General features: G+C 40.9%; 1 protein-coding gene across 1 annotated transcript; it reads left to right on the forward strand.

Annotated features, from left to right (window-relative positions):
- The first annotated feature begins 9,460 nt into the window (after positions 1-9,460).
- Positions 9,461-48,961, forward strand: psmb7 (proteasome 20S subunit beta 7). Its single transcript, XM_060935717.1, has 8 exons — positions 9,461-9,569; positions 29,863-29,956; positions 37,620-37,717; positions 37,815-37,955; positions 39,305-39,420; positions 46,491-46,549; positions 46,638-46,789; positions 48,781-48,961. Exons 1-8 carry the CDS (start codon positions 9,508-9,510, stop codon positions 48,890-48,892), a joined length of 834 nt encoding a protein of 277 aa, XP_060791700.1. The 5' UTR covers positions 9,461-9,507; the 3' UTR covers positions 48,893-48,961.
- Positions 48,962-72,089: the final 23,128 nt, after the last annotated feature.

Consider the following 72,089-nt stretch of genomic DNA (forward strand, 5'->3'; position numbering starts at 1 on the left):
AATTTCAAATGAGCCAATATTTGGCATGAAATTTCAAAATGTCTCACTCTCGACATTTGATATGTTGTCTATGTTTTATTGCGAATACAATATCAGTTTTTAAGATTTGTAAATTATTGCATTCCGTTTTTATTTACAATTTGTACTTTGTCCCAACTTTTTTGGAATCGGGGTTGTACAAATGAACATGTATGTCTTTTCATTGAATATCTGCTGAAATGCTTCAATGCAGAACTGCAATACTCAGGTTTTGAGTACGAGTATTATACAAATAACTTCAGTGTGTCTCATGTGAGAGAAACAGGTGCAGGAGACACAATAGACTAAACCTTTGGTTAGCTACAGTGTCTTGCAAAAGTATTCATCCCCCTTGGTGTTTGCCCTGTTTTGTTGCATTACAAGATGGAATTAAAATGGATTTTTGGGGGGTTAGCACCATTTGATTTACACATGTCTACCACTTTAAAGGTGAAAATTGTTGTTTTATTGTGACAAACAAGATGAAAAAACAGAAATCTGGAGCGTGCATAGGTATTCACCCCCTTTAGTATGAAACCACTAAATAAGAGATGATCAAACCAATTCACTTCATAAGTCACATAATTAGTTGATTAAGATCCACCTGTATGCAATCAAAGTGTCACGTGATCTGTCACATAATGTCTGAATAAATCAACCTGTTCTGGAAGTCCCTCACTCTGCAACATTACTAAGCAAGCAACATGAAAACCAAGGAGCACTCCAAACATGTCAAAGACAAAAGTGTGGAGATCATGGTTGGGTTATAAAAAATATTCCAAACTTTGAATATCCTAGGGCAGGGGTTTTCAAAGTGTGGGAGAGTCAGCCCCCCCTCAGAGAGCAAATAAACAACAGCGCCCCCCCTTACAATTTTTGTTGTTGCTATACTTAATGTTCCATTCGTATTTTTAAAAAATGGTTGTTGTACACATTTTTTTTCTTTTTCACATTTTAAACATCTGTGCTTTTTAAAACATCTTGTTTTACACATTTTAAACATCTCATAGCATCGTTAGCTAGCATCTCTTGGCAGACAACACACTGTGGCAGTGGAGCATCTTCAGATCCAGTCCATGAAAATCCAAACTTTAAATAATCATGGTCATACTTCCTTCTTTTTCCAGTCCCCCAGGATTCCGCGGGCCTTTTTTGTGATTGTTGCGGACTAAAATGTCTGATGTTGCGGGGGTTTTTCCAAAAAAATTGCGATGAAAGTTGCGATGTTTTTTAGGTTTTTGTTGCGATTACATTGCGGGAGGAAGTGAAAGTTGCGAGAAATTGTTGCGATTTTCTCTTTTTGTGATTAAAATTGAGTGATATGTTAAATATTAAGTTATTACTGAAAAACTATTGATTAAAAAAACAAAGAGAAATGGTCCTATAAACAACTTTACCAATATAAAAGATTACCAGAACTACAAAAATGCAGAAAAATCGGCTTTACTGATCCAAATGCACCTGTTGGTTCAAAAGTTAAAGTGCAGAGAACCTCACAGCACAACATGAAGTTACCTTCAAATATAATATAAATGCCTCAGCTTTCATGTAAGAAAAAAAAAACTATTAATACTAGTACTGTGTGCAGGCAGTCTCTCCTGAAGACTAAATTAAACAATAATTATAAACTAATAAAATAAATGGCTCAGGCTTCATAGAAGAAAAAAAACAATTTGAACAGAATCTCACAGTATGATGCTGAAGCTGCCTAAACAATGGAAAATAAAATACCATTTTGGCAAAAATGTTGGCATCCATTAATTTCTTGTATTAAGTAAAAAAAAAAAAATAAAGTGCACACAGTCCTTCACTGTAAACATAACACACTTTCAGTGTTGCCAGATACTGCTGATGTTTTCCAGTCCAAAATATGTTCAAAACCCGTCAAAATGCACTTGAAATCGTCTAATCTGGCAACACGACGCGCATGCTGCTTCTCTTGAACACACGGAAGTAAGGCGGAAGGTAGTTTGTCGACGTCACCTCAAGACGACGCCAACGATTGGTCAAATTTGCGGGAAAGTTGCGGTGATTGGATATAATTGCAACACCACCCTGAATTCGCGGGGATTGGTTGAATTTGCGCTGAAGTTGCAAATCGCAACATCCTGGAGGCTCTGTTTTTTTGCTTGGCCCAGACTTTGTCTCCTCACTCCCTGTAGCTTTCGGTACTAAAAACCCATCCATTTTGTCTCTCACGTTGCGCCCCCCCTGAAGAACTCTGGCGCCCCCCAGGGGGGGCGCGCCCCACACTTTGAAAAGCCCTGTCCTAGGGAGCACCATTAAATCCATTATAGCAAAATGGAAAGAATATGGCACCACTACAAACCTGACAAGAGAAGGCCGCCCACCAAAACTCACAGACCGGGCAAGGAGGGCATTAATCAAAGACACAACAAAGACACCAAAGATAACACCGAAGGAGCTGCAAAGATCCACAGTAGAGATGGGAGTATCTGTCCAAAGGACCACTTTAAAGTTGTACACTCCACAGAGTGGGGCTTTATGAAAAAGGGTCCAGAAGAAAATAAGAAAACACATTTGGAGTTTGCCCAACAGCATGTGGCAGACTCACCAAACACATGGAAGAAGTTTCTCTGGTCAAATGAGACTAAAATTGATCTTTTTGGCAATCATGGGAAATGCCATGTGTGGCACAAACCCAACACCCTGAGAACACCATTCCTACAGTGAAGCATAGTGGTGGCAGCATCATGCTGTGGGGATTTTTTTTTATCTGCAGGGACAGGAAAGCTGGTCAGGATTGAAGGTAAAATGGATGGCACTAAATACAGGGCAATTCTGGAAGAAAACTTGTTTAAGTCAGCCAAATGTTTGAGACTGGGATGAAGGTTCATGTTCCAGCTGGACAATGACCCTAAACATACTGCTAATGTTACACTGGAGTGGTTTAAAGGGAAACATTTAAACCTCTGGGGTCTGAGGGTATTTTCTGGTACTCTAATGATTTTGGCATGCTCTGATTTTGTTGTCAATTTCAACAAATCTAAGCACTATTTTCAAAGTCATATGACTTTTTTGTGGGTGGCACGGTGGTGTAGTGGTTAGCGCTGTCGCCTCACAACAAGAAGGTCCAGGTTCGAGCCCCGTGGCCGGCGAGGGCCTTTCTGTGCGGAGTTTGCATGTTCTCCCCGTGTCCGCGTGGGTTTCCTCCGGGTGCTCCGGTTTCCCCCACAGTCCAAAGACATGCAGGTTAGGTTAACTGATGACTCTAAATTGACCATAGGTGTGAATGTGAGTGTGAATGGCTGTCTGTGTCTATGTGTCAGCCCTGTGATGACCTGGCGACTTGTCCAGGGTGTACCCCGCCTTTCACCCGTAGTCAGCTGGGATAGGCTCCAGCTTGCCTGCGACCCTGTAGAACAGGATAAAGCGGCTACAGATAATGAGATAAGATGAGATGAGATTACTTTTTTGTATACAGCACATGTTCAGCTACAGTGGTGCTTGAAAGTTTGTGAACCCTTTAGAATTTTCTATATTTCTGCATAAATATGACCTAAAACAACATCAGATTTTCACACAAGTCCTAAAAGTAGATAAAGAGAACCCAGTAAAACAAATGAGACAAAAATATCATACTTGGTCATTTATTTATTGAGGAAAATGATCCAATATTACATACCTGTGAGTGGCAAAAGTATGTGAACCTTTGCTTTCAGTAACTGGTGTGACCTCCTTGTGCAGCAATAACTGCAACTAAACATTTCTGGTAACTGTTGATCAGTCCTGCACACCGGCTTGGAGGAATTTTAGCCCATTCCTCCGTACAGAATGACTTCAACTCTGGGATGTTGCTGGGTTTCCTCACACGAACTGCTCGCTTCAGGTCCTTCCACAACATTTCGATTGGATTAAGGTCAGGACTTTGACTTGGCCATTCCAAAACATTAACTTTATTCTTCTTTAACCCTTCTTTGGTAGAACGACTTGTGTGCTTAGGGTCGTTGTCTTGCTGCATGACCCACCTTCTCTTGAGATTCAGTTCATGGACAGATGTCCTGACATTTTCCTTTAGAATTCGCTGGGATAATTCAGAATTCATTGTTCCGTCAATGATGACAAGCCGTCCTGGCCCAGATGCAGCAAAACAGGCCCAAACTATGATACTACCATCACCATGTTTCACAGATGGGATAAGGTTCTAATGCTGGAATGCAGTGTTTTCCTTTCTACAAACATAACACTTCTCATTGAAACCAAAAAGTTCTATTTTGGTCTCATCCATCCACAAAACAATTTTCCAATAGCCTTCTGGCTTGTCCACGTGATCTTTAGCAAACTGCAGATGAGCAGCAATGTTCTTTTTGGAGAGCAATGGCTTTCTCCTTGCAACCCTGCCATGCACACCATTGTTGTTCAGTGTTCTCCTGATGGTGGACTCATGAACATTAGCCAATGTGAGAGAGGCCTTCAGTTGCTTAGAAGTTACCCTGGGGTCCTTTGTGACCTCGCCGACTATTACACACCTTGCTCTTGGAGTGATCTTTGTTGGTCGACCACTCCTGGGGAGGGTAACAATGGTCTTGAATTTCTTCCATTTGTACACAATCTGTCTGACTGTGGATTGGTGGAGTCCAAACTCTTTAGAGATGGTTTTGTAACCTTTCCCAGCCTGATGAGCATCAACAACGTTTTTTCTGAGGTCCTCAGAAATCTCCTTTGTTTGTGCCATGATACACTTCCACAAACATGTGTTATGAAGATCAGACTTTGATAGATCCCTGTTCTTTAAATAAAACAGGATGCCCACTCACACCTGATTGAAAACAACTGACTCTAATTTCACCTTCAAATTAACTGCTAATCCTAGAGATTCACATACTTTTGCCACTCACAGATATGTAATATTGGATCATTTTCCTCAATAAATAAATGATCAAGTATAATATTTTTGTCTCATTTGTTTAACTGGGTTCTCTTTATCTACTTTTAGGACTTGTGTGAAAATCTGATGATGTTTTAGGTCCTATTTATGCAGAAATATAGAAAATTCTAATGGGTTCACAAACTTTCAAGCACCACTGTACATGCTGATGCAGGAATGTTATCCCAGTCCAATCAGAAGATTTCATATTCTCAAAGGATTTGAAGTTGAAGAGGTAAAGAAAATAAGACAAAATTGTCATTTCCTCTTCCCTCGAAAGTTAAAGAAGTAAATTTTAAAATCTTAAACAAAATCTATCCGACAAACGAATCTCAAAGATTAAGATTTAATTTTGATGTAAACAATTGTGTATTTTGTGAGAAAGAAATTGAGGATCTGGAACATGTATTTTTTTAAATTGCGACTTAGTACAACCTTTTTGGAACGATATGCAAAGCTGGCTGCAGTCCAAAAACATTTATTTGTCACCTCTGACTGTAAAGATGGTCAAATTTGGTGTGTTTATTGATTATAGAAATCTAGAGTTTGTTGTTAATGTTTTATTAATACTTGGAAAATTCTTTATACATAAATGCAGGTATTTTAAAACAAAACCCTGTCTGATTAGGTGGAGGAAATGAACTTAAGGTCTTAAGTAAGTCGTTAAAGCGAATTAATTATTTAAAAAAGCCCTGAAATTGTTTTCATTATTTGATACCTTTAAGTTAATATGAGAAAGCCCTTTATATTTTGTTTGTTTATTTTACTTTATTTTATTATTATTTTTATTTTGCTTAACTAAAAGAAAGAATTATATGTGACTTTGAAGTGCCTTGTTTGTTTGTACCATATGTTCTGAATAAAGTATTGGGAAGAAAAAAACAAAACAAAACCCCCCGATCAGGCTCCCTGTAGTGGTACATAGACGTCATTCGTACGTACTGACGTCATACGGTCACAAAAGTCATGGGGAGCTCCGCTATAAAATCACTGGGCAGTGTGTGTGACAAGTATTGGAAAGAGTTGTCTTTCACCACACAGGAATGTAAACAAAACTATTCGTATTCTTTTCCAACAAGATCTCATTACTACTCCTTGCTCTTTGTCACACTGGTCTAATTTGGTGGGGGAGATCTGTTGGGAAAAAGTTTGGCTATTACCACACAAATTGTTTTTGACCAATAAGGTGAAAGAAATATCTTTCAAAATGCTACATAGATTTTATCCTACCAATTTTGATTTGCAGAAATTTAAAAAAAAGACATCATTGTCAATTGTTCTTTTTGTGGGGTAGAAAGAGAAACCCTTATTCATTTATTTTGACTTTGCCTTTATTCAAAACTTTTGTGGAATAAGCTTACTCGTCTTATTATCGACTCCATTCACTCAGACTTTAGTCTGAAATGGGAGAATGTCTTGTCTGGCTTTTATGACAGCAGAAATCTTGCCTCTCATTTTTATTTGATTAATTTGTTAATAATATTGACAAAATACTACATTTATAAGTCTAAATTTCAGAATAAAAAAACTAATTTTACAGAACTTACTATAGACATAAACAGTATGTAACCACAATTTCTAGCAGCAATAATAAGAAGGCTGTCAAAACACAAACACTTTTTGTGCTATACAATGTGTTTTTATGATCTGTTTTTTGTTTTTGTTTTATTTTGTAATGTACATCCCCCGGCGTAGTTGCACCAATGCTATTGTATTGTATACTCTTTGTATACTTGATTTGATCTAATAAAAAAAAAAAAGCTATAAAATGCATGAATGAGCAGGTGTACAGGTGTTCCTATTAAAATTGCCGGTGAGTGCATATAGATAGATAACTTTGTCATTCACCTGTACATTCAGAATGCACATCTGAACGAAATTTCATTCCACTGGCTTACGTCAATATAACTGCTGCATATAACTATTGCAACCAGCTAGTGGCCTAGTGGTAGCGTGTCCGCCTCTCGATCGGGAGTTCTATTCACGGTCGGGTCATCCCAAAGACCATCACAAAAATGGTACCTACCATCGGGCAAGGCACGCTGCAATACAGATGTGAGTGGGGAGTTAAACTCTCGTGGTTACCAGAGGACTAGCCCCCCACTGTAACCCTAGCTATGTAATAGGCGTGAGGCCAAGGGCTGTGGAAATGGAGATCGGCGCTGCCACATGGCGTGGGAAGGACTTTAACTTTTAATATAACTATTGCACATAGCCCGGTAAACAAAATATCAAATTTTACTATTAGATACTTAAATAATTTAAAAAAAACTTTGAATAAAACATACTAACTATGCTACATATAGTAAATATACATTAAATACAACCCCGATTCCAAAAAAGTTGGGACAAAGTACAAATTCTAAATAAAAACGGAATGCAATAATTTACAAATCTCAAAAACTGATATTGTATTCACAATAGAATATAGACAAACATATCAAATGTCGAAAGTGAGACATTTTGAAATTTAATGCCAAATATTGGCTCATTTGAAATTTCATGACAGCAACACATCTCAAAAAAGTTGGGACAGGGGCAATAAGAGGCTGGAAAAGTTAAAGGTACAAAAAAGGAACAGCTGGAGGACCAAATTGCAACTCATTAGGTCAATTGGCAATAGATCATTAACATGACTGGGTATAAAAACAGCATCTTGGAGTGGCAGCGGCTCTCAGAAGTAAAGATGGGAAGAGGATCACCAATCCCCCTAATTCTGCGCCGACAAATAGTGGAGCAATATCAGAAAGGAGTTTGACAGTGTAAAATTGCAAAGAGTTTGAACATATCATCATCTACAGTGCATAATATCATCAAAAGATTCAGAGAATCTGGAAGAATCTCTGTGCGTAAGGGTCAAGGCCGGAAAACCATACTGGGTGCCCGTGATCTTCAGGCCCTTAGACGGCACTGCATCACATACAGGCATGCTTCTGTATTGGAAATCACAAAATGGGCTCAGGAATATTTCCAGAGAACATTATCTGTGAACACAATTCACCGTGCCATCCGCCGTTGCCAGCTAAAACTCTATAGTTCAAAGAAGAAGCCGTATCTAAACACGATCCAGAAGCGCAGACGTCTTCTCTGGGCCAAGGCTCATTTAAAATGGACTGTGGCAAAGTGGAAAACTGTTCTGTGGTCAGACGAATCAAAATTTGAAGTTCTTTATGGCAATCATGGACGCCGTGTCATTCGGACTAAAGAGGAGAAGGATGATCCAAGTTGTCATCAGCGTTCAGTTCAGAAGCCTGCATCTCTGATGGTATGGGGTTGCATTAGTGCGTGTGGCATGGGCAGCTTACACATCTGGAAAGACACCATCAATGCTGAAAGGTATATCCAGATTCTAGAGCAACATTTGCTCCCATCCAGACAACGTCTCTTTCAGGGAAGACCTTTTATTTTCCAACATGACAATGCCAAACCACATACTGCATCAATTACAGCATCATGGCTGCGTAGAAGAAGGGTCCGGGTACTGAACTGGCCAGCCTGCAGTCCAGATCTTTTACCCATAGAAAACATTTGGCGCATCATAAAACGGAAGATACGACAAAAAAGACCTAAGACAGTTGAGCAACTAGAATCCTACATTAGACAAGAATGGGTTAACATTCCTATCCCTAAACTTGAGCAACTTGTCTCCTCAGTCCCCAGACGTTTACAGACTGTTGTAAAGAGAAAAGGGGATGTCTCACAGTGGTAAACATGGCCTTGTCCCAACTTTTTTGAGATGTGTTGTTGTCATGAAATTTAAAATCACCTAATTTTTCTCTTTAAATGATACATTTTCTCAGTTTAAACATTTGATATGTAATCTATGTTCTATTCTGAATAAAATATGGAATTTTGAAACTTCCACATCATTGCATTCCGTTTTTATTTACAATTTGTACTTTGTCCCAACTTTTTTGGAATCGGGGTTGTATATTGCAGAATAAAGGATTCACCATTCGAAATAAATGGATTAGACTAAAGAAATCGCTTTCAGATATGTTTATGCTTATTACCGAGGGAAAGTGCGTTCCTATTTTAAAATATACTCCAGGTTGTCCCCCCCTTTATGCATATTACACAACATTCAACACCAGCATCACAAGGACGACACAGCAGCGGCACAATAATACATCATCACTATTTACAGAAATGGGGGGAGGAAATACAATTATCATTTTAGGACTGTGTGGAACAGGCACAGTAGCCTGTCGGGTTTTTGTTTGTTTGTTTTTTCTTACAACACGGAGGGAGTTGAGGAGCGAGTCTAACTCCAAAATAAACTCACAGAAGGAAGGCTGTGGTTTTTTTGCCATTTTTTTATGAAGGAAAAATTTTGCCTGCAAAATAAAGTAGTTCACCACATATTCCAGTGATTTGTTTGTGGAATTTTCATAATAAAAAATAAAATCTTTATCACTAAGGGTCTCGAGATGGCTAAAGACATGATCATTCAGATCCCTTTCCTCACCTTTTTCAGCCAGTGGTCCCACCTGTGATGTAGATGTGACGCACTTCCGAGTTGTTACAGGAAGTTGTCGAAAGAGTACTGAGACTACTGAGCTATAGCGCCGGGCCTTTTCCGGGAAATAAGAGTTTCGGTCATGGCGACAGCGTGTGTATGTCAGCCTCAGTTCGGAGGTTTCAGTTTCGAAAACTGTAAGAGGTAAGAGTAGAATAATATAAAGTACATACACGTGGTGTATTTGACTTCTGCGATATTTAAATTGTTCATTTTTGGATTACGCTTCATTTTTATTATTTGCTCATGAAGTAGCTAATACGCTAACGATCTGTATGAATGATTCAGCAGATTTTCTTCCAACTATTTTGCGGTTAGTAAGAAATGTAGTTCATCACAAAATGTATACGGTTCTTTAATTTATTATATATTTTTTTCTTATTGCTGAGTACTTCCTAATTTTAAAAGGATTTTATCTGTGCAAATTCATTGCTTATACCGGTGCACCAGTTAGCCATATGCTATATGTCCACTTCATAGAATGTAAAGCTATAAATACGTTATGTCTAAGAGAGCCGTTTAGGATTAGGCCTGGAGACTAGGTTTGGGATTTAATTTTTTTTTAAGTTCGAGTTATGTAACAATAATGTTTCTAAATCAATAATATAAACGTTATAAACTTATCTGCTCTTTTATGGTTCACTCCCCCGCCCGAAAAGAGCCATAGTAACAGACTGCAAATGAGCTGTATCTTTTTAGTCAAGTCAGTTTATTTGTCTTACGCTTTTACCAACAGACACTGTCGCAAAGCAGATTTACAGGAAAAAAAGACTAAACATATGAACTAATTTTATCCCTAATTTATTTATCCCTTTTAGCTCATTTCTCCCTGAAACACGTGTTATATGATGTGTTTTGTGATCTGGGCGCTTTTTATTTTCGTCAGTAGTTGTATTTTCCAGTGATGTTTATTGTCCCATTAATGAGAATATCCAACGGAGAAACAGCAGATGTTGGGCTCAGAGTTACTGAATGCAGCGCTTTGGAGTCGGTGGCTGAGAGTTACAGCTCGTTAGTGATCTACGAGATGACACACGATGGCAATATTTAGGGCCCGAGCACCGTTCGGTGCGAAGACCCTATTGTTTTTCGAAGGATTATTATTATTATTTTTTTTGTCGCGCTAGGCTTTTTTGAGGCATTTCCCATGCACGAGAACTCATGAAATTTGATACACACATCAGTCATTGTAATCGCTTCTCAGCCACAGACGTATGGCCCAGGGACTTCATAGCGCCCCTTTTTCCATTTCCCATTGAAATGAATGGGTAGAACTTTGGAGTTCTACCCAAAGTTCTACCCTTTGGATGATGTCACGCCCAACAGGAAGTGAGGTAATTGGGCTTATATGCGTTTGGACACATGGTCATTTATAACGTACGCCTCCTAGACGGTTCGTCAGATTCATGTCAAACTTGGCAAACGTGATGCCAAGAAATTGTGAAGGGATTTTTGATATCCCTTTGGGATTTTTGATATAAATGACGGACCCTAAAATGCTTTGCAGAATCATAGTCAATCAAATATAGGTCATAAAAAGAATATTCCCCGACACCTAATTATTTTTGTTTAGTGGACCGAAAGCTACTGATGATATTGACACGTCTAATTCACATGCCTAGCACAGTATCACCATCTGGCCAAGCAGGAAATTTGCCAAAGATTTTCAATGCTTTGACGGATTGATCTATGACATGCCTGACATAGCGCCACCAACACACTCATACATGTAGCACATGCGCGCACACACACACACACACACACACTCATATGGTTGCAATCATATACACACACATGAATACTCACGAAAATGGGTAACATACAATTCTGTGCACACTCATACACACTCTCTCACAAGCATGCACTCACATGCAACATCTATGAGCACACTCTTTTTCTCACTCTCTCTCTCTCTCTCTCTCTCTCTCTCTCTCTCCCTTTGACAGACAGACACACACAATAATAGTGACCTGCCATCATTGTGCATTTTGTTGCAGACATATGAAAACTCTGCATGTACACACACACACACACTGCAGACGCAGGAAAGCTAAGATGACTTAAAGGGCTGATGACACGAACATGACTCTATGCAATTTCTTAAATAAACTATACAACATGGCAAACATGTTAGATTTCTGTTATAATTACGTGAAAAGAAGCTGTTGTTACGCGAATATCCAACTTTTAATTGCACAGCGCAAGAAAACTGGGTCCGTGGCTCGCGGCCATGTTGTGACGTCAGCAGGAGAACACGCTGCGGTTCACTGGCTGTTCTACTCTGGTTCTACTCAATGGAAATGGCGCATGAAAATGCCGGTGAACTCTCTAGTGCTAGCTCTTCCTCTTCTGGGAGTCTAGAATTGTGTTGATCTCTTCCGAATAGAATCTATGATAGCCTACCCTCTTTACCCTTTGCCTCTCATTGCTAGGCGGCAGTTACATGAAAGCCGCAAGCTTTCACAAGCAAATACATGACTGATATCACGCCGACTTTATGATTACATTTATGATTATCATGTAGAATCTATAGCTCTACGTACCTTTATCTTATGTCGTTTCACAACACATGTTCTGACAGGAGGACTGTCTTTGGATCCGGCATAGCTACTAGTAGACCCCTTCCGGAATACTGGCAGTGTTGCGAGATTGGGAGGAATCCCGCCCAGTTGGGCGGTTTCAAGTGCATTTTGGTGGGTTTTGAACATATTTTGGGCTGGAAAACTTCAGCAGTATCTGTTGCCAGCCCAAATATGTTTATATACGTTTTCCAGCCCAAAATATGTTCAAAATCCACCAAAATGCACTTGAAACCGCCCAACAGATACTGCTGACGTTTTCCAGCCCAAAATATGTTCAAAACCCACCAAAATGCACTTGAAACCGCCCAACAGATACTGCTGACGTTTTCCAGCCCAAAATATGTTCAAAACCCACCAAAATGCACTTGAAACCGCCCAACAGATACTGCTGACGTTTTCCAGCCCAAAATATGTTCAAAACCCACCAAAATGCACTTGAAACCGCCCAACTGGGCGGGAAACCTCCCAATCTGGCAACACTGTGTAGGCACTGCTGATGGTAGTAACACACGTTTGTGCTGAACTGAACACCCAAGAGATTCTTTTAAGCTGGGAAGGGTGTCAAAACAATCCAAATCGAAGTGTTCAGAGCACAGGACGGATGTTGGTGAGGGCTCCCACTTGTCACGAGTGCGCCTGACTTGCTTCACCCACTTCGCATGCAGCTCGGGATCTCTGGGAAACTTGAATAAACTTACCCCATCCTTGTAGGTTTTGGAGCAAAAGCCGGCAACACAATGCGAAGGCATAATAACTTATTTATTTATATATATATATATATATATATATATATATATATATATATATATATATATATATATATATAAAAATGTGTGTATGTATAATAATAATACTAATAATGACAAACTGAACACCTGTCGCATCAACAACAAACTGGTAAGTTAGGAGGAAGGTTCTTTCGCTGACGTCATATAGCTCCTCCTCCTCTTTCGTCTCCTGGGTACTGCAGCCCTGTCAAATTTGCCCAAATAGCCGCGTTTTTTATCATAACTTGTAAAATAGGTGCCTTCGTGAATTAATATATGGATCATCGGGAATTACTTATGTTATAAAACATCGCCAAAGATGTCAAAAACGTGTCATCAGCACTTTAAGAGTACAGCGTGAGATAGAGATAAGGAGGAGACACGTGTATAGTTTTGTACATATATAAATATACATTTTCACGCCACAGAAACACACACACACTTACAGTCTTTGTCTGTCTATCTCTCATCCATCAAGCAGTCATGGCATTTGCAACATGCACATCACCTTTGAACATTTGATGAATATATGACATGTGACTGTTGTTGTTGGGTGGCGGAATGTCCTGGATTGCAGAACCACACGTGCGAGGGCCCGTCAGAGCCGCTAGCGGCTTTAATTAACATTGTAATCTGTTTAAGCAGAGTGTACAGGTGAGGAGATAAGAGCTGGACTGATGGACTAAAGCAGCCTTTCTCAACCAGGGTGCTGTCAAAAATTATATATTCTAATATTGAAATAAATAAAATGAATTAAAATTCCAAAAAACAATAGTTACACTAATGCAGATCATTGCCGCCTCATGCATCATCAAAATTTGTCTCACGGCCCCCTTTCCCATGTCACAACGTCACTGCCAGGGTCAGCGTGACTGCGTATATTTTATATGGGGGTGCCTTGAGAATTTGCATACTTCTGAAGGGTGCCGTGACTGAAAAAAGGTTGAGAAACGCTGGGCTAAAGCACTACTGCATTGCTCTCTTTATACAGAGAGGAAACATCTCCCTGATCCAACTATCAGCGAGAAGTAGAAATGCTTTGTGTGTAATGTGGGACAGCATTAACCAAAGATGAAACGTGCTGCTGAAAAAAGTTTAGACTAAAGCTACCTCAGAATTTCAGTGCAAAATTGATGTTGGAAACCATTGAAGACCACATGAATTATGAAAACATCCTGAAAGGATATTAATAAATTGTTCAGAGTGGATTTTCCCATTGATGGGATTGGCAGTCCAATCCCCCAGCCCCCCCCCCCCCAGTTTTTTTTTTAAACTGTAAGCTTAGTCATACCATACAGGGGCTTCAAAGTTTGGGAGAATAGCAGGGTACAAATAATTTACAGCAGGGTGCAAAATGGTAAAATGTCTGCCAGCGGCAGACATAATGCACGCAAAGCTTGCAGGGGAGGGGTTTCAAAGGGGGGTGCGCCCCCCTTTGGGCACGGAAAATTTTATGAAATGCACTGAGAAATGGTGGCCTCTGGTAACTTTTAACAGTGAAAATAAAGGGTAATCAATACTATTTGGAAACTTGAAATATGAAACCATACCTCAGTCATTTTATCAAATTTCAGAAATATTTGCAAACAAACACATAAAAAGTAGTCCGATTGAAATCCACATATGGATGATATAATAATTTTAAGTCTGATGTGCACTTTGACTAAGCTAAGGTGACAAGTTTCTCCAGATTCTCTAATACTATTGAAGAATATGGTGAAATCTTGAATACAGATGAAGAACAAAACAACTTCAATTATAATCAAAATGTTTATTTTTTGGCAGTCAATAAACTGTTACATACCGTAAAATGCAGCTACATCTACTTCATCAGCTGACTTCATCATTATTAAAAAACAGCAGCTAGCAGCACTCATTGACAGTCTCAGCATTTCTATTGAAAATAACTTTTATCCAAATCTCATCAACCTAATCATGTAGGGGCCTACTGAATAGAAATTATATAAATCTAGTTATTTAGTGCGGGTTAGGCACAACAAATATTATACGAGTATGTGTGTGTGTGTGTGTGTATATATATATATATATATATATATATATATATATATATATATATATATATATATATATATATAAAAGAGAAAGAGAGATGCAAGTACGAATTTTTCATGGGGCAGGATGGTTTGGAACAGGTCATCTAAAATTGGGATATCATTTACCCGGGACGGGTATTTGAGGCGGGTCATCTAGCTTAAGCTTGATTAATGTTGTTACGCACACAGTTTGTTTTTTTTTGAGCAGCTGTCAAACGCAGACTCAACTTTACGATCTGCGATTATAATGTCTTAAGCAAGGCTGAGAAACGGTGGACTAAGACGCATTTATTTTTCTATATCAACACAATGACAAATTTGCGTTCAAAACGTACTTACCTTTCCCTCTAGATCTTTTTAGCCATGCATCCAGCATGGAGCCGCTTGCAGCTCTCTTCGTTGCCATTTGTGAGTCACATGATGGTATGAACCATTCACAGTCCATGGAACACTCTCTAAGCCAGAGTATGGCTTACATATGGCACAAGGGGCAGTAATGGCTGCACTCATGTCGAGGATGTTAGCAAAGTTGACGCGGCAACGGACATACATGACATAGTGGATGTAATTTACGTTCACAACTTTTTTTGCCGTCAGAAATATTTAATATAAAATTTTGTGACTCGACTGACAATAGCCGGCGGCATAACAAACCACAGACGGCGATTTGCCGCCGGTGACCGGCTACTTTTGAGACCGCAGGTCATACAACCAAAAATGAGAGTGCTGAACTCTGTTGATACAAGTGACTAGTTCAACAAAACATCTCTAACTGTATTTTTTTTAAATGGTGAAATTGTTGCTTGTCCTTACTTTACAGGTCAAAAATTCAGTTTGGTGAAACCTCTCACTCTGCCTCAATTCATGATAAATAGGTCTGAACACTTTTTGAGTCCAAATGTTTGTTTAAAAAAACATTCATTTTTCATAGTGCATTCAAGACTAAATCTGGATTATGGGATGTTCAAAAAGCACATGAGCGTTATGGTCAGATGTCCTCAAACCTTTGGCCGTATCTCCAATTTCATCAACATTGTGTGTACGTGTGTGTGTGTGTGAGAGAGAGAGAGAGATTGATTGTTGTCTCTGCTTTAGTCCATGAACTGCTCCATCTTGTCCCTGTATACTGATGATACTGCAAACTTGTTTATGTGGTTTGAGCTATCCTTTGCAAAATACTAATCAGTCTGCAGCATAAATTGCATTGGACTGAGCACACAGCTCTGGGGGATCATGGCATTCTATGTGGTGGTGCTGGACATGTTGATGTCAGTCCTGATGGACTGAAGTCTTAAAGTCCAAAATCCAGTTTCATTGGAAGGCCCAGAGGGCTGTTTCCTAGTAGTTTTTGTGGTATGTTTATGTTGAACATCATTTTAACATACTTGTCCTTTTTGTCCAGGTGAATGGCTGAGGATGTAACGTTCTCTGAGTGGTTAGGGCAGTAGGTGAACTGAAATGAGCCCAGATTGGTCTTTGTGTTTCCTGACTAGCTGTGTCATGGAAACACACTAACTCTCCAAGCAAAAAATTATTCAAAGTCCAAGAGGTTGCAGAAAGGTTTAGACTTTTATTAAATCAAATAATAAAAGCCATGTTTGGTTTGCAGAGTGAACTGAGTCAAAATTACAAAGTTCTCATTTTATATGCCAGGGCTCGACATTAGCACTTGCCCGATGGCCCGGCAGTGTTTGTCTTTCGGGCCACTAAATTTGGCCAAACAGTGGCCTGGGTGGGCCAGTACGTTTTCGATACAAATTAACAAATTTTATTACTCATTTTACCCAGAATTGTGAAGAAATTGTTCGTAAAATGCACCTTTTCGATACAAGGTCCGCCATCTTTGTTTTCGTCACGCTCCACTCCACGGCAGGAGTGTGTCGTCTTCGTGCATTTTCGGAGATGTTCGGCGCTGTTCGGAAGCGTCATTTTGGCGGGAAAATAGCATCTTGTAGACGAAGACGGTTGTGGCAAGGAGACCATCAGAACGGTGAAATTCAAATATAAATATGTTCAAACTCCATGCTCCCCAACCTGGCCAAAGGCCAGGTAAACAGTTTAAATACAATCGTGCATAAATTAACTATCGGGTGTTAACGAACGGCTTCATTTTGAACTCGGCAGCCAATCAGAGCGCGTGACGTCACACTTGGTTTACAACTCGCCAAATCGTAAAACAGCATTTCAACTAGGGATGTTAACCGATGACCGTTTGACCGGTGGTTGACCGAATCAACGTCAACTGGTTAATTTTTTTTTTTTTTTTGGTTGTCGGTTAAAAAAAAAAAATCAATCATTTTGAAGCTGCCGATTTTGGAGCGGAGAACCTGGAATTCTGTGTTGTAAACGCTTGGGGCATGCCATGCGGTGTAAGGACGACAGCTGACAAATCAGAAACACCCATTCAGTCATGTCCCGCCCCAGTTGAACACAGCTGCCACTCGGCGAAAGAAAAGTGTAGACACAGGCTTTTTAGCTTACAAATTACTATTCTGTTTTTTTTTTTTTTAATTATTATTAGAAGGCACATCGAGTTTAGTCCTGCCTTGGCCAGTGCATTCTGAAAGTATGTTTCGGTCTGTAGCCAACAATGCATGTTATTGCAGATCATATCTCTCCACACAAACTAAAGGCGCAGATGCCGACTTTTTCACGGCTGAATCGTGCAGATCCGATTTTTTGGGGGGGGGGGGGCGTTGGAGTGTCTGAATAATTTTAATACAGAATTTACTCTGATGAAATTATTCAGACACTCCAACGCCCCCCCCCCCCAAAAAAAAAAAAATCGGATCTGCACGATTCAGCCGTGAAAAAGGCGGCATCCGCCAAAAGGCGCGCCAGTTAACCGACTTTAACCGGCTAATGAGGCTCGGTGGTCGGTCAAGATTTTTTTTAGTTTTCGCCATCCCTAATTTCAACACGCGCTTTAGCTTCAGATGGTGTAAAATCGTTCAGACTTTGTATATTAATATCAATTTCAGGATACACTGCTAAGAAATATGGCTACATGTGTATCAAATTTTAGTGATTAAAGAATGAAGTATAAATGTTGGTTGCTATGACTGAAATAGAAGAACAGATAAAATAATGTGGTAAATTAGATCTGATCCCATATATTATTCAAATATCCAAAGATGATGAAATCTATCAAAATAGCCAAAGTAGGTCTACATTAGTTCATTACAACAAAAATAACCATTTTGACCCTCTCTGGTACAACCAGACCATGCTAAACCCAGTATACCCCCAGTTGCTAGGGTATTTGCTGTTGCCATGGCAACGGTTTATGCAAATTAGCTGAATTTGCAAAAATGTACTACTAGTTCCCCCAAGGACATATCCTGAAAATTTGGTGTTTTTATATCTTGTCTTATTAAAAAAATACAACATTTCACCCCTTTTTGGCTCACCTGAGCATACCTGTTAATTAGCTAATTAACAGGTAATTAGGGTTATAAATCACCCCCGAGCAGGTAAGGCTTTGCAAAAATCTCACTAGATTATTTCCCAAAGTCCACCCTTTCAGGAAATGTATGGTTTGTCAGTGATTCTCATGATATTTAATTAAGAAATAAAACTTCTTCATGGGCAATAAAAATGCCCATTTAAATCCAGCATGATAAGGGTTAGTATGCCACCCTCACCTTTCATCCAGACTTGGGACTGGCCTGTGTGTGTCTTGTGGCTATTATATAAAGGTGTATTTAAAAAGTTCCTTGTACTTCTATTTCTATAAGAATATCTACAGTGGTGAGAATTCAATATCTATAATGTTGAGAATATATGAGCCAAAGTTGAAACCATGACAAAAAAGGAAAATATGTCTACATCACACAGGGTGGGTTACAGGCAAAGCTTATTCTATAAACAAGTTAGTTGCATGGTGAGGCAAAACTTAACTTATTCTAAAACTTATACAAACAATTGTTAATAAAACAGTAATCAACAGCATGTGTTAAATGAACAGAGAACAAGAACAAAGGAAATTTTTAAATGTAACTAAGAAATTGATAGAACAAGAAATTCAAACAATGAAATATCAATGTGAACAAAGATTTTATATATATATATGTATGTATGTATGTATGTGTGTGTGTGTGTGTGTGTGTGTGTATGTATGTATGTGTGTGTGTGTGTGTTAGCAAAATATGAATAATCTTATTTTCATTAATTTCACCTTAAAATGCACCAGAATGCACGAATATGAATTGAAAAATCAGTTTTCTGGGGGAAGGCCCCCGGACCCCCCTCTTTGTGCAAGCACCTGTGGTGGTTTGGGTACCGTGCGCATTCAGGCCACCACATTTTCCATTTGGGCCAGTAACTTTTCAATTCCACTGGCCCAATGGGCCACCGGTGGTAAATGCTTAATGTCTAGGCCTGTATGCTGTCTCAAAGAAAAACAGTGTATACAACTAATTTAATTGGTTAATCAGTGGTTGCGTTAGACTTTTTCATTGTCCGTCATTTTGATGGACAGGGTCGTAAAAATTCCGTCATTGTCCATTGTTATCTGTCATTTTATTTTAACTTTTAAATGACAATGTATATAGGCTATAAATGCTATATATTTAATAACTTGTGTTTTCATGGACTCATTTTCATTTAAAAATTAATTCACAGAACAAGCTTGTATTATTTAATCATTTATTTATGTATTTATGATGCAAAAAGATGAACAGAGATTCTGATGTTCGGTCACTTGTGAACCCATTTTCCCTCCGCTAAAAACATTGCGGCTGTTGAGCCTTAACGGGCATATGAACAATGTTATTTTACAACGTAGCAAGACAATTGCAGTTAAAATATGAACAGTCCACTACAACGATTTAAGTGACAATCTAATTTGACCTGTTTGCGTGAGCTCAAACCTTCCTTCTGGCCCGCATGGATTTAAATTGGGAGCTCGCTTGTGCATAATCAAAGTCGTCAATGGAGAGTGCTGCCGAGGCAATTGTCATTAAATTTTGCGTCTTTGCCTCGGACAGACGACTTCTCATTGACGTTTTAATTTTATTCTGAAGGCTGAACCCGCGCTCTGCTGCGACACTGGAGACTGGAATAACCAGCGCCACTTCAGCCAAAGTTCTGAAGTCGGGAAACATTTCTCCCAGGGAAGTGATCAGAAGCCGGCAAGAGCCTCTGAAAGTTGGATTTCCCGACCCTGCTAGTACTCTCTTCATAGGGAGGAAATCCTGCAGCATGCGGTCTTTCTGCACCAGTGGTGCAGCTGCACCCTGCGGTGACCCGTAGTGGGCTGACACGGAAGGTCTTAAATAAAACAAAGTTATGTTTAAATGTTAGTTTGTCTACCCGTGCTCTCATTAAAATGATAGTTTAGCAGATATTCGAGCAGTGATGTTCCTAAGCTTGCTGGGGAAGAATACAATAAATCGGCATTTGTTTCATTTTAAAAACAAGAAAACAACTAGCCTAAATGAGCGCTATTGCATTAAGACGTACAGGCAGGGAAATGACACAAACAACCCAATGCATCTCTTTTTTTAATAGCAAAAATGACGTGTCTTCTGCAGAGAAGGGAAACATTAATACATCTCACTGTGCTAGTGGTTAGAAAAGTCCTAGCGCGGTCAGGAGCGCGATGGGGGGAACAGCCTTGCGCAGTGGCTACAATGTATACATGAGTAGCCTGTGCACTGAACATCAAGACTGCCGCAACGTCGGCTCAGATTGAAAGTGACGGCAGTGAAGACTATGTATACTGTATGTAAGAAAACTCTGCCACAACTTGCCAATCATTTCAATTGTGTGTTTCATTATGTTTTATTATTGTTATTATTAGGCTGTTATTGGTAATGGTAAACATCCGACAAATTGACCGACGGCCTTCAGATTTTTCCGTCATAGCTAAAAAAAAATCCGTCAATGACGGACAATTGTCGGTTAACGCGACCTACGTGGTTAATATGTCATGTCATATCACTTCAGCATTTTCTGTTGGGCAGTACATCTCACGCTTCTCTGAGCCAAATTTTCTAGTATGAATGGTCCATTCAGAAAGAATCAAAACACACAATAAGGAGGTGGTACACAGCATTGAGTGTGCAATGCATGATTCAAAATGACTGGGGTCAAATAAGGTTAAAGACATACAGGCCGCACGTGGAAGCTAGCACAACACTTGTGTCCTTGGCCAGTCTCCCACACCATAAGATTACACTTTTAGAATAGGCCTGCGATTTAACAGAAAACAACCTTCAGTATAAGCTCTCTCAATGCCTTTACTGTATTTTACTGTAATTATAATTCATAAACCAATTTATTAATACTTTTAATAGACTTCATTTATTCTTTACTGAAAATTGACATACTTGGCTTTGAATCAGTATATAATCATCATAAAAGAAAATTGGTGTAATTGTGGTTATATGAATCAGAATACATTTGTGATTACTTAAGGGGTGTGTGTGTTTGTGACTACATACAGTGGGGCAAAAAAGTATTTAGTCAGTCATCAATTGTGCAAGTTCTCCCACTTAAAAAGATGAGAGGCCTGTAATTTTCATCAGAGGTACACTTCAACTATGAGAGACAAAATGAGAAAAAAAAATCCAGAAAATCACATTGTCTGATTTTTAAAGAATTTATTTGCAAATTATGGTGGAAAATAAGTATTTGGTCAATAACAAAAGTTCATCTCAATACTTTGTTATATACCCTTTGTTGGCAATGACAGAGGTCAAACGTTTTCTGTAAGTCTTCAAGGTTTTCACACACTGTTGCTGGTATTTTGGCCCATTCCTCCATGCAGATCTCCTCTAGAGCAGTGATGTTTTGGGGCTGTCGCTGGGCAACACGGACTTTCAACTCCCTCCAAAGATTTTCTATGGGGTTGAGATCTGGAGATTGGCTAGGCCACTCCAGGACCTTGAAATGCTTCTGACAAAGCCACTCCTTCATTGCCCTGGCAGTGTGTTTGGGATCATTGTCATGCTGAAAGACCCAGCCATGTTTCATCTTCAATGCCCTTGCTGATGGAAGGAGGTTTTCACTCAAAATCTCACGATACATGGCCCCATTCATTCTTTCCTTTACACGGATCAGTCGTCCTGGTCCCTTTGCAGAAAAACAGCCCCAAAGCATGATGTTTCCACCCCCATACTTCACAGTAGGTATGGTGTTCTTTGGATGCAACTCAGCATTCTTTCTCCTCCAAACACGACAAGTTGAGTTTTTACCAAAAAGTTCTATTTTGGCTTCATCTGACCATATGACATTCTCCCAATCCTCTTCTGGATCATCCAAATGCTCTCTAGCAAGCTTCAGACGGGCCTGGACATGTACTGGCTTAAGCAGGGGGACACGTCTGGCACTGCAGGATTTGAGTCCCTGGCGGCGTAGTGTGTTACTGATGGTAGCCTTTGTTACTTTGGTCCCAGCTCTCTGCAGGTCATTCACTAGGTCCCCCTGTGTGGTTCTGGGATTTTTGCTCACCGTTCTTGTGATCATTTTGACCCCACGGGGTGAGATCTTGCGTGGAGCCCCAGATCGAGGGAGATTATCAGTGGTCTTGTATGTCTTCCATTTTCTAATAATTGCTCCCACAGTTGATTTCTTCACACCAAGCTGCTTGCCTCTTGCAGATTCAGTCTTCCCAGCCTGGTGCAGGTCTACAATTTTTTGTTTCTGGTGTCCTTTGACAGCTCTTTGGTCTTGGCCATAGTGGAGTTTGGAGTGTGACTGTTTGAGGTTGTGGACAGGTGTCTTTTATACTGATAACGAGTTCAAACAGGTGCCATTAATACAGGTAACGAGTGGAGGACAGAGGAGCCTCTTAAAGAAGTTGTTACAGGTCTGTGAGAGCCAGAAATCTTGCTTGTTTGTAGGTGACCAAATACTTATTTTACAGAGGAATTTACCAATTAATTCATTAAAAATCCTACAATGTGATTTCCTGGATTCTTTCCCCCCATTCTGTCTCTCATAGTTGAAGTGTACCTAGGATGAAAATTACAGGCCTCTCTCATCTTTTTAAGTGGGAGAACTTGCACAATTGGTGGCTGACCTAAATACTTTTTTGCCCCACTGTATGTAATCACCACCATGACACACATGATGATTACTGTGAGTGCTATGGACCAGTAGTCTTTGATGCAGGACATGGGCAAAATTGTTGGCGCAAGGATGATGGTAGTCATCTTGACACACATCCGAACAGTTGCCTGGTTTGGCAGATTTTGATGTCTGTTGGGGCATCTGCAAGCTGATCAGCACATTCCCTGAGCACCTGGCCAGATACGTTTCCTAGGTGTTAACTCTGAAGTGTTTTCTTGACATCCACTTTGGACACAGTGTTTGGTCTTGGGGAAATGGGGTGGTCTTCCTCCAAGCTGTGCATAGAAATCCTTCAGTGTGCCTGCGAGTGAGGCAGCATGCCAAGTTATGTCACTTTGTACTCAGCCTGAATGTTTTTTCACATAGTGTCTTTGGTGTTGGGAAATTGCGCATTAATTCTTTATGCATAGTTGTGAATATTTGAATGTTCTCAACCTCTCTACGTTAGTCACACACTACGTCCTGCCTCAGACACCCTTGATCCACTGCAAAAAGTGCATATTTTAAATCTGCTGAAAGTGTTCAAGCTAGTTGAAATCGAAGGTGTATATGCCCTTTAAAGGAGATACGCAGAACCTTTTATTTTTAAATACATTTCTGAGTTTATAGCATCTCCATCCTTGACTCTTGTATGCTGCATAAATGGGAATAAAAAATATATATTTTTGAGAGCTAAAATCGACCGCAAAGTTGTTTTTCGAGCTACCCCGCAGAGCCAGGCAGCCCTGAGTGTGTGACGTCACAGCAGGAACCAGTTTTAAGGCCGAGGCCTTTGACAGCTATAGACCAAAGTCATATAAATAAAAATTTATGGTGAAAGTAAGAAATACCGTTACTGACTTGCTCAACTAAGACTGATTTGACTTCATTGATTGTGGGTTGATTCTCATTAAAACAGGATAGGTGTTATAACTTGTGCAATGTTTTTTCATGCATGCATTTTCACTGATAAAATGTAAAAGGCTAATTAAATAATCAGATGAACTGAGACAATCACATTCAGAAGCAAATTAAATAATCTTATACCAGTAACTTAAATACATAATACAAGTTACTAGGGCTGCAACTAACGATTATTTTAATAATCGATTAATCTGTCGATTATTTTTTCGATTAATCGATGAATCGGATAAAAAACAAACAAAAAAGCATTAATTTCCAACCCTTTATTCAAAAAAAAATTTCACAGTGCTAAAAATCTTTAGTGCAAAAGTGCAAAAACATGTTGATCCTTGATCATCCCTGACCAGTAAAAAAAAAAAAAAATATATATATATATATATATATGCGCTTTTTTAAAATAAAGTGCACAAAAAGAGGTATGGAACATATAATAGTTGCATAAGAAAAAACAAGTGCAAGAACACAAGTTAAAGTTAAAAACTGCTATGAACTGGGGCAGGAAGGTTTGTAATGTTTTTTAAGTTGTCCATGGAGATTATTCCAGGAAGCTGGTGCAATATTTCTTTGCACCTTATGTCAGAAAATTAACACTTGCAGCTTATTAATTAAATTATTAATTTATTATTACCATCACTGTAGTAAGTGCAAGTTAATTTATACCCCACATTTAAACACAGCTTAAGCTGTCTAAGTGCTATAAAAGAACTTTAAAATGAAATTAAAAAGTACAACACACACAGATATATATTTGTCAACAATAACCAATATGGGACAAAACAGAATATATATAACAATTTGAAAAATTAATGAGGCAAAAAAGGTGAGTGAATAAAAACGTGTGTTTAGCCTTACAAACTATACCACCCCTGCTCTACCACTGTCATTAACGAGCTAATGATAACGTTAGTTTTATTAACTTTTCATGCTTGTCAAGCTGGACATCGAGCAAACACCAGCACCAGACGAGCTTTGGAGGGATGTTAATGTTACGTTTCATCACTTCAAAGCGGAGCAAACATAGGTGTCATTGTGACTTACCCTGCTGTTGAACTCCCGTCCTCCTCATCAATGACTCCAACGTGTTTTCGTTTCAGGTGCTGGATCATTACTGTGGTGCTCCCGTGCCATGTCATGTCACTTATGCACATTTTACAAGTAACACACTTGTTCGTTTTGTTTAGCGTGAAATCAGTGGCGATCCTAGAGTGATTTACTCCTCGGGCAAAACCCCCTGCTGGCGCCCCCCCACCCGTCGTTTTTTTTTTTTTTTTTTTTTGGGACCGTTTTTTTTTTTTTTTTTCGCGCCCGCACTCGTGCCGCATTGGGCTCTGCATTAAGGGGTGTTCACACGGCAACTTTTACTCCGGTGTAGCACCGGGGCTGCCCCGGTAGAGCGTTCACACGGTACAAAGTTATACCGGTGTAGCCCCTGAAAGCTGCTTAAACCGGTGCAAATCTAACCCTGCTCGGGAGGTGGTTTAAGAAATTTACTCCGGAGTAAATGCTAGTTTGCGGGGCAGCACCGATATAAAATGGGACGTCTGAACGCTACAGGAGTAGACTCGCTACGCGTGACGAGAGTTGATTACATACGGGCATTGCATAACTTGCATCCTGGTATTTTGCGCTTCCAAAATGGCGAATATCAACAACAACAGAACTGCGTGTCTTCCAGTGTTGCCAGATTTGGCAGTTTTAAGTGCATTTTGACGGATTTGAACATATTTTGGGATGGAAAACGTCAGAAATATCTGGCAACACTGGTGTCTTCATCCACGTTGTTTTCCCGGCGCTTGGTGATGCCATGACAACCGGGAAAAAGAAGTACATTTTCACGCATGCGCATATTTCATTTCCGCATTATTACTATCGGAAATGATAGTAATAATGATAGGAAATGATAGTAATAAAAGGAAATATCAAAACTTTATTACTATCAAAGGAAATGATAGTAATAAAGTTTTTGCTACTATAACACGGTCGCAGAAACTGCCGTGTGACCGCAAGTGGGGCTGCACCGGTGCTAACACGCTTCTCTCTAGTAAGCAGGGTTGTGACGTGTGAACGCTGCGCAAAATTTACACCGGTGTAAGATATATCGCAACAAAATACATCGGTGCAGCATCGATGCAAATATGTGCAGTGTGAACACCCTATTAGACAACAGAATGTTAACAGCTTTACATGGTCATTTAAACATTTCTCGTCGTGTGTTGTACGTCGCGGACACGGCCCGTTATAAATTTGCTGTTACCAGAATGGCAATGATCAGGGCCGGTTCTGCCCTAATCTGGACCCGGGTGCAACATCGCACAACACCCCCTAAAAAAAAAAAACACACACACACCAGTCTAAATCAGGACAACCATCACATAACTATAAACATTTTATATCAACTATTTTAACTAAATGGGCTATAATAAATAAGCCTGCAGGCAGCCATGGCGGGCTGCCTCAGAAAAGTAACCATTCAATGACACAACTGAAAGCCTGCAGCCACGGCGGGCTGCCTCAGAAAAGTAACCATTTGTCCTACCTTAAAACTCGTTTTGCATTTTCTGCCTCCTTTTTTGTATTTTCGACCCTGCGTTTCTTTTCTTTTCTGAAAACCCGATTTGTGTCCAGACATTTTGTTCTGCTACCAACGAACTAACTCGTCAGGTCTCGTCTCTCGAGCCCGCGATGATTCCCGTGGGAAGGGCAACAATTGATACATTTTTACAAACAGCCAATAGGGAGGTTGCAACGTTCAGGCTCTCCTTTGCTCACAGACACTCAGTAATGCACTTATTCAGGAACAGAGAGAACTCTTTATTTTTTACTTTATCTTATTTTTTGGGGCCCCTCTCCACACCAGTCCCAGGTGCAAATGCTACCGTTGCTACCCCTCCAGAACCGGCCCTGGCAATGATCAAGTCGTAATGTATTACTTAAGACTCTGTGTAATGTCATAGTAGTGTAGTACTATGGTAGTAAAGTCTTTTTCGCTACGTTCACACTGCAAGGCTTAATGCTCAATTCCGATTTTTTTGTGAAATCCGATTTTTTTGTGAGGTCGTTCACATTAACAAATATATGCGACTTGTATGTGATCCTCAGTATGAACGAAAAGCGACCTAAAAGTGTTCCGCATGCGCATTGCAGGATACAACGACGTCACACGCAGTGAGCATGGCCAGTGTTTACGGAAGTAAAACCGCCCGGTTGCGGTATGACCCATCCAATCTAGCTTGAATAGCTGCATCCCCCCAAATGGAAATCAGCTCCCTAACCTCTGCGTCCTTCCATTGAGAAGATTCAGAACCTTCACAGCCCGAAGCGTCCCTCGCATTGATGTCATGCGCAGGGGCGCAGATACGTTTTTTGAACTGGGGGGGACAAAAAACTGGGGGGGACAAAGCTGCCAGCAAACCAACCCCAACCCCGATATGCCTGTCAAACTTGTTGTTAGTAACCATAGCAACCAAGCTCGAGCTCGCAACCTGTGCAGTCTGCGCAGCTCAACCAACCGAATATCAGTCTTTGTTTTGTTTTATGTGAGTTGTTGCAACTATGTATACACTGCTGTGCACCTCAATAAACCGAATGGTAATTAGTCTTTTGATTTTTCCGTGAGGTTTGCCTTATGCAAAGAAAGACATCATAGACGTTTTTTCCTCCCTATAAGTGGGGGGGACCGAACGAAGTGAATTTAAATCTGGGTGGTGTTGTAACTTTTTTTTGAGAGACCTGCCGCCTACTTCAGCGCAGAATAGTGACGTTTGTGGCTTGTTGATGACGTGTAAGTCGGATGAATGCGACTTGGCGGTTCAGACTGAAGCCGCATATGAAAAGATCGGATAGGAATCGGAATTAGGACCACATATCCAAACGGCCTGGGTCGGATTTGAAAAAATCGGATCTGTGTCGTTCATATTGTCAATAAAAGATCGGCTACAGGTCACATATGGGCGAAAAGATCGGATTTGAGTCACTTCAGCCTGCAGTGTGAACGTAGCCTAAGATGACTAGTACAACGTTCCGCTGGCGGGATTGTGCATATTATGGGGCTACGACAAGTTAGGCACACACACACACACACACACACTGATGACGTCACCTGCGCAACTTTGGTATTGGGCTTCCCCATCCAAAATGTTCATTCCAGCTTAATGGTGCATTACCGTCCGCCACCTTCTGCTCCGGAGTGTGAACTCCGCGCTCAACTCCAACCAGAGACTTTTTTAATAATAGAATGACTTTGTTCAAACGGTCTGTGACTTGGTAATCGCGCGACACGACGAATCGATAATGAAATTCGTTGCCAACACTTTTAATAATCGATTTTTATCGATTCGTTGTTGCAGCCCTGCAAGTTACATGTATTAATCTAAATGCAGGTAAACAACGAGTGTTGTTTTTTTTGTATCCAAATGAGTCGCAGCTTACCTGTCTGTTCTCGCTTCTTGAAGGCCGATCGTTTTGAAACCATCTGACTTTCAGTTGTTCGTTCAGTTCTCTGTTCATTCGCTTCTTCCACATAAGGGCGAGATATTGCTGCTGAGGCAAGTATATCCAGCGGAGAAATCGGACGGCTGATCCACTCGTTCTCCATTTTCTCCATACGGAGTACTCCGCCATTACTGCTTGGCTCAGGCAATTACTAAAACCTGGGACGGGATGTCACCGGTTTTAGCAACAATAGCGGGGAGGTAACTGCCCGAGCGATATGTCACGTTCCGTCCCGGGTTTTAGCAACTACCCTTGGCTCACGCTCCGGGAGAACTGGTGCAACTGAACTTGCTTTCCTTTTCTTGTAGTTTTCTTTTCCTTTAATTGTTGGTACTGCACCCTCTTTCAATACGGGCTTATAGCCAACGCTCCTCAACAGATCAGGGGTATCGTACAAGTCTTAAGTAAAATGTGCAGAGCAGAGGAGAGACCACTTCGTAGGCGCCTGATGTGCCCGTGAATTTCTCACAAAATGCATCCAAATCTTTTCAGTTTGAACATTCTTGGACCATGAATGCAACATAAATCCACCTTCTGTCATGTTGCTGCACCCGCCAGCAACACTTCTACATGGCATGGTGATTAAATTAGCTCAAAATGGAGGATCGGAGTTGCGGTCAGCTCTGTGTTTTAGTATAGCGGAAATGGTGACGAGATCCGTGACGTCACAGCAGGAAGTCTATCGGTCTCAAGGTCATTCACTCAGACCACTACCCATATGGATCATTTTAATCATAAATACTATATTAGATTTATTGTCCATGCTTAAAACTACTCCTATGCCATTCTTGAGGTTTCAAGCATTTATAAATAAAAAGTGAGGCCATGGTTCTGTGTATATGCTTTAAGCTCACTGTAATAAACAAACCATGAATGTTTGTACCTTTTTTTTATTTATTTATTTATTTATTTATTTATTTTTAAATGTGAGTACTAAAATAAAGAACTATTTGTGTTAAAGTTTGAATTGTTAAATGTGATCTGTTTATAGGAAAACTAGGGCAATACCTTTCAAATATATTTTGTCATCAGTTTTGTCCCAGCGGTAATCTGACACTTTATCAGTATTGTATTTCATTGTTTTGGTCCTGTTTATCTCGGCTTTGTTGTTTTTAGTTTCAGATTTCAGTATTTTTTTGCCCTGTAACGTTTTTCTTTTGGTTTCCTGGGTAGAAAGGTTCTGCATCGTCTCAATATTGATTTACCCTGTAAATGACTGCATGCAAACCATTTGCTCTACATTCTTACGTTTTTATATAAAATTTTAATGTTCCAAGAGTTTTAAATATCTTTCCCAAGTATTTAAAAAGTAGCAATGTGCACCCCTCCCCCGATAATCCAATCTATAAGTGAAATGAAATATTCTCTTTAGTTTTACTGTGAACAAAAAAGTAAAAGGTTATTTTAAAGCATGTACCTCATGCTTCAGTTGATGTTAAGTTTTGATGTGCCTTGCACTGCACTACATCTTAAGTTTTACTAGCATTATGTATTACATATTTTGTCACAAAGAAGAGCATAAACTGCATTTGTGTTGAAGTTGGTGTTTGTGTTTTTTCTTTAGGAATGCTCAACTAGAAAGTAATGCTGCTAAACTTGGAAGCAGCCTCCCCGCTGCACGCAAAACTGGCACAACTATCTGTGGGGTTGTGTATAAGGTGACCATTTAATATCTTAAAAACCTTATGCAAAGCTTGCCACCTTAAAGCAGGGTGTCTCCAAAATGGCTTGTATTATGAGTTTTGCTTTCACCCAACTGGTACAGCAACAAATGTGTATGCTGTACTTACAGTACCAGTCAAAAGTTTGAACACACTAACTCCTTTTGTTTTTCTGTATTTTGACTACTTTCTAAAGTGTAGAACAATACTGAAGGCATCAGAAGTCTCATCTCATTATCTCTAGCCGCTTTATCCTGTTCTCCAGGGTCTCAGGCAAGCTGGAGCCTATCCCAGCTGACTACGGGCGAAAGGCGGGGTACACCCTGGACAAGTCGCCAGGTCATCACAGGGCTGACACATAGACAACCATTCACACTCACATTCACACCTACAGTCAATTTAGAGTCACCAGTTAACCTAACCTGCATGTCTTTGGACTGTGGGGGAAACCGGAGCACCCGGAGGAAACCCACGTGGACACGGGGAGAACATGCAAACTCCACACAGAAAGGCCCTCGCCGGCCACGGGGCTCGAACCTGGACCTTCTTGCTGTGAGGCGACAGTGCTAACCACTACACCACTGTGCCGCCCGGCATCAGAAGTATGGATAGCATTATGTGGTAAACAGAGTAAAAAAAAAAAAAAAAAGTGTTAAATTTTCGTATTTAGATTCTTCAAAATAGCCACAGTTTATAGCTATGTGACAAAAAAAGAACTTGATGTATCATAAATGATACCACTGAAAGGGGCTTGAAATATATTTAAACAGAATTTCAAAGTTCCTTTTGTGACAATTATGAACAAAGTCATACCATTTTGAATGTTGAAAAATCTGGCTGGCTAATTTTGGTCAATTGTTGTACATTTAAAAAAAAAAAAAGCAATCAGCAAAAGTGTGACCACTTCCCTAGAAAAATATCCATCCATCCATTATCCGAAACTGCTTATCCTGTATAGGGTTGCAGACAAGCTGGAGCCTATCCCAAGTGACTATGGGTGAGAGGCGGGGTACACCCTGGACAAGTCACCAGGTTATCGCAGGGCTGACACAGAGACAAACAACCATTCACACTCACGGTCAATTTAGAGCCACCAATTAGCCTAACCTGCATGTCTTTGGACTGTGGGGGAAACCGGAGCACCCGGAGGAAACCCACACAGACACGGGGAGAACATGCAAACTCCACACAGAAAGGCCCCCATCGGCCACTGGGCTTGAACCCAGAACCTTCTTGCTGTGAGGTGACAGTGCTAACCACTATACCACCGTGCTACCCCACCCTTCTAAATGTTAAATTCTAAATCTCTTGACATGGCTCTAGAAATTATCTGGTACCTCCCTTTTTATTTTCTTATCCATGAAAATGATGCTAGCTAATTTAATCACTAATTAATTGGCTAAAACTAAGTATTAATTTAAACTTGGCATGAGCCAAAAAAAAGGCCATAACTTCCATACTAAGAAATTAACGAAGTAAAAAAAAATTCTTGTTCCATATACAGTGGAGGAAATAATTATTTGATCCCTTGCTGATTTTGTAAGTTTGTCCACTGACAAAGAAATAAACATTCTATAATTTTAATGATGGGTTTATTTTAACTGTGAGAGACAAAACATCAAAAAGAAAATCCAGAAAATAACTTCATGTAAAAGATATAAGCTGATTTGCATTTCTTTGAGTGAAATAAGTATTTGAACCCTCTAGCAAACAAGACTTGGTATGTATTTGGTGGCAAAACCCTTGATGGCAAGCACAGCCGTCAGATGTTTCTTGTAGTTGATGACCAGGTTTGCGCACATGTCAGGAGGAATTTTGGTCCACTCCTCTTTGCAGATCATCTCTAGATCATTAAGGTTTTGAGGCTGTCGCTTCGCAACTCAGAGCTTCAGCTCCCTCCATAGGTTTTCTATGGGATTAAGGTCTGAAGACTGGCTAGGCTGCTCCATGACCTTAATGTGCTTCTTCTTGAGCCACTCCTTTGTTGCCTTGGCTGTATGTTTTGGGTCATTGTCGTGCTGGAAGACCCATCCACGACCCATTTTCAGTGTCCTGGCAGAGGGAAGGAGGTTGTTACTCAGGATTTTACGGTACATGGCCACGTCCATTCTTCCGTTGATGTGGTGAAGTAGTCCTGTGCCCTTAGCAGAGAAACACCCCCAAAGCATAATGTTTCCACCTCCATGCTTGATAGTGGGGATGGTGTTCTTTGGGTCATAGTCAGCATTTTTCTTCCTCCAAACACGGCGAGTTGAGTTAATGCCAAAGAGCTCGATTTTGGTCTCATCTGACCACAGCACCTTCTCCCAGTCACTCTCAGAATCATTCAGGTGTTCATTGGCAAACTTCAGACGGGCCTGCACATGTGCCTTCTTGAGCAGGGGGACTTTGCGGGCACTGCGGGATTTTAATCCATTACGGCATAATGTGTTACCAATGCATGGTAGCCGCGGGGTCTTAAAAGTCTTAGTCTTAAATTTAATATTCCAAAATTAAGGCCTTAAAAAGTCTTAAATTGCTTTGCCCAAGTCTTAATTTTTTTAAACAAAGGTCTTAAATTTACTCATACTATTCTACGATGTGAAAATGTGGGTTTTGCGTAACATCAGTGAATTTCTTGGAGTATGCGCAAAGAAAGAAAGAAACAATATTGATACATTTTCGCGTCGGTGCAATCGTTGGAGTCCGTGGTGGAGAGGAGACTCCGTGAATCGCAGCATGGGGAAGTGTCGTTTTAATCAGCAGTGGCTTTCAGATGAAAGATATCGTGATTGGGTGAGGGAGGTTCCTGGAAGTGACATTGAAGCAAGATGCTGTGTTTGTCGAAAGGCCTTCAAGTTGTCCACTATAGGTCATTTCGCTTTAGAGTCTCACATGAAGAGTTCAAAGCACATTGCATCTGCCCTCCACCGCCACCAGCCCATCGCTCAGTTCTGCACGGTTCAATCTCCGAATGCACCTGGAGTTGGCACTAGCACCACTGTCGAACGTCAGCAGCATCAGCCAAGCCAGACATCATCGGCAAGGCTAGCAACAACACAAGGGCCGAGCAGTGGCATGATGGGTGTCGGTGGAACCCCGACACTTCAGGCAGAGGTGCTCTGGATTTTAAAAACAATTACGGAACACTACTGCTCATACAGCTCGAATGAGGGCATAAGCGAACTCTTTAAGGCTATGTTCCCAGACTCGGAAGTCGCTACAACATTCTCCTGTGGAAAAAACAAAACGTCTTACACAACAAAATTTGGTCTTGTTCCTTATATAACGAAGGAGTTGGTCAAAGACGTTAACGAGGCAAGTGGTGGATTTATCTCATTGTGTCTCTTATCTATCCACCTCCACATCTATGTCTTCCCTCCCTCCCTTGTTTACTAGGAGTATTTACATTTCTTTTTATTCTTCAAAATGTAAAATGGTTGAAGCAAGTTGAATGCTGGGAAACTAAGATGGAGTTTGTCTGTTTATCATCTCTGGGTGCATGGTCATAATTAGTTCAGAGACCGTTTGGGCCTTGAGTTGGGCCCTCAGTTTGGCTTTTTGGCTGGTGAGTGCACACCATTGTACCAATGTATTGGTACGCCAATTGCATTTTTGTGCACCTTTTAAGAGACTTTTGGCTTGCCTCTTTTCTATCGATCTATCTATCTCTATCTCTCTTCCCATCTATCCCCCTCGTCTCTTATCTATCTATGCCCCTCTGTATCTCTCTCCCTCCCTCGTTTACAAGGGTACAAAATGTAAAATGGTTGAAGCAAGTGCTGGGAAACTAAGACAGAGTTTGTCTGTTTAGAGTGTTGTGAATGTTTTGATATTTTATTTTAAAAAAAAATACACCCACATCACTTTTTTATTTTAAGTATCATCTCTGGGTGCATGGTCATAATTAGTTCAGAGACAGTTCTTTAGGCCTCGAGTTAGGCCCTCAGTTTGGCTTTTTGACTGGTGAGTGCACACCTTTGGCATTAATGTGTTGGTATGCCTATTACATTTTTGTGTACCTTTAAGGCCATGACGTGGACCCTACGTTGTGCTCCTTTCTTCCAGGTTTAGACTTGTTTTTTTTGTCTTGAATGTGAAGATTCGACAAGCAATGCACATAATGACTTAAGTATATAACTTTTATAATAAAAGTATTTTTACTTGAAACATTTGTCATTATTGTGAATTTGATCTGGTGTTCTACGACCGCATAATGGGTGCGATGTAGGTCTTAATTCTCATTTAAGTGGTCTTAAAAAGGTCTTAAAGTCTTAAATTTATGGTGGTCAAACCTGGGGAAACCCTGGAATGGTTTTCTTGGTGACTGTGGTCCCAGCTGCCTTAAGATCATTAACAAGCTCCTCCCGTGTAGTTCTAGGCTGATCTCTCACCTTTCTCGTGATCATTGATACCCCACGAGGTGAGATCTTGCGTGGGGCCCCAGACCAGGGTCGATTGATGGTCATTTTGTATTTCTTCCATTTTCAAACTATTGCACCAACAGTTATCTCCTTCTCACCCAGCTTCTTGCTTATGGTTTTGTAGCCCAGTCCAGCCTTGTGCAGCTCTACAATCTTGTCCCTGACATCCTTGGACAGCTCTTTGGTCTTGCCCATGTTGGAGAGGTTGGAGTCTGATTGATTGATCGATTGAGTCTGTGGACAGGTGTCTTTTATACAGGTGTCAATTTAAGACAGCTGTCTTTAATGCAGGTAACGAGTTGATTAGGAGTGTCTAACTGGTCTGTGGGAGCCAGAACTCTTAATGGTTGGTAGGGGATCAAATACTTATTTCACTCAATGAAATGCAAATCAATTTATATATTTTATAAAATGTGATATTTTCTGGATTTTCTTTTTGATATTCTATCTCTCACTGTTAAACCTACCCTTAAAATTATAGACTGTTCATATCTTTGCCAGTGGGCAAACTTACAAAATCAGCAAGGGATCAAATAATTATTTCCTCCACTGTATGATCCTTATATAGAATAAGAATTTTTAAAAAATCATAAGAATAAATTCTTTTTCCATATATGATCCTTGTCAGAATAGTCAATCCTCTTTTTTTTTTTTTTTTAAATAAATTTGACTGTAACTCAATAGCAAACAACAAACCACCACAAAAACATAAATGCATGACACGAGTAATATAAATGATTAACTTGAGCAGTTTCAGTGGCAAACTCAGCCAGATTTCTGCAACTTCTGCCCAGACATCCAATTTGTCTGAACCTCAAACTATGATGCTCCAGATTATTTGAAAACAAGCGATGCAGACAACTGTATTAACTAACAAACAAAATGAGATTTGACACCAAGTTATCTTCATATAATGTGTCGATTTTAATGAACCAAAGTTTCAGCAACTTCATTCACACACTTCTACATCTATTTACAAAAAGAAAGATGACATGATGAGTTTTGTGGACAACGTCATCAACACAGGTGTACTTTTGTGGACAACAGGTGGATTTTGTGGACGTCGTCAATACAGGTAGTCCCTAGGGCTGCACAATATATCGAAAAAGTATCGATATCGCGATATCATAGTTTGCGATACACATACCGCAAAAATTACTTAAATTTCGATAAAAGGCACATTTTTCTGTGCCGTCCAATCACATTTGAATGTCAACAAGCGCCGCGGGATAACTCCGCCCCCTATTGCAAAACAAGTAAAATCCTCGTGGTGATGGTGGAAGCGGTAGCAAGTGTGGTGAGACAAACTTGTGTGAGGAGGAACTGGTTTCCAAAAAAAAAAAAAGTACTTTGGATTCAGGAGGGATGACGTACTGCAAACTCAGGTACTTTGCAAGACATGTAAGTTACCTGTAAAACAGTGGTGGGGCGGCTCACTGAGACAAACACTGCTGTACAGCAGCATAAAAACATAAAACCGCGCTCTCTCTCTCTCTCACACACCACCGCTCTCTCTCACACACACTACCGCTAGCTCACTCACACACACTCCCGCTCTCTCTCTCTCTCACTCACACACACACACTACTGCTCGCTCACTCTCTCTCTCTCACACACACACACACACACACCACTGCTCTCTCACCCGCATGTGTTATTAACAGATTGTGTTTGAGTTTATGGTGAATCTGTGTCGCTCACCTTCATCTCCCGGGAGCCGCTGAAATTGCCATTTTGAATGCTTTATGTTAATGTAATGTAGTTTTCAGTTTTTTGTTTACTTCAACTTAAGACATTTTCTGCTGCGCTCACAAAAATTAAGAGATTTAAAGATGATTGATGGACACCATTGCAGGTGTAGCCATGTTTTTCCAATAAAAAAATTATGTTGGAATGGAAGCGATGCATTGGGTGTTTTTTTTTTTTTTTTTTTTTTTTTTTTTTTAAATGCTAGATACAGGGCAGAACGGCGAGTAGAGGTAAGAAAAACATATATTTAATTATCGTGATACATATCGAGATATTCAGTCATGTTATCGAATATCGCATATTTTTCTGATATCGTGCAGCCCTAATAGTCCCACAATGCAGCTTCAAATCTAGACTTAAGTCATGGTAGAGCATGTGATCCAAGCCTGATCAGCAGCAGTGAACCGGGTGATCAGTGATCGGATGACCTGATTTTCACATACCTACCGTTTAGACGCTTTGTACTTTTGTAAATAACCTATGGAACATATGGAATTATGTGATAAGCAAAAAAGTGTCAAAATCAAAATGCGTTTCACATTTTAGATTTTTCAAAGTATCCAGCATTTACCTTAATGATGCTTTGCACACTATTGGTGTTATCTTAACCAGCTTCATGAGGTAGTCACTTGGAATGCTTTTCGATTAACAGCTGTGCCCCGTCAAAAGTTAATTGCTGCAATTTTTTGCTTTCGTAATTTGAGATCAAACAGTAAATAATAAAAATACAGTAAATGGTCTTATTTGACTACTGTAGTAATCCATTATGTCAAGAACCACTCAACTAGGTAAAGAGAAACGACAATCCATCATTACTTTAAGACACAAAGTGACTTTTTTTTTTTAAATAAGAAAAACAAAGGAAAAACATTGAATTAGGTGTGTCCAAACTTTTGACTGGAACTGTATAAGCAAGCATATTGCAAAAACATTTTTTGATAATCTGTTGATCTCTAATATTAGAATTTCTAATTAAGATTGTTTTAATAGAGGTATGGAGAAAATAATATCCATCATGTATTAATTAAGGAGGCGGCACGGTGGTGTAGTGGTTAGCGCTGTCGCCTCACAACAAGAAGGTCCGGGTTCGAGCCCCGTGGCCGGCGAGGGCCTTTCTGTGTGGAGTTTGCATGTTCTCCCCGTGTCCGCGTGGGTTTCCTCCACAGTCCAAAGACATGCAGGTTGGGTTAACTGGTGACTCTAAATTGACTGTGGGTGTGAATGGCTGTCTGTGTCTATGTGTCAGCCCTGTGATGACCTGGCGACTTGTCCAGGGTGTACCCCGCCTTTCGCCCGTAGTCAGCTGGGATAGGCTCCAGCTTGCCTGCAACCCTGTAGAAGGATAAAGCGGCTAGATATAATGAGATGAGATTAATTAAGGATGGTCAGAATATATATATATATATAAGTGTGTGTGTATGTGTGTTTTTGTTTAAAAAAAAAAAAAACAACAACCCAGGATTGTATTTGTTACGAGTTTGTGAATTCTTTTCTTATACCATCTTAAGGATGGCGTGGTTCTGGGAGCTGATACAAGAGCAACTGAAGGAATGGTTGTAGCAGATAAGAACTGCTCTAAGATCCACTACATCTCTCCTAACATCTAGTGAGCACTGAATCACACACACCTGTGCAGTTGCTGCTTCTCCATCCACAGATGTACTCCAGTATAATTTTGTGTGTGTGTGTGTGTATATATGTAGCTGTTGCGGAGCTGGTACAGCAGCAGACACTGAGATGACTACTCAGCTAATCTCCTCAAATCTGGAGCTGCATTCTCTCTCCACCAACCGCCTTCCAAGAGTTGCCACAGCCAATCGCATGCTCAAACAGATGCTCTTCAGGTGACTAGAAAGCTTTCACTTTCTCCAAGTACCTCTTGCTGTATTTACAATCGTTTGTGAAAGTATCATTATTCATTATGTGGTGCACTTCTATAAATGAAAGACTTAAGAGCATGCAGCTATATGCATCTGTCTAACATATTTCAAAATTTCCCATTAGTTGTTTAATTGGATTGAGAGGAACACCATTGGTCCCCAAACTATTCCAGTAGAATGCACACCACAGCATAATAGACCTACAGATTTTCCCGTAATTTTTTTTTTTTTTAAATAAACTTTAGGGAGGTCACATCACTATGCAATATGACCTCCCTAAAATTTTCATAGTATCTAAATCAGGTTTGTTGAACTCAAATTCTGACCAGGCCACATCAGCATTTTTATTTATTTATTTATTTTAACCTTGAAAGGACCATCTCCTCGGCACTCAGCCATAGCCATTTGTGGCAGAGTGCCCAAGAGAACAGATTTGAAAATAAACTTGGGTTTATCTTCCAAGCAAGTTTGTAATGGTTCCAGTTAATGTCCACTTTTTTTAAATTTTATTTTTTTTATTATTGTCCTAACAATAGGGCACGTTTTCAGGTGAGTACCTATAATGTATAAAATGTGGGGTTTTTTTTTTTTTAAATAACCATTCCTTGATTTTATGAAGGTCAATACACTTCTCCCTCATTTGGTTTGTGTGTTCTCTTATCTTTCCCATGCTGATGGATGACTAAGCGAATTTGGCCTCTGCGTCGTGTCATATTTGTGCTCCAGTTAATCAGGAAGTCATGGATTACAGCTTGAAAGTTCCTACACAATCCACTCAACTCAAAATGTACAATTTAAATGGAAAACATGCTTCAGTTCCATTGTACTCACTATAATTTTCCCTGAAAATCTCAGGGGTACCAATAATAGTGGAACATGTGTTTTTGATAAATTATTTCTTGAGGGACTTGTTTTTCTCTGAATAAATTTATTTCAAAGGTTGGATTTTTTTCTTATTTTTCAGTGTGAGCTGAAGCTACGTCACCAAAAGGTGGATTTTTTTTTTCGCTCCTTCTAGCCCTTTATTGCTAATCTTTGCAAGAGGTGCCAATAATTGTGGGCAGTACTGTATTGTACAGAATGTGGGTAGTCTGTGTGATGCTATGGATGTGCTGTGTAGAGAAGTGAAACTATTCAGCGGTAGTAAATTAGGGGCCATTGTATTTTTTTATTATTATTATTATTTTTTTTTTTTAATTTATTTAGAGTCCTAAATCTGAAGATGATTGCAAATCACTGCATACAGATTCCTTTTTCCATTTCCTTTTTTATTTTATCCATCCGTGTGTGTAACTAATGACGTGTGTGTTTAGATACCAGGGCTATATTGGAGCAGCGCTGGTGTTGGGTGGGGTTGACTGCAATGGTCCCCACCTGTACAGCATCTACCCTCATGGCTCAACAGACAAGCTACCCTATGTTACCATGGGTGAGTTTCTGATGCATTTCTTTTCAACACATTTCTTGTATTTCATATTGCTGGAGAGAATCAGGAGGCAGGTTTTCAGAGATCTTCATTCAACCCAATCTGAAATGTTTTGTTCACACCCCACCTAAATACATTTCAGCAAGGTCATTCATTACCATGCTCTTTATTGTTACGAAAATTATATCAGGACTCATTCCTGTTGCAGGCCTTTAGCAGGCTAATTGTTAACCTTTTAAAGAGAGGACCGACATTCTTTAGAAGGAAACGGATTCCATGAGTCCTATGTGTTCAGAAATGGGTAATGTAAATGCAACCATAATTAAAATCAAAGTTAATATTTAAACCAAAGTCAGTGTTGATGTATTTTCATAATTAGTTTATTTTAGCTATGAATTTTGTGGTGAATTTATTATCTAGTGAGAAATGCAACATTTCTGTTCATGTTGCCGGACCACCTAGTCAACTACGCTATAAGGTCTAGTGTCAAAACCCTTAAGTGGATTCTTTTGAGATGCAAATGCTGTGTAAATGGTTATGGGTTTCGTATGCCCACTTGGATCACTTCAGCTGGAGTTTTAATACCAGCTCTAAATGGGAGTCTAAAGGCTTTAGAGCCAGGGAGATTCAAATAAAATTTCTGAAGGTCCATTTACATAAGATTTCATTCATCTCATTATCTCTAGCTGCTTTATCCTGTTCTACAGGGTCGCAGGCAAGCTGGAGCCTATCCCAGCTGACTACGGGCGAAAGGCGGGGTACACCCTGGACAAGTCGCCAGGTCATCACAGGGCTGACACACAGACACAGACAACCATTCACACTCACATTCACACCTACGGTCAATTTAGAGTCACCAGTTAACCTAACCTGCATGTCTTTGGACTGTGGGGGAAACCAGAGCACCCGGAGGAAACCCACGCGGACACGGGGAGAACATGCAAACTCCACACAGAAAGGCCCTCCCCGGCCACGGGGCTCGAACCCAGACCTTCTTGCTGTGAGGCGACAGCGCTAACCACTACACCACCGTGCCGCCCTACATAAGATTTCTTGCATACAAATGTTCAGATAAGTTGAAGGTGACAAGTTACTATTTAACCATTATTGATGATTTTCAAGGCTATAAATGGCAATTTAAAGTGGCTATGTTTTTTGTTTAGTAGTGGCACTTCATAACTTTTGATAAGTGCCCAAGACTATAGAAGTGTGTGCATGTGGCTCTCTGTTAATCTTACTGAAGCATGCTGCTACAGAAAGTTTTAACCAATCCTACCCATTCCTGCAGTTATTTATTACTATTATGTAAGCTGTACTGGTTCATGTTTTACAAAACTAGTCACCGACCTGTGGCCAGGCATTTTTTGGAATGCTTGATTTGGTCTAATGAAATACTGAAATCACATCTGGACTGTGGGCTGCTAGTTGACGGCCCTTGTTTTAGAGGATCATATCTATATACAGTGAATCTGGTTTAAAAAAAAAGATTAATCTTAAAATTAATAATGACTTTTTTGCTGATGCTAATTTCACAGCAACTACTGCTGCTTACCCTGTGGTTGTGTTATATATTCCTGTGTAAAATCGAAGAGGTATCTTTATTACAAGAAATAGAATAAAGGTTTACCCGAATGCAAAACAATAATTGTTACTGCGTCTTGTAAACTCATTGTACGAGTACAAAATTGCTAATTGTCATTGTATAGTTCTTGAAGCTTTCTACATCATAATGAAACATAATATGCTTGGCTATATAATAACGAAACACAGTAAAACAACGAAGGGCACAGCAAAGGGCAAATGTTTTGGTGAAATGGATATAGGCTTGTGCAAAAAGTTCAAAATGAAGGCAGTGAATAAATGACCATTATTTTGGAAAAGGAAAGAAGGTGGGTGTGGCTTTTTTAAACACAAGAAATAAGTATTCAGACACTTTAAAAAATTATTAATATATAGCACACATGTATACTTCCTGTGCATGTATCAACTTCACACCCATAATGTCATGCAAGATTTCACACCTCCAATGAACTAATGATAAGGAAGGTAATAGAGATGCTAGCATTCACTTTAGAAAAAAAGGGGGGGGGGGGGGGGGAATGCAGGGATGACCTGAAAGCTGTTGGAGCAACAGTTACAGAATACTACAAGCAATGAACTGCACCACGATCATTCATTCCTACACAACACAAAAAAGAAATGCCAGTATGTATGTCTAAATATGTTTGGGCAAATTGTAACCATTTGGAAAAATGGAACCCTTTGGCAATAATTCAGCTTATGTTTGCAGTAAGAATGGTTGTACGTCTGATCTCAGGAACACAGTACCCATGGTGAGGTATGGAAGTGGGAGCATCATGATGTGCAGCTGCTTCTCTGCAAACAGTACTTGGGACATTATACATTATCGAAGGAAACATGAATGGAGCAATGTAAAGGGACATGCACTATATGGCCAGAGGTTTCTGGACACTTAACCATAACACTTGTATGTGCTTTTTAAAGATTCTGTCCCAGATTTAGCCCCTCCTTCCTGTTTTATATCATCCACTCTTCTGCGAAGGCTTTACACTAGATTTTGGAGCATGGCTGAAGAGATTTCAGCCACAAGAGCATTAATGAAGTGGCATTGATGTCAGGCAAGATGGCCTAGGGCACTGTTGTCATTCCACTTCATCTCAAAGCTGTTCATTGGGCTTGAGTTTAGGGCTCTGTGCTGGCCACTCAGGTTCTTCCAATCCAACCTTGGCCCACCATGTCTTCATGGACCTAGCTTTGTGCACTGAGGTATTGTCATGTGATCGCAAGTTTGGGCTAGTTCCCTTAGTTCGAATGAAGGGAAATTGTAACGCTACAGGATACAAAGACATCCTACATAATTGTGTTTCCAAATGTTTGTGGAAGGTCCTCAGCTGAACACATTTCAACGATGACCCCACACATACAACCAAAATGACTCAAGAAGGCAGTGCATGGCCAATCTCCTGACTTGAATACCATTTTTGAAAATTTATGGAAGATTTTGAAATTGCATCAGTGGGCTATTGTACCTTGGGAAATTGAAGAGGAATGGGGCAAAATGTAACCACAATACTGCAAACATTACTACTTTTGCAGTGACTGCTTTGAGATGTCTAAAGTAACCAATAATGTTGGTAATTTTATGGTATCTGAATATTTTCCCCCATATCAATTTAATGTTTTAAAATATAACTTTATGCATATGATTACATACTTTTGTTCATATTTATAAGTAAATTAAGATAATGGGACAAAGGTAGGTGTGTGTGTGTGTGTGTGTGTGTGTGTGTGTGTGTGTGTGTGTGTGTGTGTGTGTGTTTGTTTTTTCCCCCCCTCTTTTTCCCTCCCCTGACATGGCTCATTTAGTGACCTTTCATAAAAGCTCAAGTTCACATAAGGAATTAATACTAAACCATGGAATAAAAGGCAATAGTAGAAGACTTGTGTGCCAATGGAAAAAATGTAGCAGTATAACTGCACCTGAGAGAGTCAAAATCAAGAGACAAATTGCGGAGAAGTTGAATTATTTTTGAAACAAAGTGGGGTAATAAGTAAATGTGACTTTAAAATGGAGACGGGGGGGCGACCTATACTGTGCCTAGGTGATTGTGCACACCATGCATGTCACACAGGGAAACTACTAATTTAAAATTGTTATAAGTGTCTTGACTGTTGTCCTGGAAGTGTTTTTTAAAGGTGTGTTTTAAACATGTTTAAAAGGTGACGTGGCAAATGGAACACAGATTTTAAGCCCGTTTTCATCCTTAAAAAAAAAAATCTAATCATGATGATCTTTTATTCATAAGTGTGATGAGCATGACCTCTTCACTTAGCTGTGACATTTCTTTTCTGTGTATGCACAAATGGACCATCCTGTTCTGTTTGTGGCCATTTCTTTTGTCATTACTGAATGAGCTTAATTTGAGTTTTTCTTCATTTTCTGTTATGTCCTAGTATAAAATGACTTGTTTTTTACCTCAGTGTTCTTGATGGCATTCTTATGCTATGTTCACATATACAGTGGGGCAAAAAAAGTATTTAGTCAGTCACCAATTGTGCAAGTTCTCCCACTTAAAAAGATGAGAGGCCTGTAATTTTCATCATAGGTACACTTCAACTATGAGAGACAAAAGGAGAAAAAAAAATCCAGAAAATCACTGTCTGATTTTTAAAGAATTTATTTGCAAATTATGGTGGAAAATAAATAAGTATTTGGTCAATAACAAAAGTTCATCTCAATACTTTGTTATATACCCTTTGTTGGTAATGACAGAGGTCAAACGTTTTCTGTAAGTCTTCACAAGGTTTTCACACACTGTTGCTGGTATTTTGGCCCATTCCTCCATGCAGATCTCCTCTAGAGCAGTGATGTTTTGGGGCTGTCGCTGGGCAACACGGACTTTCAACTCCCTCCAAAGATTTTCTATGGGGTTGAGATCTGGAGATTGGCTAGGCCACTCCAGGACCTTGAAATGCTTCTTACGAAGCCACTCCTTCGTTGCCCGGGCAGTATGTTTGGGATCATTGTCATGCTGAAAGACCCAGCCACGTTTCATCTTCAATGCCCTTGCTGATGGAAGGAGGTTTTCACTCAAAATCTCACGATACATGGCCCCATTCATTCTTTCCTTTACACGGATCAGTCGTCCTGGTCCCTTTGCAGAAAAACAGCCCCAAAGCATGATGTTTCCACCCCCATGCTTCACAGTAGGTATGGTGTTCTTTGGATGCAACTCGGCATTCTTTCTCCTCCAAACACGACAAGTTGAGTTTTTACCAAAAAGTTCTATTTTGGTTTCATCTGACCATATGACAATTCTCCCAATCCTCTTCTGGATCATCCAAATGCTCTCTAGCAAACTTCAGACGGGCCTGGACATGTACTGGCTTAAGCAGGGGGACACGTCTGGCACTGCAGGATTTGAGTCCCTGGCGGTATAGTGCGTTACTGATGGTAGCCTTTGTTACTTTGGTCCCAGCTCTCTGCAGGTCATTCACTAGGTCCCCCCCGTGTGGTTCTGGGAGTTTTGCTCACCGTTCTTGTGATCATTTTGACCCCATGGGGTGAGATCTTGCATGGAGCCCCAGATCGAGGGAGATTATCAGTGGTCTTGTATATCTTCCATTTTCTAATAATTGCTCCCACACTTGATTTCTTCACACCAAGCTGCTTACCTATTGCAGATTCAGTCTTCCCAGCCTGGTGCAGGTCTACAATTTTGTTTCTGGTGTCCTTTGACAGCTCTTTGGTCTTGGCCATAGTGGAGTTTGGAGTGCGACTGTTTGAGGTTGTGGACAGGTGTCTTTTATACTGATAACGAGTTCAAACAGGTGCCATTAATACAGGTAACGAGTGGAGGACAGAGGAGCCTCTTAAAGAAGTTGTTACAGGTCTGTGAGAGCCAGAAATCTTGCTTGTTTGTAGGTGACCAAATACTTATTTTACCGAGGAATTTACCAATTAATTCATTAAAAATCCTACAATGTGATTTCCTGAATTCTTTCCCCCTATTCTGTCTCTCATAGTTGAAGTGTACCTATGATGAAATTTACAGGCCTCTCTCATCTTTTTAAGTGGGAGAACTTGCACAATTGGTGGCTGACTAAATACTTTTTTGCCCCACTGTATACCGGTACGATAGTGGTATAACTGTATCGATACAAAGTATACCGGTACAGTTTAGTGCATCTGTCCACACTAGCGAGAAATGTTTGCGATTTTCTTTCACGGTAGTTGAAATGCGCGTGCGCGAAATGTTTCCGTGGTTACCGAATAACTTCCTTCCGAGAATATGGCGGATGAAACAACGTGTGTGTGCTTTTTGCTGTCAATGTACAGTCTGTATTTCTGGTGGTCATTTATTCAGTCGAATTGTATAAAACGCGCGAGGCAGTTGAGAAAGAAACAAAGAAAACGAATCTCCCTTTCTCCCCCTCACTTTCTCCCTCTTTCCTTCTCTTCCTCTCCCTTTCTCCCCCCTTACTTTGCTCCATGTAGCTCCACGGTCGTTTTGAGCCATTTTGACGTTTTATTTACAGCTGGAAAGCACGTGCGTATTGTATTGTATGAATAACCCGGAAGACGTAGGAATGGTTCATTGTGCTTGCGCATTATATTTGTATCGATACAGAACCGCTTCACACTACAGTGAAGCGCTACAGTACCGATACTGTACCGGTACGATACCCATACATTTGTGGGTTTCGTACTGATACAGTTATACCGCTACAGTACCAGTATAGTTGCTAGTGTGGACAGGTGTTGCAGTAGGAAAGTAGTATCGTATCGGTACAAAATCCCTAGTGTGGACAGGGTATTAGTCCTTGACTTACTGATGTTAATTCATGAGTGTATTTTTGATGGAGATGGCAAAGCACTTCTTTGAGCCTCTCTGGACAAGGAAATTATTAAAATGTGGGGTTTTTTTTAAATAATTTAAACCTGACAGGAAGTCAAATCGAGGGTTAGTATTCGTATGCATGAATTTACACATGTTCTGGAACAAGAGTAGGATTTCTTTTTTCCTTCAAAATTGCACAGTTTTCATGTTTCACCAAAAATTTTTTGGGTAAATGCGCCTATGAACATTTTATCCATAAATCTGTTAATATCCACCTTGATGAACAAGGCTCATTGTGGGTAAATGTGCAGTGGATAGATGCACTGGAGGTATATCAAGTCGCAAAAACCAAAGTGTCTGAATATTCATTTCTTCTCAATGTATTTGGGTTACAACAGTGCCCAAAACAGAGGCCACAAATACAGGGTTTTGATTGTGAACCGGCTAGATGAATGGGTGTTTGGGAAGACCACTGCAGTTGGAGAAACTGGACCAAAATTGCGTCTAAAGTGTTGACAGTGCTTTGTTTGTACGTTGATCTTTTGTGTAAGATGACCACATCACAGGAAATAATATGAGTCTGAAACTTGTCTTTCAGAGCTACTAAACCAGTGACTGAACATCTCTTGCTGTTTTTCTGATAAGGTTTTATTGTTTAGATTTGATTTGATGGTGTCTAATGTGTATATGTGGGTGGGGGTGTGTGCCTAGGCTCTGGATCTCTAGCTGCTATGGCTGTGTTTGAAGATCGATACAAGCCTGATATGGAGGTTAGTTCTTTTCCTCATTGGCCTTTTGATCAGGTTTTTCATACTTAAGAGAAATAATCTTAATAATGATTTCTTCTTTACTCATTAGGAGGAAGAGGCAAAGCTCCTGGTGCGTGATGCAATAGCAGCTGGTATATTCAACGATCTGGGCTCAGGTAGTAACATTGACTTGTGTGTGATCACCAAAGGCAAGGTGGATTACCTGAGACCACATGATGAAGCCAATAAGAAGGGCATCAGGTGAGTCAGGAATATGTGCAGAGATGACTACATTTATTTGAATTTTAACCTCAGCATTTAATGACACAAATTTTGTTTTTACCACTAAATGAGAGGGACAGTCTTCTGCTTGCATAATTCTAGCGGTTTACATACAACCCCTGGCAAAAAAACCAAGCAAACAAAAAAAGGAATCACTACTCTTGGATGTTCATTCAGCTGTTTTACTTTGTAGCAAAAAAAAAAAAATCAGATATGACAATTTTTATTTAACATTCTGGCTTTGTAAAATATACCTAAAAAAAATTAAATGAAATTGTAATTCATGGCCCCATTTTTTATTTTATTTTTTATTTTTTTTAAGATCAAGTAGAGGAAAAAAATTTATGGAATCACTCAATGATGAGGGGAAAATTATGGAATCGCCTTATAACTTGCATTTCTAAAACAAATACCCACACAAGCCTAAATCTGCAAATTAGTCTGCAGTTAAGAGTGCTTGTAGACCTTAGTGAGCTGTTGCACCTGCCTGATTGACAGGAAACATGGCCCCAACAAGAGAGCAGTCAGTTGAAACAATGGAAAGGATTATAAAACTCCTTAAAGAAGGTAATTCAACACGGAGTGTGGCAAAAAATGTTGGTTGTTCCCAGTCAGCAGTATCTAAAATTTGGAGCAAGTACAAACAAAATGGGAAGGTTGTAAAAGGGAAACATACAGGTAGACCAAGGAAGACATCAAAGCGTCAGGACGGGAAACTCAAAGCAATACATCTTGAAAATAGAAATATACAACAAAAGAAATGAAAAACAAATGGGCAGAAACAGGAGTCAATGTTTGTGACCGAGCTGTAAGAAATTGGCTGAAGGAAATTTACATTTGGCTTTTACATACAGAAAAGCAAAATGTAAACCATCATTAACATCTAAACAGAAGAAAACAAGGTTACAGTGGGCTAAAGAGAGGCAGTCATGGACTGTGGATGACTGGATGAAAGTGATATTCCGTGATGAATCACGAATCTGCATCGGGCAAGATGATGATGCTGGAACTTTTGTTTGGTGCCGTTCCAATGAAACATAAAGATGACTGACTGAAGAAAACAAGCAAATTTCTGCAGTCATTGATATGGGGTTGCATGTCTGGTAAAGGACCTGGGGAGATGGCAGTCATTACCTCGACAGTAAAGTCACAGGTGTACACTATTTTGGACACTTTTTTCCATATTCGATCAGTCAAAAGTACTTTTGGTGATGAAGTCATTTTCCAGGATGATGATGCATCTTGCTACAGAGCAAAGAGCATTAAAACTTTTATTCAGGAAAGGCATATCAACTCAGTGACATGGCCAGCAAACAGTTCAGATCTCAATCCAATTGAAAATTTATAGTGGAAATTGGGGGGGGAGGTCCATGACAAGGCTCCATCCTGCGAAGCTGATCTGTCAACTGCTGTACGAGAAAGTTGGAATCTGATGAACATTGTGTTTCATGAGTGAAGTCCATGCCTCAAAGAATTCAAGCTGTCATAAAAGCCAAAGGAGGTGCAGCAAAGTACAAATTGTGCGGGGTGATGATTCCATAATTATTTCCCCCATGATTCCATACAGTAACTTCATCATTGAGTGAGTCTGTAAAAAAAAAAATTTTCCTCTACTTGATGTTTGAGGGAAAAAAGTGGCATTAATTACTTTAATTTTTTGAGGTATATTTTACAAAGCCAGAATGTTCAGCTGTTAAATAAAATAATCTTGTCTTTTTTTTTTTTTTTGCTGCAAAGTAAAACAGCTGAATGAACGTCCTCCAAGAGTAGTGATTCCATATTTTTTGCCATGGGTTATAGGTAACTTTCACAAGACAGTGAGCTGTCACGGTTTCCTTTCTCTGGCTTAAACAAAAATAATGCTTCTATGTCTAGCACTCTTAACAACATACTAACCAAAAAGTCCTGTAAGATCTTTAAGGTTTTCAATATGCACACACCCTGATTTGTACCCATTGTTCTTCCTGCAGAGCTGGTGACTATAAATACAAGCAAGGCACTACAAGTGTTCTGACAAAGTCAGTGACCCCAGTCCAGATGGAGGTCGTGGAAGAGAGTGTGCAGACCATGGACACCTCCTGAAGACATTTTTCTTTTATCTCTTATGTGGCAATGTTACTCCACTGTTTACAATAAAATGTGTTGTGAAAAGCCTTGGTGTGAAACAGTCAGTAATATGGAAGGAGGAGAAACCAGAGATTTTGTCTGAGCAAAAGTAGATAAAATATGTCAGTGGTATGATAGTTATATAGCACTTTTCACAAACCCAGGGTTGTTTTAGATAGTGGTGATAATTAAAAAAATTAATTGGACTAAGCAGTAAATAAGGAAGAGAAACATGCACTGAAGGAGCTGGGGGTCAAGAAGGAAGATATTGAAGGAACCAGCAGCAGATTGAAAATCACTTGGCAGAGCAGTGGAGATTAACAATGTGCAAAAGAGCTGTCTCGGTGCTGTGCTGTGTACAGAAGCCAGATTGAAAATATTGCAAAAAGCATTTCATTTTAAATTTGAGGAAAGTGGTTTGTCACCACCAAGGGACAAAAAAATTTCAGAACCATTGAAGTACAATGGCAACATAAAAGCAGAACATTCCATCATAGAGGTGTTTCACCTAAGTGATAGAATACCATCTTTACCCAAATTGTGATTTTAGAATTGTGCTTTCTTAATCCTAATAGAGGTCTCCTATGGATATTTGTTGGTGATTTGACTGGTTGGTAGATATTTCTTGATAATTGTGCACAACTGTTCTAAAATCTTCTATGAAGGCATTCTACAAATGTAATTACAGGCTAGGATATTGGTGCCTCCCAAAGGTGGAGTTGCAAGCTGGAAATTAAACCAGCACATGGTATTGGCAGGCCATGGACCCACCATCATCAACTATTAAGTTTCGTGCTGCTAGGCAAGTATGGGTTTAAAAAAAAAAAAAAAAAAAAAGGCTAATCACTGTATCATCTTTTGCTGCCTTCAAATTAGTATTCATATTAATTCACAAAGCCCTGCGATGACCTGGCAGCTTGTCCAGGGTGTACCCTGCCTCTCGCTCATAGTCAGCTGGGATGGGCTCCAGCTTGCCCATGACCCTGCACAGAATAAGTGGTTACGGATAATGGATTAATTCACGATTGTACACACAACTTCAGTTGCATAGAGCTTCAGCTGCAGTTCAGACAAGTAAAAGCTTGGTACATATGTAACTGGTTCGATGAAACCCATAATATAAGCAGCAGGGGCAGTGAGACCCTCCAACAAAGTCACTGACATGATGCACTAAATGCTGCTGTTTTACACCCAGACCATTCTCATTGGCTGGGACCAGTTACAGAATGGTGTAAAGGTTAGAGAAGCAGTTTTGGGACCAAAACATCGCTGGTTCAATATCCTTGAATCACCAGGTAGGGGGAGTGAGTGAACAGCACAACTGCTCCCCTGCTCTGGGTATGTGTGTTCACTGCTTCGGATAGGTCAAATGCATGCTCTAAAGTATATATGACAAATAAAGCTGCTGCTTCTTCTATTTCAACACGCCTAACTGCCAGGACAGTGATATTTACCTGGATAACATACTGTACTGTATATTATTATGTAATGTACATCTTAGAACTAATTGAAAAGGTGTTCAGAGATGACTGCTGCATGCACACAACAGGGAGGGGTGATGTAAACATTATAGTACCTGAAGAAAATACACAGTGATGCATGGTAGCAACATGCATTTTAAATAATGCACATGAGGAGGAGATGCTTCTCATAGTGTAATGTCACAGTTGAGACCAGAAGTCCAGCCCATCCATAGGCACTGGTCATGATTGCCACTATCCAGTGAGCCTGTCTCTGCTTGTCTCTCTTCTCTGAGTGATGAACATTTACAGTGTCTTGCAAAAGTATTCATTCTCCTTGGTGTTTATCCTGTTTTGTCTCATTACAAGCTGGAATTAAAATGGATTTTTTGGGGGTTAGCACCATTTGATTTACACAACATGCCTATCACTTTAAGGGTGCAAATTATTATTTTTGTTTATTGTGACACAAACAATAATTAAAATGAAAAAAACTAAACAAAATCTGGAGTGTGCATAAGTATTCACCCCCTTTCATATGAAATCCCTAAATAAGCGCTGTTCCAGCCAATTAACTTCATAAGTCACATAATTAGTTGAATAAGATCCACCTGTGTGCAATCAAAGTGTCACATGATCTGTCACATGATGTCTGTATAAATCAACCTGTTCTGGAAGGACCCTGATTCCGCAACACTACTAAGCAAGCAACATGAAAACCAAGGAGCAATCCAAACAGGTCAGAGACAAAGTTGTGGAGAATTACAGATCAGGGTTGGGTTATAAAAAATATCCCAAACTTTGAATATCCCATGGAGCACCATTAAATCCATTATAGCAAAATGGAAAGAATAGGCATTGCTACAAACCTGACAAGAGAAGGCCACCCACCAAACCTCACAGACTGGGCAAGGACATTAATCAGAGATGCAACAAAGGCACCAAAGATAACACTGAAGGAGCTGCAAAGATCCATAGCGGAGATGGGAGTATCTGTCCATAGGACCACTTTAAGCCGTACACTCCACAGAGCAGGGCTTTATGGAAGAATGGCCAGAAAAAAGCTATTACTTAAAGAAAAAAAGAAACAAAACACGTTTTGAGTTTGTCCAACAGCATGTGTCAGACCCCAAACACATGGAAGAAGATTCTCTGGTCAGATGAGACTAAAATTGCACTTTTTGGCCATCATGGGAAATGCCATGTGTGGCACAAACCCAACATTTCCCATCACCCTGAGAACACCATTCCTACAGTGAAACATGGTGGTGGCAGCAACATGCTGTGGGGACATTTTTCATCTGCAGGGTCAGGATTGAAGGAAAGATGGATGACACTAAATATAGGGCAGTTCTGGAGGAAAACCTGTTTGAGTTGGCCAGAGGATTGAGACTGGGACGAAGGTTCACATTCTAGCAGGACAATGACCCTAAACATACTGCTAAAGCTACACTGGAGTGGTTTAAAGAGAAACATTTAAATGTCTTTGAATTGCCTAGTCAAAGCTAGACCTCAATCCAATTGAGAATCTGTGGCAGAACTTGAAGATTGCTGAACACCAATGCAATCGAACTAACTTGAAGGAGTTGGAGCAGTTTTGCCTTGAGGAATGGGCAAAAATTTCGGTGGCTAGATATGCGCTCCTTTCCTATCCTCTTCTAATGAAGCATCTTGCACAGTCAGGTAAGACAAATGATGTCGTGCCCCCATCATGTCGTCTCTCTGGACATCCAGACCTGATGCCAATTGGTGCACAAAAGCCCCACAGACCTGATGGGTATGGAAGTTGCCCCACAGTGACAACTGACTTGGCAAGTGATGCCATCCATTGGCCATTTGAGTGGCTCTTCCGCATGCCCTCAGGTGGTGTGCCATTGACCCTGTTGGGTTCATCTGTCACATTGCACTGAAAAGTGCCCTGCTGCCAGCACCTTATTCATGATGTACAGTAGTGCTTGAAAGTTTGTGAACCCTTTTGAATTTTCTATATTTCTGCATAAATATGACCTAAAACAACATCAGATTTTCACACAAGTCCTAAAAGTAGATAAATAGAACCCAGTTAAACAAATGAGACAAAAATATTATACGTGGTCATTTATTTATTGTGAAAAATGATTCAATATTACATATCTGTGAGTGGCAAAAGTATGTGAACCTCTAGGAGTAGCAGTTAATTTGAAGGTGAAATTAGAGTCAGGTGTTTTCAATCAATGGGATAGCAATGAGGTGTGAGTGGGCACCCTGTTTTATTTAAAGAACAGGGATCTATCAAAGTCTGATCTTCACAACACATGTTTGTGGAAGGGTATCATAACATGAACAAAGGAGATTTCTGAGGACCTCAGAAAAAGCGTTGTTGATGCTCATCAGGCTGGAAAAGATTACAAAACCATCTCTAAAGAGTTTAGACTCCACCAATCCACAGTCAGGCAAATTGTGTATAAATGGAGGAAATTCAAGACCATTGTTACCCTCTTCAGGAGTGGTCGACCAACAAAGATCACTCCAAGAGCAAGGCATGTAATAGTCTGCGAGGTCACAAAGGACCCCAGTGTAACTTCTAAGCAACTGAAGGCCTCTCTCACATTGGCTAATGTTAATGTTAATGTTCATGAGTCCACCATCAGGAGAACACTGAACGACAATGGTGTGCATAGCAGGGTTACAAGGAGTAAGCCACTGCTCTCCAAAATGAACATTGCTGCTAATCTGCAGCTTGCTAAAGATTACATGGACAAGCCAGAAGGCTATTGGAAAAATGTTTTGTGGACAGATGAGGCCAAATTAGAACTTTTTGGTTTAAATGAGAAGCGTTATGTTTGGAGAAAGGAAAACACTGCATTCCAGCATGAGAGCCTTATCCCATCTGTGAAACATGGTGGTGGTAGTATCATGGTTTGGGCCTGTTTTGCTGCATCTGGGCCAGGACGGCTTGCCATCATTGATGGAACAATGAATTCTGCAATTATACCAGCAAATTCTAAAGGAAAATGTCAGGACATCTGTCCATGAACTGAATCTCAAGAGAAGGTGGGTCATGCAGCAAGACAATGACCCTAAGCACACAAGTCGTTCTACCAAAGAATGGTTAAAGAAGAATAAAGTTAATGTTTTGGAATGGCCAAGTCAAAGTCCTGACCTTAATCCAATCAAAATGTTGTAGAAGGACCTGAAGTGAGCAGTTCATGTGAAGAAACCCACCAACATCCCAGAGTTGAAGCTGTTCTGTACAGAGGAATGGGCTAAAATTCCTCCAAGCCGGTGTGCAGGACTGATCAACAGTTACTGGAAACTTTTCGTTGCAGTTATTGCTGCACAAGGGGCTCACACCAGATACTGAAAGCAAAGGTTAACATACTTTTGCCACTCACAAATATGTAATATTGGATCATTTTCCTCAATAAATAAATGACCAAGTATAATATTTTTGTCTCATTTGTTTAACTGGATTCTCTTTATCTACTTTTAGGACTTGTGTGAAAATATGATGTTTTAGGTCATATTTATTCAGAAATATAGAAAATTCTAAAGGGTTCACAAACTTTCAAGCACCACTGTACTATTTAACCCATAGCTGGAACTCAAGCAGGTGCTACCACTCCGGGTCAGAGTGGACCTGTGAGCAATGGTGATTAAGGGGTAACTCCACTTTCTCCAATACTCAAGTCCTCCCGGACCCGAGACTCACCACCAGTTGCAGTTTAAAGTCATACCCAGGACTAGAAATGGCACTATAATGCATTATGGATAGAAATAGAGAATAGAATAGGATAACTTAGGAGGGAATAGAATAGAATATGACAAAATAATATAGAATAGGGAAACAACACAAAGGAATCACCTGCCTGTCACAGCCTTGTTTGGACTTGCCAAGGACCTGAGTGAGGGCTGTTCCTTCTGCTTTCTGCTAGCATTACAGCCCTGCAATGATCTGGCAACTTGTCCAGGGCGTACCCCGCCTCTCGCCCATTGTCAGCTGGGATAGGCTCCAGCTTGCCTGCGACCCTGCACAGGATAAGTAGTTACAGATAATGGATGGAATATAGAATAGGAATAGACAAGTAGAACATAATAGAATACATAAGAGAAATAGAGTAGAAAATAGTAAAATAGAATACATTATAAGAGAAAAAGGAGGGAATATGACAGAATAGAATAGAAAGCATTATGAAGACATAGAATTGAATATGACAAAATACTGTATATATTCTATATAGAATAGACAAAACAATACATTATAGGAAAAAAAGAGTGGAATTGTTAGGGCTTTGCTGGGATTCAAACACGGTTCGCTGGTGTGATAATCCAGCAAACCCCCACTAGGCCACCAGGGGGATGACTCAATTACAGAGGCGTGAGGTGAAAGTAGAGTATCAAAAACAGTTTATTTACAATATATACAATCCAAGGGAAAAACAAAAAGAATAATCCAAAAGCTCAGAAGATACACAAAAATAAAAATATCCCAAGGTTCAATGTCCAAAATCAAACTCAGAAAAGAAGAGGCAAAAACTCAAATGCTCAGAAGATCCAAAGGTCAAAACAAAAATCCACAAAGTCCAAAAGAAAGCAACAAAAACCAAGAAAGCTAAGACACAGGCAAGGTACATGGGACAGAGGGAACTAGCACTAACAGCATAGCATAAAGACTCCGTGACTAGGGACCAAACAGAGGGAGTATAAATACACAAAATAAATTGAACACAGGTGACGATAATGAAGACAAACAGGCAATCAACACAAACACAAAACACAGGAACAGTGGCGGCCTCTAGAGGCCAAAACAAACATGACAAGAAAAGGAAATAACAGCGGCCTCTAGAGGCCAAAACAGTCCCAGTCCTAACAGGACAGAATAGAATGGAATAGAACAGAATAAAGAGCATTATGATGGTATAAAATAGAATACAACAAAATACATATACATATTCTGTATAGAATTGAATGACAATATAGAAGAATTATAATTGTATAGAATATAATCAAAAGCATTATGACCATATAGAATACATCAAAATACCATAGCCATTCTATATAGAATACAATACAAACACAACACAAACAAAAACAACACAAACACAAAACACAGGAACAGTGGCGGCCTCTAGAGGCCAAAACAAACATGACAAGAAAAGGAAATAACAGCAGCCTCTAGAGGCCAAAACAGTCCCAGTCCTAACAGGACCCCCCCCCCCCCCCCAGGAGCGTCTCCTGACGTTCCCAGGGCGATCCGGATGGGCCGAATGGAAGTCCCGACAAAGTTCTTTATCTAATATGTCCCAAGCTGGGACCCAGCAGCGCTCCTCAGGGCCATAGCCCTCCCAGTCCACTAAATATTGGAGCCCACCACGGACCCGGTGGGAGTCAAGCAGGCGATGCACAGTGAACACAGTCTGACCCTGGAAAATGCGGGGGGGCGGGGGATTCCTAGGGGCAAGGGCATACGTGGATGACAATACGGGCCGCAACAGGGAAACATGGAATGTGGGGTTGATTCTTAGCGTTCGTGGTAACTGGAGCCGGTAGGAGACAGGGTTCACCCTGCGCACAACTTTGAAAGGGCCAATGTAGTGAGGAGCAAGCTTGCGGTTCTCCACCCGTAGCGGAAGGTCCTTGGCGGACAGCCAAACCCGCTGCCCAGGGCGGAAAACGTGGGCAGGCCTTCTATGGCGGTTGGCCTGAGTCTGGTTGGTTCTGGAGGTCTGGATGAGGGTCCTCCTGACCTTGCTCCAGGTCTTGCGACACCGTCTCACATATTGGTTGACCGAGGGCACCCCAGCGTCCTCCTCCTGGTCCGGGAACAGAGGTGGCTGGAACCCGAATTGGCACTGGAACGGCAACAGCTTGGTGGCCGATGACTGCAGGGTGTTGTGGGCATACTCTGCCCTTGGCAGCCATGTGCTTCACGATGTCGGGTTATCCATAGCCAGGCCTCGCAGGGTGGTTTCCAGGTCCTGGTTGAGCCTCTCTGTCTGGCCATTGGACTGGGGGTGGAACCCAGAGGAGAGGCTGGCAGTGGCTCCGATGAGCTTGCAAAACCCTTGCCACACTCGGGAGGAGAACTGGGGCCCCCGGTCTGAGACGATGTCCTGTGGGAGACCAAAGACTTGGAAGACATGATTAAATATTAATTTAGCTGTGTCAAGGGCAGAAGGGAGTTTGCACAGTGGTATGAAGCGGCAGGCCTTAGAGAATCTGTCGACTATTACCAAGATGACAGTGTTACCTTGTGAGTCTGGCAGGCCTGTAATGAAGTCGACCGCCACATGGGACCAGGGACGCCGGGGAATAGGCAGAGGATGCAGGAGACCCTGGAGATGCTGTCGTGGGTTCTTGGTTCTGATGCAGATATCACAGGACAGGACGAATGACCTCACTTCCTTCTCCATGTTAGGCCACCAGAAGTGTCTCTTCAAGAAGTCCAGGGTCCTCCGAGCTCCCGGGTGGGCGGTGAGAGGGGAAGAGTGACCCCACTGGAGAACCTTGGCCCGGGCTTGACGAGGCAGGGCTCGAAATTAACTTTTTTCTTTGTGTCCCCCAGTGGTCCTGAATTCTGTGTTGTATTGTCCCGAATGGAAGCAATAGTGTCCCCATTTTTTTCCTCTCTGAAATAACCAGTGGTTAATCTTATCATATGAAGTTGCTATTATATTTGTAACTATGCGATTTTGAACCCTTTATATCATTTTTACAATAAGTCACAAGACACAAGCGACACATGTCCTATACATCATCTACTTCAAAATTACAGTTATTGCATTTTCAGTTTATTAAACTTTGGCGATCTCACTGTATGAATAGATACCCGTTTATTTAAAGGGGCCAACTAGCTCATTCAGAAAATGTTTCAACTCCCTACATCTGCAGTACACTTTAGTTGAAAATAAGACCCCTTTTATGTTCATTTCATCTACTTATACCTTGAATATCTGTTGGCACTTATAAGGCCAACTTATAATTTTCACCATTACCGTTATCCATTTTTATGAACTTTCCGTTATCCATTACCGTTATCCATTTTTATGAACTTTCCGTGATCCATTTTTATGAACTTTCCGTTATCCATTTTTATGAACTTTCCGTTATCCATTTTATGAACTTTCGCTGCCGGGTGCAAATGTTAGCAACATCAACATAGTGGCAGGTCCGAGCCTAGTTGTGCTGCTGACTGACTAAACTTTCTGAACTAGAAAGACACCAAGAAAACTCACTTATTCTGTTGAACGGTATCTTCCATCAATATCATCCACATCATTCCTGTTGTATTTTATAACATGTCTAACAGTGTTCATTAAGTTCATTCAGTTGCTAGCGTTGCCTGCAGACCAGGCGATGACACTTTGGATCCTGAAGGTCCCGGAGACGTTATGTCTGGGCTTTCAGTTTCTTCCCCGCGGTCGGTCCGCTTCAACCACTTAAGCATTTTTGTTCTGGCAAGAGTCGGCGCAGCGTGTGCGGTAGCAATTCCATTCCAAGTCCATATAATGCGGACACCGGCCGAAGATTCTAGAACAGAATGCACTGCTCTGTAGCCTACGGATGCAGGTGCATCGAAAGTGTAGCTACTATGTATTTTTCGCTGTTAACGTTTTAAAATTAAAATTGACAAATTAGGTGAATGTCTACGTATGTGTTACGGTTTTGTAAATAATATTAATGTACAACTTTTTTTCTAGATCTATTTTTTTCCATTGTCCCGGGATTGTCCCAGATATGATAATTTTGTGTCCCGATGACATTTTTTATGGTCCCCGGGACATCGGGACACCGTTAGTTTCGAGCGCTGTCACGAGGGACGTACAGGAGGCCTGGTGGCCCCATCCCAGGACCAGGGTCCTGGCGTTGAGCTTGTCGAATGGTCTCCTCAATACCCCAGCGGACAGGGGCCACAATCCGGGACACAGGGATAATAGGCCCAACCTCACTCTTCCTGTTGTTGGGCGAGAACAGCCTGGAGAGCGCGTCCGGTTTGATGTTCTTAGAGCCCGGGCGGTATGATAGGGTGAAATTGAACCGGCTGAAAAACAAAGCCCACCTAGCCTGTCGTGGGTTCAGCCTCTTAGCTTGTTGGAGGTACTCCAGGTTCTTGTGGTCTGTCCAAACCAGGAGTGGATGTTGTGCTCCTTCCAGCCAGTGCCTCCACTCCTCAAGGGCCAGTTTCACCTCAAGCAGTTCCCGATCCCCCACATCATACCGGGACTCTGCAGGGCTCAGGCGGTGGAAGAAGTATGCGCAGGGGTGCAGCTTACCCTCCGAGCGTTGGGATAGAACTGCGCCGACACCGCTGTCCGAGGCGTCCACCTCGACGATGAATGGTTGAGAATTGTCCGGGAGGACCAGGATGGGTGCCGTGCAGAAGCGGCGCTTGAGGTCTTTAAACACCTTTTCTGCCTGAGGAGACCAGACATAAGATCCACCAGTCCTTTTGGTGAGATCTGACATGGGTGCTGCTACGGAACTGAAGTTCCTGACGAACTTGCGGTAAAAGTTAGCGAAACCTAAGAACCGTTGTACCTCCTTGACGGACTTGGGAGTGGGCCAGTCCCGGACGGCCAGGGTCTTGGCTGGGTCCATTTGGAGTTGTCCCGTTCGTACGATAAATCCCAAGAAGGAGACCTCGGGGACATGAAACTCACACTTCTGGGCCTTCGCAAACAGATTGTTCCATAGCAGCCTCTGGAGAACCTGGCGGACATGGTGGCAGTGCTCCTGCAAGGTCTTAGAGAATATTAAGATGTCATCAAGGTAGACAAAAACGTGTTGATTGATCATGTCCCTCAAGACGTTGTTGATAAGGGCCTGAAAAACAGCTGGTGCGTTGGTGAGTCCGAAGGGCATCACCTGGTACTCGTAGTGCCCTGACGGGGTGTTAAAGGCAGTCTTCCACTCATCTCCCTGTCGGATACGGATAAGGTGGTATGCGTTCCGTAAGTCCAACTTGGTGAAGACGGTGCCGCCTTGGAGCAGGTTGAAAGCTGTGGACATCAGCGGAAGGGGATATCGGTTGCGCACAGTGATCTTGTTCAGGCCCCTGTAGTCAATACATGGTCGGAGCCCCCCATCCTTCTTGCCGACAAAGAAGAAGCAGGCACAGGTGAGGTGGAGGGTCGAATGAACCCAGAGACCAGGGCGTCCTTGAGGTATTCCTCCATGGCCTTGCGTTCTGGCTGAGAGAGGGAAAACAGTCTGCCCCGAGGAGGGGTAGTCCCAGGGAGCAAGTCAATGGCACAGTCGTAGGCCCGGTGCAGAGGAAGAACGGCAACCCTGCTTTTGCTAAATACCTCCTTCAAATCCCAGTACTCTGTGGGAACTTGAGATAGCTCGTTGAGATCAGGGGGCTCGGCAGGAGACACAGGAGAGCTAGAGAGCAGACAAGAGGCATGGCACGCAGGACCCCAATCCACAACCTGGCTTGTTACCCAGTCTATGCGAGGGTTGTGGCGGGTAAGCCAAGGAAGGCCTAGAATCACTGGGAACTCTGGTGAATGAATAAGATGCAGGGATATCTCTTCCTTGTGACCTTGAGACTGGAGAAAGACTGGAGAAGTAACTTGGGTGACTCTTCCATCACCTAACGCTTGGCCATCCAGGGCAGACACAGACAGTGGGACTTCAAGAGGCGCAGTCGGGACATTGATACTTTGGGCGAAGTGGACATCCATAAAGTTTCCAGCCGCCCCGGAGTCTAACAAGGCCTGGCAAGAGTGGACGGACTCACCCCAGGAGATGGAGACCGGGATGTAGACTCCTTGGCCAGGGAGTTCAGGAGAGAGGGTAGGCCCCGTCACAACCCTCCCTCAGCTGGACGGGGCGGTCCTTTTCCCGAGAGCTCGGGACATGATGCTCGGAAGTGGCCAGGCTTGCCACAGTAGATGCAGCACTTGTCCCTCCTTCTGCGCTCCCTCTCAGATGCAGAGAGGCGAGTATGGCCCACTTGCATGGGTTCTGGACAGTCACTGGAGGAGGTAGACGGGCTCCATGTTGAGGCAGTGAGGCCAGGGAGGCTCAGGACTTGGCGGCGTTCTCTAATCCTGTTGTCAAGACGAATAGCATGTGAGAACAGAGTTTCGAGGTCACTTGGGCATCCGATAGAGGCCAGGCCATCTTTGATGGGGTCAGACAAACCATGGTGAAAGGCTGAAGCCAGGGCAGCCTTGTTCCATCCGCTGACTGCTGCGAGCGTCCGAAATGATATGGCATAGTCTGCGATGCTTCCTCCTTGCCGGATAGACATGAGCTTTCTGGCTGCGTCTGTACTGATGTCCGCCTGATCGAAGACCCGAAGCATCTCTTCAGTAAACAGTTCGAAATCAGAGCACTCGGGTCCCCGTCTCTGCCAGATAGCTGTTGCCCACGCTCGTGCCTTACCAGCTAACAAGGTTATCACAAAGGCAGTCTTGCGGCGATCCGTAGTGTAGGTGGTAGGCTGGAGCTCAAAGGTGAGTTGGCTGGGTAAGGAACTCCCGGCACTCACCGTGCTTGCCGTCATACCTCTGTGGTGCAGGAAGGCTGGGTTCGCGAGGTGAAGGAGACAGCATGGCAGGAGGCACTGGAGCGGGAGCAGGATGATGAGATGCGGGCAGAGGAGTCAGCTGTGCCAGGGTTTTCCCAATTTGCTGGGGCAGTACCTCGTGGCGAGCAAGGGCCTCACGTTGGCTTGCAAGCATTCGTCCATGGTCGTGCAAAAGCGTGTCGGAGCTGCCATAATTCCCTGAAGGTTGGCCGGGTAGACAGTTGAAGCAGCCTCTGCTGAGTCAGTCATGACAGAGTATTTCTGTTAGGGTTTTGCTGGGATTTGAACCCGGTTCGCTGGTGTGATAATCCAGCAAACCCCTACTAGGCTACCAGGGGGTGACTCAAGTGCAGAGGCTTGAGGCGAAAGTAGAGTATCAAAAACAGTTTATTTACAATATATACAATCCAAGGGAAAAACAAAAAGAATAATCCAAAAGCTCAGAAGATATACAAAAATAAAAATATCCCAAGGTTCAATGTCCAAAATCAAACTCAGAAAAGAAGAGGCAAAAACTCAAACGCTCAGAAGATCCAAAGGTCAAAACAAAAATCCACAAAGTCCAAAAGAAAGCAACAAAAACCAAGAAAGCTAAGACACAGGCAAGGTACATGGGACAGAGGGAACTAGCACTAACAGCATAGCATAAAGACTCCGTGACTAGGGACCAAACAGAGGGAGTATAAATACACAAAATAAATTGAACACAGGTGACGATAATGAAGACAAACAGGCAATCAACACAAACACAAAACACAGGAACAGTGGCGGCCTCTAGAGGCCAAAACAAACATGACAAGAAAAGGAAATAACAGCGGCCTCTAGAGGCCAAAACAGTCCCAGTCCTAACAGGACAGAATAGAATGGAATAGAACAGAATAAAGAGCATTATGATGGTATAAAATAGAATACAACAAAATACATATACATATTCTGTATAGAATTGAATGACAATATAGAAGAATTATTATTGTATAGAATATAATCAAAAGCATTATGACCATATAGAATACATCAAAATACCATAGCCATTCTATATAGAATACAATAGTTATGGCACTATAATAGAATACAGTTTAGGAGAAAAGAAGGGAATATGACAAAATAGATATACAGTGGTATGCAAAAGTTTGGGCACCCCTGGTCAAAATTGCTGTTACTGTGAACAGTTAAGCAAGTTGAAGATGAAATGATCTCCAAAAGGCATAAAGTTAAAGATGACTCATTCCCTTAATATTTTAAGCAAAAACAATTTTTTATTTTCATCTTTTACATTTTCAAAATGACAAAAAAGGAAAAGGGCCCGAAGCAAAAGTTTGGGCACCCTGCATGGTCAGTACTTAGTAACACCCCCCTTTGGCAAGTATCACAGCTTATAAACACTTTTTGTAGCCAGCTAATAATCTTTCAGTTCTTACCTGGGGGATTTTCACACATTTGTCCTTGCAAAAGGCTTCCAGTTCTCCAAGTTTCTTGGGCTGTCTTGCATGCACTGCTCTTTTGAGCTCTATCCACAGATTTTCAATGATGTTTAGGTCAGGGGACTGTGAGGGCCATGGCAAAACCTTCAGCTTGTGCCTCTTGAGGTATTCCATTGTAGATTTTGAGGTGCGTTTTTTGATTATCGTCTTATCGTAGGACCCATCCTCTTTTTAACTTCAACTTTTTTACAAATGGTGTAATGTTTGCTTCCAGAATTTGCTGGTGTTTATTCGAATCCATGCTTCCCTCGACCAATGAAATGTGCCCTGTGCCACTGGCTGCAACACAACCCCAAAGCATGATCGATCCACACCCATGCTTCAGAGTTGGAGAGGTGTTCTTTTCCTGGAATTTGGCACCCTTTTTTCTCCAAGCATACAGTGGTGCTTGAAAGTTTGTGAGCCCTTTAGAATTTTCTATATTTCGGCATAAATATGACCTAAAACATCATCAGATTTTCACACAAGTCCTAAAAGTCGATAAAGAGAACCCAGTTAAACAAATGAGACAAAAATATTATACTTGGTCATTTATTTATTAAGGAAAATGATCGAATATTACATATCTGTGAGTGGCAAAAGTATGTGAACCTTTGCTTTCAGTATCTGGTGTGACCCCTTTGTGCAGCAATAACTGCAACTAAACGTTACCGGTAACTGTTGATCAGTCCTGCACACCAGCTTGGAGGAATTTTAGCCCATTCCTCCGTACAGAACAAATTCAACTCTGGGATGTTGGTGGGTTTCCTCACATGAACTGCTCGCTTCAGGTCCTTCCACAACATTTAGATTGGATTAAGGTCAGGACTTCGACTTGGCCATTCCAAAACATTAACTTTATTCTTCTTTAACCATTCTTTGGTAGAACAAGTTGTGTGCTTAGGGTCGTTGTCTTGCTGCATAACCCACCTTCTCTTGAGATTCAGTTCATGGACAGATGTTGTGACATTTTCCTTTAGAATTCGCTGGTATAATTCAGAATTCATTGTTCCATCAATGATGGCAAGCCGTCCTGGCCCAGATGCAGCAAAACAGGCCCAAACCATGATACTACCACCACCATGTTTCAGAGATGGGATAGGGTTCTTATGCTGGAATGCAGTGTCTTCCTTTCTCCAAACATAATGCTTCTCATTTAAACCAAAAAGTTCTATTTTGGTCTCATCCGTCCACAAGACATTTTTCCAATAGCCTTCTGGCTTGTCCACGTGATCTTTAGCAAACTGCAGATGAGCAGCAATGTTCTTTTGAGGAGCAGTGGCTTTCTCCTTGCAACCCTGCCATGCAAACCATTGTTGTTCAGTGTTCTCCTGATGGTGGACTCATGAACATTAACATTAGCCTATGTGAGAGAGGCCTTCAGTTCCTTAGAAGTTACCCTGGGGTCCTTTGTGACTTTGCCGACTATTACACGCCTTGCTCTTGGAGTGATCTTTGTTGGTCGACCACTCCTGGGGAGGATAACAATGGTCTTGAATTTCCTCCATTTGTACACAATCTGCCTGACTGTGGATTGGTGGAGTTCAAACTCTTTAGAGATGGTTTTGTAACCTTTTCCAGCCTGATGAGCATCAACAACGCTTTTTCTGAGGTCCTCAGAAATCTCCTTTGTTCGTGCCATGATACACTTCCACAAACATGTGTTGTGAAGATCAGACTTTGATAGATCCCTGTTCTTTAAATAAAACAGGGTGCCCACTCACACCTGATTGTCATCCCATTGATTGAAAACACCTGACTCGAATTTCACCTTCAAATGAACTGCTAATCCTAGAGGTTCACATACTTTTGCCGCTCACAGATATGTAATATTGAATCATTTTTCACAATAAATAAATGACCAAGTATAATATTTTTGTCTCATTTGTTTAACTGGGTTCTCTTTATCTACTTTTAGGACTTGTGTGAAAATCTGATGATGTTTTAGGTCATATTTATGCAGAAATATAGAAAATTCTAAAGGGTTCACAAATTTTCAAGCACCACTGTACCTTTGCACATTGTGGCCAAAAAGTTCTATTTGGATTTCATCAATCCACAGGACTTGTTTCCAAAATGCATCAGGCTTATTTAGATGTTCATTTGCAAACTTCAGACGCTGAATTTTGTGGCTAGGGTGCAGGAAAGGTTTTCTTCTGATGACTCTCCCATGAAGGTCATATTTGTTCAGGTGTTGCTGCATAGTAGAACAGTGCACCACCACTCCAGGGTCTGCTAAATCTTTCTGAAGGTCTTTTTCAGTCAAACAGGGGTTTTTATTTGCCTTTCTAGCAATCCAACGAGCAGTTCTTTCAGAAAGTTTTCTTCATCTTTCAGACCTCACCTTGATCTCCACTGTTTCTGTTAACTGCCATTTCTTAATAACATTACAATCTGAAGAAACAGCTACCTGAAAACACTTTGCTACGTTCTTGTAGCCTTCTCCTGCTTTGTGAGCATCAATTATTTTATTATTCAGAATTCGAGGGAGTTGCTTAGAGGAGCCCATGGCTGTTGATTTTAGGGACAAGTTTGAGGAGTCAGAGAATTTATACAGCTTTGAAATCATGCATCATTTCCTACCGAAGAATTTGAACAAACCACAGCCCAATAAGCTAATTAAGGTCTGGAACCTTGGTAAAAGTTACCTGAGAAGTCAAATGTATTGGGGTGCCCAAACTTTTGCATGGTGTTCCTTTTCTTTTTTCACTCTCCAGTTGTACAAAACAAAAAATAATGCACAAATCTTGCCGAAAACGCTGAAAAGAAATGTGTCATCTTTACCTTTATGCCTTTTGGTGATCAGTTCATCTTCTGCTCACTTAACTATTCACAGTAACAGACATTTTCAATAAGGGTGCCCAAACTTTTGCATGCCACTGTACATATTCTGTATAGAATTGAATGACAATATAATAGAATTATAAATGTATAGAATAGGACAGAAAGCATTATGAAGATGTAGAATAGAATATGACAAAATACTATACAACCCCGATTCCAAAAAAGTTGGGACAAAGTACAAATTGTAAATAAAAACGGAATGCAATAATTTACAAATCTCAAAAACTGATATTGTATTCACAATAGAACATAGACAACATATCAAATGTCGAAAGTGAGACATTTTGAAATTTCATGCCAAATATTGGCTCATTTGAAATTTCATGACAGCAACACATCTTAAAAAAGTTGGGACAGGGGCAATAAGAGGCTGGAAAAGTTAAAGGTACAAAAAAGGAACAGCTGGAGGACCAAATTGCAACTCATTAGGTCAATTGGCAATAGGTCATTAACATGACTGGGTATAAAAAAAGCATTTTGGAGTGGCAGCGGCTCTCAGAAGTAAAGATAGGAAGAAGATCACCAATCCCCCTAATTTTGCGCCGACAAATAGTGGAGCAATATCAGAAAGGAGTTCGACAGTGTAAAACTGCAAAGAGTTTGAACACATCATCATCTACAGTGCATAATATCATCAAAAGATTCAGAGAATCTGGAAGAATCTCTGTGCGTAAGGGTCAAGGCCGGAAAACCATACTGGGTGCCCGTGATCTTCGGGCCCTTAGACGGCACTGCATCACATACAGGCATGCTTCTGTATTGGAAATCACAAAATGGGCTCAGGAATATTTCCAGAGAACATTATCTGTGAACACAGTTCACCGTGCCATCCGCCGTTGCCAGCTGAAACTCTATAGTTCAAAGAAGAAGCTGTATGTAAACATGATCCAAAAGCACAGACGTCTTCTCTGGGCCAAGGCTCATTTAAAATGGACTGTGGCAAAATGGAAAACTGTTCTGTGGTCAGATGAATCAAAATTTGAAGTACTTTTTGGAAATCAGGGACGCCGTGTCATTCGGACTAAAGAGGAGAAGGACGACCCAAGTTGTTATCAGCGCTCAGTTCAGAAGCCTGCATCTCTGATGGTATGGGGTTGCATTAGTGCGTGTGGCATGGGCAGCTTACACATCTGGAAAGACACCATCAATGCTGAAAGGTATATCCAGGTTCTAGAGCAACATTTGCTCCCATCCAGATGACGTCTCTTTCAGGGAAGACCTTGCATTTTCCAACATGACAATGCTAAACCACATACTGCATCAATTACAGCATCATGGCTGCGTAGAAGAAGGGTCCGGGTACTGAACTGGCCAGCCTGCAGTCCAGAGCTTTCACCCATAGAAAACATTTGGCGCATCATAAAACGGAAGATACGACAAAAAAGACCTAAGACAGTTGAGCAACTAGAATCCTACATTAGACAAGAATGGGTTAACATTCCTATCCCTAAACTTGAGCAACTTGTCTCCTCAGTCCCCAGACGTTTACAGACTGTTGTAAAGAGAAAAGGGGATGTCTCACAGTGGTAAACATGGCCTTGTCCCAACTTTTTTGAGATGTGTTGTTGTCATGAAATTTAAAATCACCTAATTTTCCTCTTTAAATGATACATTTTCTCAGTTTAAACATTTGATATGTCATCTATGTTCTATTCTGAATAAAATATGGAATTTTGAAACTTCCACATCATTGCATTCCGTTTTTATTTACAATTTGTACTTTGTCCCAACTTTTTTGGAATCAGGGTTGTACATATTCTATATAGAATAAACAGTTATGACAATATAATAGAATACATTATAAAAGAAAAGAAGGGAATATGTCAAAATAGAATAGAATGCATTATGATGGTATAGAATAGAATAGAAAACATTATGGTGGTATAGAACAGAATACAGCAAAATACCATACATATTCTATACAGAGTAGGATAGACAGTTACAATAAAATAATAGAATATATTATAAGAGAAAATAAGGGAATTTGACAGAATAGAGTAGAATGGAATGCATTGTGATAGAATAGAAAGTATTATGATGGTATAGAATGGAAATGACAAAATAGTATACATATACTATATAGAAAAATATAGACAATTATGAGAATATGTAGAGGTTACCACATGGCTCCATGAAGACACAAAATCCACTCTCAAGTGGCAAACACATTCACGAGTGAGCAAAGTGAACAAGCAAAAACATCCTCAACACGGGAAGACAAACCCCACATCTTCGTGCCCCCATGCGCGATGTGCTAGATATGCTAAGCCAATAGATACATACCCCAAGAGACTTGCAGCTGTAATTGCAGCAAAAGGTGGCTCGACAAAGTATTGACTGGTGTGTGTGTGTGTGTCTGTGAGAATACCTATGCAAACTCCAGATTTGTTTTTTCATCTTATTGTTTGTGTTACAAAAAAAAAATCTGCATATTTAAAGTGGTAGACATGTTGTGTGAATCAAATGGTACTAACCCCCCAAAATTCATTTTAATTCCAGCTTGTAATGCAACAAAACAGGACAAACACCAAGGGGGATGAATACTTTTGCAAGACACTGTATATAGAGGATTGGATGGTTGCCATCCGGTATAAATAGTACTGTAGGACATGCAGCATTGCACAAGAAATGTTCTGTAAGTTCACCTTTATGGAACTTTGCAAGGTCAGTCGATTAATTTTCAACATTGAATGATATGACCTGGCAGAAGTTTTGGATTCAATCACATGGTTACTCCTGAATCATCTAGTCACCAATGCATGCAAGGTAAGTTTACAAGCAGAATATGCAGCTCTGCCATGCTTTATTGAAGTAAGAAAAGCATCTTTTAGAGACATCCATTTTAAACCAGCATCCTGCATAAACAGGGGCCTTAAAGGTCTCCAGCACAAGGGGGAGATCCTACAACGGGCTTTTGGGGACTTGAGGTAGCTCAAGGTGCCCCCTTCCAAAAAAGTTGTAATAAGTTTGAGAGATAGTCTCCATGGAACTATAATGCACTGCCATGGCCACCACATACACCTTTAGTGTACATGCAAAAAGTGCAATTGATTCAGTCACCGAGATGCACATAGACTGCAAAAGAACGTCCACCTAAGGATTTACAAGGACTGTGTACTAAGGGCTCTTGCATTTATGAATGATTTCTGGATTGGCATATCTCAGTTGGCCATTAATTCCAAGGGGCCAAACTCACAGGCAGATGGGACAAACAATTTGCAAACTTTGTCTGGCCATTTGTCATGAGTCACGAGAATATTCAGACGACAACTGAAACCAGGGACCAGGACCACAAGCATGTCTCTGACCTAGTCACTAAAATCATTGATGAATGTAGCATGGGAAAAACAGTCATAGAAGGGGAAAGTTGTGTTCCAACTGCATCATGGAGAACCACATTTGACAGTGTGGGGTTGGATTGACCATCTGGCCTCATGCTGTCCTTAACAAGCTATCAAGATAATTTGACTAAAATGATTAATTCTACCAAGAATGCTAAATAATTAATATTACATGCTACAAATCCTAGCTAGCTGCTTGCTTGCCAAAATGATGTTGGGCTAGTGTCACATTACTTTATGGCTTAGCCTACAGTTGTCATTCTTAATTATTTAATTATTTGATTACCTCAATTGCTGGCGGCACGGTGGTGTAGTGGTTAGCGCTGTCGCCTCACAGCAAGAAGGTCCGGGTTCGAGCCCTGTGGCCGGCGAGGGCCTTTCTGTGCGGAGTTTGCATGTTCTCCCTGTGGGTTTCCTCTGGGTGCTCCGGTTTCCCCCACAGTCCAAAGACATGCAGGTTAGGTTAACTGGTGACTCTAAATTGACCGTAGGTGTGAATGTGAGTGTGAATGGTTGTCTGTGTCTATGTGTCAGCCCTGTGATGACCTGGTGACTTGTCCGGGGTGTACCCTGCCTTTCGCCTGTAGTCAGCTGGGATAGGCTCCAGCTTGCCTTCGACCCAGTGGGACAGGATAAAGCGGCTAGAGATAATGAGATGAGATCTCAATTGCTAGGTCACTTAGGTCCTTGATAGGTCATTATGTTATCCTCATGTTATTGCTAGGGTGTTTATAGGTGGCTTCTATTGCTCCAGGTGGTTGCTATGGTATTTCGGCCAATTGCTAGGGTGTTGTTAGAGGGTTGCTACCCTAGAAATTTTCTAGGGTATTTCTAAGTGTTGCTATGGTATGACAGGCCATTGCTAGGTGGTTGATATGGTAATCCAGGCAGTTGCTAAGGAGTTGCTAAAAGGTTGCCTTGCTAGAAAATTTGTAAGGTGTTACCACTGACCTCTATATAAAATCTAGAGAGCTCATAGCCTATTCCCTGCTGTAGAAACAAGTGAAGCCATCTGGCCACCATATTACTACTCACATCACGTATATTTAGCTTATGTGTTAAACCATGGTATCCGATCCAATTTGCCCCAAGAAACATATCTCAGGTCAAAGGCTGTCCGTCCACAGCCTTTGACCTGACGATTTGTACAGTTCATTGCTGAACATGGAGCTATTCTTCTTCTAATTTTTCTCACCAACTACATAAATAACGTCCAATTTTGTGTAGCTTCCAGTAGTCTAAATGACAGTTTCACCCCACAATGGGAGTGGTATGATGGCAGCCAGCTGGCTTCACTCTGATGAGCCTATGAGCGCTCCAGATTTTATATAGAGCTCAGTGGGTATTGCTGGGTGGTTACTATGGTATGTCAGGCCATTGGTGGATAGTTGCTCGGCAGTTGCTATAGTATTCCAAACAGTTATAAAGGGGATGCTAGGTTGTTAATGTACTGTTACACAATTGCTAAATTATCCCAGGTTTTTGCTAAGCTTTTGCTGACAAACATTCCTTTTTAGAATATTATATATCCTTTCTCTATATTTCTTCTTCCTATTCATTCAAATGAGAAAATTCTGACTTTGAATGATTGCCATATTGCAGAGGTGGAAAAACCCGGGTGCAGAAAGTAAAAACCCTGCCACATTTTTGCTCCAGCCAATTCAATGAACCAGCTGATCCTAATTACCACATCCCCTAAACCAGGTTGATGAGCTAATTGATGAAATCACCTGTGTTGAGAGCACAGGCAGAAGGAAAACCTAAGCAGGACTTTTACTTTGTCAATCCAGTTTTTCCACCTCTGCCATATTGAAACTGTACATCTGATACAGAAGCTGTATACAATCACACACATGTATATTTGTTGATAAACTTATTTTGGGCTTTAGTGTTATACTAATATTCATGACAAGATGTGCAGCTTCCAGAGCTGGGAAAACATGCTCATCTGAATTAACCTGGGGTGGGTTTCCTGATGACATTGCACTTTAGGGCTAATGAACAAGTTGAAAGATGCTCTTAAGCGACAAACGTTGTCACTGCAATGTTTCCTGAACATACTCGTAAGAAGGACTCTTAAGAGCAACTCTGCTAAGAGATTCTTTGCAATGTGCATTCTCGCTAAAGCATTAGTAGTTGCTAAAGCCAGTTGATGTGGTCACATGGCATTCGTTTTTAACCAAAAAACAATGAAATATAAAGTGCTTAAATATATATTAATATATTGTATCATCATTAAGCATTACATATATATTGTGGTAATTAATAATTGAAACTATTTTACATTTTTAGACAATATTTTTTATTACAAGTGTGTTTTTCAATTAAATGAACAAACATTCACATGAAAGAATGAGCAAATAATCTCATCTCATCTCATTATCTCTAGCCGCTTTATCCTTCTACAGGGTCGCAGGCAAGCTGGAGCCAATCCCAGCTGACTACGGGCGAAAGGCGGGGTACACCCTGGACAAGTCGCCAGGTCATCACAGGGCTGACACATAGACACAGACAACCATTCACACTCACATTCACACCTACGGTCAATTTAGAGTCACCAGTTAACCTAACCTGCATGTCTTTGGACTGTGGGGGAAACCGGAGCACCCGGAGGAAACCCACGCGGACACGGGGAGAACATGCAAACTCCACACAGAAAGGCCCTCGCCGGCCCCGGGGCTCGAACCCAGGACCTTCTTGCTGTGAGGCGACAGCGCTAACCACTACACCACCGTGCCGCCCTGAGCAAATAATAAGCTAAATAATTAAGTAAAATGTTTATCTGTGCCTGCTTATTTCCTTGTTACCCAATCAAGAGTTTAAACCCTCTGGGGTCTGAGGGTATTTTCTGGCACTGTAATGATTTTGGCATTATCTGATGTTGTCAATTTCAAGAAATACCTAAGCAGTATTTTCAAAGTCATATGACTTTTTGTATTCAGCACAAATTCAGCTACAATAATATCTATGTAGTGTGTATGTTATGATTGTACTTTTAAAAAAATAGATAAATGAAGATGTTGTAAAAAGCAGTTTTAGAACTGTGTTGGAATGTGTGAAAAAACATGATGTTACCCATTGTGATGAACCATTTTGGTCACTTGAGGTGATTCTGTTAAGTCTCCAGAATGTATCAAGCACAAAAACTTAAATCTGCTCCACTGATTTGGACCATTAACTGGCCATCAAAAAATTTGTGCTATTGTTTTGGGATAAAGAGTTGGCAGTGGGAGGGGTAATCACTCTTCTTATTGAAAATGCAAAAGGGGCTGTTGGCAGGTCTCTCTCTCTCTCTCTCTCTCTCTCTCTCACACACACACACACACACAAATTCAAGTAATTGTGCACAAGTTTATTTTCTCAAGCAGCATTTGCACTACAAAGAATTTGCACTACACAGCAGTAACATTTTTTTTCATACAGAAATATTTTTTGTCATAAGAAGTATTTGCATTTACTCATCAAGTTGGGTTTCCTCTCTGGCATGTTCACCTGTGTGGTTCATTGCCTGTGCACATTTAAAAGTGATGGTTTGCATTTTATTTACTCAAG

Source organism: Neoarius graeffei, chromosome 12 (genome assembly GCF_027579695.1).
Source record: "Neoarius graeffei isolate fNeoGra1 chromosome 12, fNeoGra1.pri, whole genome shotgun sequence".
Classification (NCBI taxonomy): Eukaryota; Metazoa; Chordata; class Actinopteri; order Siluriformes; family Ariidae; genus Neoarius; species Neoarius graeffei.

What these genes read in the sequence shown, in the direction of transcription:
- psmb7 (XM_060935717.1), top strand. Translation starts at nt 9,508, where the DNA reads ATGGCGACAGCGTGTGTATGTCAGCCTCAGTTCGGAGGTTTCAGTTTC. An exon ending in TACATCTCTCCTAACATCTA is followed by an intron (nt 37,718 to 37,814) that starts GTGAGCACTGAA and finishes GTATATATGTAG; the next exon opens with CTGTTGCGGAGCTGGTACAG. An exon ending in GCCAATAAGAAGGGCATCAG is followed by an intron (nt 46,790 to 48,780) that starts GTGAGTCAGGAA and finishes TTCTTCCTGCAG; the next exon opens with AGCTGGTGACTATAAATACA.